This window comes from Microtus oregoni, unplaced genomic scaffold, assembly GCF_018167655.1.
Source record: "Microtus oregoni isolate MIOR12 unplaced genomic scaffold, Mior012 000004F_ref0000308, whole genome shotgun sequence".
In the NCBI taxonomy this organism is placed as follows: domain Eukaryota; kingdom Metazoa; phylum Chordata; class Mammalia; order Rodentia; family Cricetidae; genus Microtus; species Microtus oregoni.
The window spans coordinates 47,382,858-47,443,057 of record NW_024543063.1 but is presented as its reverse complement, the minus strand read 5'-3'; the positions used below and the strand labels follow the sequence as shown (position 1 = coordinate 47,443,057).

At 46.8% G+C, this 60,200-nt stretch overlaps 1 protein-coding gene and 1 pseudogene across 4 annotated transcripts; one reads left to right on the top strand and one right to left on the bottom strand.

Annotated features, from left to right (window-relative positions):
• The first annotated feature begins 199 nt into the window (after nucleotides 1-199).
• Nucleotides 200-817, top strand: LOC121446708 (annotated as a pseudogene).
• A 31,156-nt stretch (nucleotides 818-31,973) lies between these two features.
• On the bottom strand, nucleotides 31,974-41,827 carry Zfp90 (ZFP90 zinc finger protein). Of its 4 annotated transcripts, none has more exons than XM_041650328.1 (5): nucleotides 41,683-41,827; nucleotides 41,401-41,467; nucleotides 37,601-37,802; nucleotides 37,216-37,311; nucleotides 31,974-33,771 (listed from the first exon to the last, which is right to left on the bottom strand). In XM_041650328.1, the coding sequence occupies exons 2-5, from the start codon at nucleotides 41,431-41,433 to the stop codon at nucleotides 32,141-32,143; spliced, it is 1,962 nt and encodes a 653-aa protein (XP_041506262.1). In that variant the 5' UTR covers nucleotides 41,434-41,467; nucleotides 41,683-41,827; the 3' UTR covers nucleotides 31,974-32,140. The 4 variants fall into 4 exon arrangements, with proteins under 4 accessions (XP_041506262.1, XP_041506265.1, XP_041506263.1 ...); XM_041650331.1 differs by having other exon boundaries at nucleotides 37,601-37,727; XM_041650329.1 differs by having other exon boundaries at nucleotides 31,974-33,860; nucleotides 37,601-37,727; nucleotides 41,401-41,827.
• Nucleotides 41,828-60,200: the final 18,373 nt, after the last annotated feature.

Genomic DNA, 60,200 nt, shown 5'->3' with positions numbered 1-60,200 from the left:
CCTTTTCCTCAAAGAGGCATGTTTAACGGGTTTGCAGTCTCAGTATTTGGGAGGTTGAGGCAGGGAGGATTAGAAGTTCAAGGCCAGCCTCTGCTACACAGTGAGTTTGAGGCTAGTCAAGAACCAGAGAGAGAAAGGCAGAGCCAGTTTACAAGAATCGCAGTGGCAGTGGCGTTCGGAGTCCTACTAGAGCGCAATCATGCCTATTATGTCCTATAACTGAGGGGCTGTCATGGCCATGAAGAGAAAGAACTGTGTGGCCATCGCCGCTGACAGGCGTTTTGGGATCCAGGCCCAGATGGTGACCACAGACTTCCAGAAGATCTTTTCCATGGGTGACAGGCTCTACATAGGCTTGGCCGAGCTGGCCACTGATATCCAGACAGTTGCCTAGCGCCCCAAGTTCCGGCTGAACCTGTATGAGCTGAAGGAAGGTCGGCAGATCAAGCCCTATACCCTCATGAGCGTGGTGGCCAGCCTCTTGTATGAGAAACGGTTTGGTCCCTACTACACAGAGCCTGTCATTGCCGGGTTGGACCTGAAGACCTCTAAGCCCTTCACTTGCTCTCTAGACTTCATTGGCTGCCCCATGGTAACTGACGACTTTGTAGTCAGTGGTACCTGCTCCGAACAGATGTATGGGATGTGCGAGTCTCTCTGGGAGCCCAACACGGATCCAGAACACCTGTTTGAGACCATTTCCCAAGCCATGCTGAACACCGTGGACCGGGATGCTGTCTCGGGCATGGGCGTCATTGTCCACATCATTGAAAAGGACAAGATCACCACCAGGACACTGATGACCCGGATGGACTAACCCTGCGCTCTGGTCCTGGTTTCCTTTGTTATTTTTCTTTTTAATAAAATTTCTTTTCTTTCCAAAAAAAAAAAAACCAGAGAGAGTGCACAGACCATATTCTAAATTGTTGTGTGACTGTCTTAATCACTTGTACTGCTCACAAAACACACTGACAAGTGCCTTTGGGGAGAAAGGATTAGGTTGGTTTTTTTTTTTTTTTTGATTTTTGTTTTGTTTTGTTCTTGTTTTTTATTGTTGTTGTTGGCTAGCAGCTTGAAGACACAGTCCGTTTAGGCCTGGCAGGAAGGGGCCGAGGCAGCTGGTAACAGTGTGTCCACTCCCAGGACTCTAACCTTTGCCTCTTTCTTAGTCTAAGGTCTTCCTTTGCCCAGGGCATTCCCTCCCAAAGAAGGGGGTGGGTCCTCTGCCTAAAGGAACCTAATCTCAGTAGTCTCCCAGGTGTGCCCAGAGGCTGCCTTCCTTCTGGACTGTTAATCATCACATGCTCTTCCTGCTCCCTGAAAGTCCCTTTATTTCGTTTCATTTTTTAGAGGTAGGTCAGCTATAACTCACTTCAGTCAGGAAAAGCCTATATCCTCCTGCTTCTACCTCCCAAATGTTGGGGTTATATGTACCACCACTGTTCCCAGTTAAGAAACGTTTATGACACACTGTGGCTTACTTTTTTCAGGCTTATTTATTGATCAATTTATTTTTCTCTCACGTATTACATCCCAACTGCAGCTTCCCCTTACTCCACCTCCCCTCACTCCCAGACCGGCTCCTCCTCTGTTTTCCTTCATAAAAGAGCAGACTTCCCAGGTATGTCAACCAAACCCGGCACAGCAAGTTGCTATAAGACTAGCATATACCCTCATATCAAGGTTGGGTGAGGTAAACCTAGTAAGAGGAAAGGGTCCTAAGAACAGGCCAAAGGGTGAGAGACCCTCCTCACTTCCGCTGCTAGGAGTCCCACAAGAACACCACGCTACAAAGCTGTAACAAATAGGCTGAGTGCCTAGGTCAGTCCTATGCAGGCTCCATGGTTGCCACTTCAGTCTCTGTGAGCCCCTCTGGGCTCTGCTTCTTGTGGTGTTCGCAACCCCTCCGACTCCTACGATCCTTCCTCTTCCTCTGCAGGGTTCTCTGGCTCTACCAGGTTTTTGACTGTGGGTCTCTGCATCCGTCCCATCAGCTGCTGGCAGAAGCCTCCCTGGTGATGACTGGGCTAGGCTCTGGTCTACGAGTACAGCAGACTATCATTAGGGATCATTTCATTGACTTTTTTTTTTTTTTTTTTTTTTTGCCAGTTGTGTTTGATTCTATCTTAGTTCTCTGGGCTAGCCAGTTTCTGGTTCTTGGCCGTATAGGTAGTGTCAGGCATGGTCTCCCTCTCGTGTCATGGCCCTCAAGTTGGACCAGCCATTGTTGACCACTCCCACAAGTTCTGCACCACCATTATCCCAGCGTATCTTGCACGCAGGACAAATTTTAAGTCAAAGATTTTGTGACTGAGTTGATGTTCCAATCCCTCCACTGGAAGCCTTGCCTGGTTACAGAAGATGACTGGTTCAGGCTCCATAATCCTCGTTTTTGTTTTTGTTTTTTTTTTTTGGCAGGGTCTCTCTCTACATAACTAAACTCACTATGTAGACCAGGCTGTCCTGGAACTCCCAGAGATCCGCCTGCCTCTCCCTCCAGAGTCCTAGGATTAAGGGCGTGCGCCACCATGCCTGACTACAACTCACTTTTTCACCTACAATTATGTATTTTTGAACCTTTTCCGAGTGGACCCACATGACACTTGTGTGTGTGACCCGTGAAGAATAGAGTCCCCCATTACACTGAGGAACTCCATTTTACTGATGGTCACATCATGCCAACAGCTAAGAGCCTTTCTCTCTACCAGAGGCCAGCCTAGCTCATCTGAATATTAGCACCTTGGATTATTTTGGTGTTGTTTGTGGTGCTGGAGATTGGACCCAGGGCTTTGTTGATGGGTGCTCTACCTCTGAACTGCATCCCCCGCTGAGCTCTGAATTCTGCATGACCTGGGAGACCTTCCTTACATGTCTGGAGCCTTAGCGGCAAGGTCTGGGCCCCCTCAGCAGATGAACTTCCTTGCATGATGGTGAGTGTATTAGTTACTTTGTATCCCTTGGGACAAAACTCCTAACAACAGCAACTTGAGGAAGGGAGAGGTTACTTTGTCCCACAGCTGCAGGTACAGGCAGCAGGTCACACCATATGTTCAGTCAGGAAACAGGGATCTATGAATGCTCTGGCTTAGCTTCAGTTCTCCTTTACTATTAGTGGGGAATGAGAAAACTCAGTGTCTTAAACTGGCACGTTTCTTGTCAACATTCTGTGAACTGACAAGGATGTTCTTTCATTCACACCCGGCTTACTTAGTAGCTGTAGTGAGGTGGCTGAGGACGCTGAAGATCTGTTACAGCTCCCTTGCATCCGGTGACTTCCCTAGAAGGTCAGAGGCTTGCCCTCGGGCTGGGCTTCTTTGCAGAGCAGTGGGAATATTGCAAGAGAGTACATGAGCAGATGTCGTGAAGCCTGGGCTGACTCTCAGAACTAGACAGCTAGTCCGGCGGTGTTGGAGCATGCCGTTGTAATCCCAACACTTGGGAGGCAAAGGCAGGTGGATCTCTGTGAGTTCGAGGACAGCATAGTCTACAGAGTGAGTTTCAGGACAGCCAGGAGGGCTACACAGAGAAACCCTGTGTCGAGCCCCAACCCCTCCCGGCAAAAAGAAACAAACTAGACAGCTGCCCCGTCTGTGGAATCCCATTGGTTAAAGCGATCCACATGACCAGCTTAGATTTGAAAGTGGGAAAGATTTTTCACCTCAGGATGAGGTGGAGGGGTGGAAAGGCTTTGTGGCCATTTTTAATCGATTGAAGTGATATCTTCATCTAGATTCCTGGAAGACAGGAGGTATTTAGAGCTCTAAAATACACACAAAAAAGTAGAATTGCGGGAACTGTATTGTTTACATTCATGGATTGACTGTGATCGTGTGTGTGGTTATGCCAAGGCAAGCATATGGAGGTCTGAAGACAGACACCTTGTGAAGTTCTCTCCTTCCACCCTGTGGGTCCTGGGGATTGAATTTAGGGTGTCCTGGTTAGCTTTCGCCTTCAGCTTGACATAACCTAGAACTACCTGAGAAGGGATTCCCCAGGAATGACTATCCAGATCCTGGATAGGAGGGCCCAATCCACTGTGGGCAGCCCCATTCCCTGGGTAGGTGGTCTGGGGCTAAGCAGTGTCTGTCTGCAAGTGAGCAAACAGCATGCCTCCGTGGTTTCTGCTTTGGGTTCCTGCCCTGGCTTCCCCCAGCAATGGATTGTGACCTTTCACCTGAAATAAGCACTTTCCTCCTTCTCTAAGTTAGGTTTGGTCTGAGTGTTTAATCACAGCAACAGAATGAAGCTCAAACATCAGCCTTGTCTGTCTTTTTGAGCTGAGCCATCGCTGGCTCCGCCTTCTTCCTTCTTTTTCAGCTCCTGGGAACTGAAGCTTGAATCTCAGACTTGCTCGACAAGCACACTATCGTTGAGCTATACCCTCAACCTCAAGCCCAGTTTTTGCTGTTTGCTTTTAACTTTGTTCTGTTTTTGAGGCAAGATCTCACTGTTTATCCTGGTTTGGCCTCAAACTCATGGAGTTCTGCCTGATTCTACCTCTAAGGTGCTCAGGTTTCAGGTGGGCACCACCACAGAAAGTTCTATTTTGGTCAAGTCTTATTGATCTGTTTTCTTCTTTGGCTAGTCAAGCTCTCAGTGCCTCGTCTAAGAAACCTGCCAAATTCCAGGTCAGGAATTATCTCTGAATTGTAAGGTCTTACTGCTCACATTTTCATGTTTGGCCCACTTAGAATTCTTCCTTTTAAACTATGGTATGAGAATCTAGGGTTAGTATTTACATCCAGTTGTCTGGCAGCGTCCTTCCTTTCCCCGTTGGATGAACCGGCAGCCTTGTTCAGAATCACGCTGTTCCCACCTGGAAACAGTTCTCTTGTTTTTAGCATTAACTATGTTGCTTGAAAAGGCTTAAGGTACTTGTAATATCATATAATATAATATGTTATACTGGAGTATCTAATATACAAATGCAATTTTAAACAGCAGCAGCACTTTCCTTTTGATTTTGGCTCATTCATCTCTAACCATGAGTGGACACTGGGTTTTAGCATCCGTGGCTTTTCCCTTCATTCAGTGAGATAATCCCATTTCCCCCTGTAACCAGAGAGTGTGAAGTAATACATGAGCGGCTTTCCTGATGTCGAAACGCCGTTGAATTCCTGTGTAATCCAAATGTACTTTTTGTTTTAAACTGAGCTCCTTCCCTGGCTTCTGACGCAGCTCATGCCTTGAAGGAGCAATATCATTTCTTTTTTTTTTTTTTTTTTTTTTTTTGGTTTTTCGAGACAGGGTTTCTCTGTGGCTTTGGAGCCTGTCCTGGAACTATCTCTGTAGACCAGGCTGGTCTCGAACTCACAGGGATCCACCTGCCTCTGCCTCCCGAGTGCTGGGATTAAAGGCGTGCGCCACCATCGCCCGGCCGCAAAATCATTTCTTATCCTGGCTCCTTGTCAAAGCTCTGGTTTCGCTGGGCATAGAGCCACACACCTTTAATCCCAGCACTTGGGAGGCAGAGGCAGGTGGATCTCTGTAAATTCGAGGCCAGCCTGATCACATATATAGAATCACTTTTATCCATATGCGGACATATATAACACACACTTTTGTCCATATATAGAGAAATAGACAGTAAATATATAGTCACACTTTTATCATTTCATCGACTAATTCCTCCTCATATGGAAGAAGACGCTGCTCAGAGGCCTGTGTGTACTATCGTCGGTGACGCCAGCTGCCGTCCTGTGCACACATCTCCAGCGTTATGCTGTGTTCTGCAAACAGAAGTTCACTCGATCCACGCATCACTTTATGCAGTGAGTATTATCATCTATAATCTACACATTCTGAACTGAAGCACAGGGAGGCTAGCAGGCCAGTGGCCATGGCACAGAGCTGAATTCAAAGTCAGCCTTGGCCCCCACAGAGTCTGTGTTTACAGCCACTGCTTTTTATTCTTCGGGAACCTCGCTTTGCCTGCTCCAGCGTGTCATCTACAAAATGGACTGTGAACTCCCGTGACCAGCGCTGAGCACAGAGAGTACCGTGTGACCAGTGTGTGACTGCAAACTGCCAACTGTAATTGGCTGGAGTCATTTGTGGTTTGATTGGTCCCGGTGTCCGCCCTGACACACGCTCACGTGAGGCGTCTGCACTGGAGGCTCCCTCAGGGAAACTAGTGTGCGCTTTTTATTTTCAAGCTCTTCAGAAAAAAATATTAATAGCAGCTTTATTTAAAAGTTGGCCCATAGTTCTCCAATTTAAAAAGTATGTGGCTTTGTGTCTTTCATAGAGTCACAGACGTGTGCAGACATTACTACAGTCAATTTTAGAACACTTTCATTACCCCCTAAGGTATCCCATCTCCCAGCTTTAACCTCACCTCTTCCCAGGCTCCCTGGACAGCATCAACCACTTGTCTGTCTTCTATACCCATACAGATTGGCCCATTTCATCTATTGTAAAAATAGAATCATAAACTAATCTTTCTCTTATTTATTTATTTATTTAGGTTTTTCGAGACAGGGTTTCTCTGTAGCTTTGGAGCCTGTCCTGGAACTAGCTCTTGTAGACCAGGCTGGCCTGGAACTCACAAAGATCCGCCTGTCTCTGCCTCCCGAGTGCTGGGATTAAAGGCGTGCGCCAACACTGCCTGGCTTGTTTATTTTTTTGAGACAGGGTAGCAGAGAGAGGCCTGGAACTTACTAAGTGGAAGAGGATGACCTTGAACTCTGGATCCTCCTGCCTCCACCTCCCAAGTACAGGCATTATTCATAGCCATGCCCCCTCCCTCAGATCCTGGCTACCATCGTCTTCTGTGACTCTTTTTTCCCCCCGTGCTTTGAATTATGATTTTGTTTGATTGAGAGTCTCAAGAAATAGCCCAAACAGACCTCAAACTCAGCCTCCCGAGTACTGTGTGTACCACTGGGCCCAACTTGAACGATGTTTTGTGAATTCATCCATGATGTGCCATGTGTTCAGATTTCACGTCTTTTTCTGCCAGGTAGTGTGCCATTGTGTGGACATCCCCATTCAGTCTCTGTTCATCAGGTGATGGGCTTTGGGGTGATTCTTACATGTGGGCTCTCGTGTATAGCACAGCGATGAAAACATCACACGTTTTTGTGTAGACGTGTGATTTCCGGTCCCATGTTTTGCTTTCATACAATACATAAACATTATCCATTCTAACGCAGTCTTTGCCTGTGTCTGAGGTGAAGACATCTCTGGCCCTTGTAGCTAATCTCCGTGACTTCCAAGCCTTTACCGTTCCCGCTGCAGGGTCCCCTGCCTCCACAATGTCAACCCAGAGCAGTTGCTTAGCTCACAATACTAGAAGGGACCACCAGTCTCCTCCTTGGCACCCTTTCCTGATTTCTCTTTCACCTTTCATCCCAGTGCTGTAGGCTCTAACGGCAAAGCTTTTCCGGGATCTCCTGGCTCAAGCTTCTACCAGCTTTCCGTCCTTAGGGCAGTGGCCTCCTCCCCACTTCTGCCTCTGGCTCCAGTCCGTGCCCCCAGGCAGTCAGACCGTGCAGCTCCTGTGCCCCAAACTGTCCAGAGCCCTCACGCTAGCCATAAGGTCAGGTGAGCTCTTCCTGTCTCCCACCGTCTCATCTCCTATCTCCTGCTTTTGTTCCACTGGGCGCTGTGTCAGCGCTTCCCACAACATCAGGAATTTATAAATTAACACTAATTTCACACACTGTGTTTTGCCGGCTGTGATTTGTCTGGTCGTCCCAATTTCCCTTTCCAGCTGGCTGTTGGCAAACACAGGTTCTTTTATTCCACTCTTAATTACGAATATGAACTCTCAGCTCACCTATTACACAGCTCACAATAATTATATTCATATGTGTATATATGGAGGTTACGGGGTGGGGACAAAAGGGTTAAAAAGGCACAGCAGAATCCAAAGAGGCCTTGCTGGAGGCAGAGACAGAAGGCTGACAGAGATGTAAACAGTCTCTGGGGTAAGGGGGCTGTTTAGATAAAGAGCCAAGTAGGAGAGCTACTGAAGGAACTGCTGCGGGGCCAGGCCACAGGGTCACAGGTTTGAGCTGAGCTGAGCTCATCTACCCAAGTAAGGTGTGAGACCATGAGCAGTGTAGAGGTCAGATGGACAAATGTGTGCATGGACAGACTGCAAACTTTGTAGACTACACCAGCTGATAAAGACCAACTGAAGCCCTGGATTACTTGGGAAATGTCTGCCCGTCAGTCCCTTGATGCATATACCTGATGGTCAGATGCCAGGTCAGTGGCGGGCATCACTATCACAGTGTTACATGTCTTCCTCTTAGAGGGCCCAAGAGAGGGCATTGCACCCTTTCCTTGGTCTGTTGTGCTCCGTAAGTTCTTAGGCCTGGATTTCCTGATATAAATTTCATATATTCATGTCCTCAGGTGGTAATTAAAAATGACTTGTTTCATTTTATGTGTAAGGGTGTTGGCCTGCATGTGTGTATGCACACCATGGGCATGCCTGTTACCCTCAGACTCCAGAAGAGGGCACTGCAGTCAGAGACAGCTACTATGTGTATGCTCAGAACCGAACTCAGTTGAGACCAATAGCAAGTGTCAACCACTGAGCCAGCTCTGCAGCCCCTCATACAGTAAGCTTGTTGGGTGGCAGCTTTTTTACTTTTAGGAATAAGTTACGCAGCATCCTGTGCCTCGAGGATATGACTGACTGGCTGTGTTTACATGTTCAGCATGGTGTAGAGTCTGTCTATAGTTGCCTTTGTACTAACAATGAAATCAAATGCTGTTTGCAAAATGAAGTCACACAGCCTGAAAAGCCACTGTTGGACAAATGGCTTGCAAACCTGGCTTAGTCAGCTGCCCAAGCAAGGCCTTTGCCTATGTTGACACACTCCTGATGCCCTAGTGGAAAGTCGTGCCCGGTCACACACCATTCTCCCACACTTCCTGTTTCTTCTTTCACCTTGGCCCTTTCCGAGTAGTATATACTTTACCTTTTACGAGTTTGCTGTTCTCTCCTCCCCCATTCATGTCTGCCTTCCCCACATGCCAACACAGGAAGGGCATATAGATTTTTGACCCAGAACCTAGCATGGTGGAAGTAGCCCCTGGGTTCTTTCTATGGGTCCAAACTGGTATGCACATATTCCTTCACCTCTAGCTCCTGGTTTCATGAGACCAAACAACGTACGGTTCCGAGGGTCTCTGTGCCCACCGCGGCCAGTAGAGTGGCCATTTGCAGGAGGCAAAAAGGCAGTTCAGTCCAGCACAACTCAGTGTCCAATGCTGGCTCAGACTTCAGGAGTCCGACCCCAAGTGCTTTGTTTTAGGCATATTTAAGCACACCATATTTTGGCGAAAACTTTCAGGTGATAATTAACTCAATTCTGTGTTCACAATAAGGCCTATGACATGACTATATAAAAACTCTGTAAAACACACGCGGTATCTTCCATAAAGATGGGCTCTATAGATGGATGACTCACAATAGGGTCTACGGGAGGATTCGGTGTGGTCTTGGCCATACGGAAAGCTTAAAGGTCAACAGGTTACTCTCCACATCAGCTCTCAGCGTTCTGGGCAGTGAACAGGTTATGTGTCTCTTCCTTTGAAGGAACAGTGTGTATGTTTAACATTCTTGTTCCTCTAGGGCCCACCCGTGACCACAAGGACCTCCATGCTTCCCACAATATTCAGTTTTGAAAAGGCCGTCTTGGGCTGTGAAATGATTCAGCTGGTAAAGCTGCTGGCTGCCAGTCCCTTGAACTCACACGGTGGAAGGAAGGAACCAACTCCCTGGACGTTGCCCTCTGAGCCCCATATGCTCACTAAGGCACACGTACACAAATAAGCAAATATATAAAAACTTCATGTGCCTACATCAGCATTTATGTAGGACATGAAAAGAAATAACTAAAACCCACAAAAGCAAACAAAAAAACCCCGACAGTCAGATACGGTGTTGTCACCTGTAACCCCAGCACTTGGAAGGTGACAGAAACAAGATGAAGGAAGGGAGAGAAGCCAAAGATTACAGCCCCTAGGGAGAAGGTCAGCACCAAAAGGACTCTCACCTAGAGTGAGATGTGAGTTCCTGCAACTCTTTGCTTGTTAGCGGTTTGCGGAGGGACTTGTTTTTGTTTTTAGTTCCAGACAGCAAATGTTTTGCTGACATTTTATTTATAAAATGTCAAAATATACCAAAATTTGAAGGAATTCTGGAAAAAAACATATGTACATACACTAGCAGGGTCCTGGAACTCTTACTTATATTTATATTTGACTTTGACATGTATTTTCATCTGTCTATGCCTGTTAAGCTTTGAGGAGTGTTATTTTGTTTATTGTTTTTGAAACGGTCTTGACTTTAAGCTCAGACTGGCCTAGAACTCACTACATAGCCCAGGCTTGTCTCACATTCGTGATCTTCCTGCCTCAGCCTCCGGGAGCTGGGATTACAGATGTGCATCGTGTACCCCACATTTCCTGCGGTGTTTTGTTTTTAATTGATAAATTAGAAGACTATAGAAAGTTGCTGGAAAGATTTCAGTGAGTGAAGGAAGCTGATGATTCAGGAGAAGGAGTGGCCAGATGGGAAGCAAAAGCCAAACCGGTTGGGCTTTCTAAAGAGGGAGCTACAGGAATCGAGGTAGGGTTTAGGACAGGCTTGAGTAAGTAGGTGTACCTGGGTGTGGGACCTTCTGGAAGTTCTCTGATGAGGTCATCAACTGAGAGTGAGCACAGGGGAGGCTGGGCGTGCATTAGAAGAGGGAAGGGAAGTTGTGAAAGAACCTTCTAGGGGGCGGGAGAGCGAAAGGCCTGAAGAAAGAAGTGAGCTGACCCTGGGCATGCTGGGGAGTCCTTTCGGTGTCAGGTCTGTGAGTTTTCCTCAGCCCCTCAGCTGCACGCTTGTAGATGGAGCAGAAGGGCTGGGTTTGTGATGGGTTTATCTGTGTGAGCACAGTGAAGAGGAACATGTTAAACACAGCACAGGTCAGAGACTGAAGCCACACAGCTAAGGAAGTGAGTAAGAAAGCTCAGAAGACCCTGGAAAGGGGTCAGCTCGGGGGGTTGCCATCTCAAAGGAACCAAATAATTCCTGGGGTTGAAATACCGGAAGGGTGGACGGAGAGCTGCAGGGATTATCAAGCAAGATGCTGGGAGCTAGGACTGTGGCTTTCCAGTCATTGGAATGAGAGTTGGGGAAGCTGAGGTAAGGCAGAGGGTAAAATCACTGGGGAGTCCAGGGACCCAAGAGGGGTTTGTTTGTTTGTTTAGTTTTGATAAACACAGGCCTTGCTTATGAATGGTCTCTTATGATGACCCATGGCTGTGTACCCTGTCTTACAGGCCCTTAAACCATACATTTCTGTAAACAGAATACAGTTCCAGTGCTGCCCCTGGAGTTGTGTTGCCAACCCAAGAATTATGGGTAAATGCTGCTTACTACTTTCCTCTATGAATTCATCTATGAATTCTGTTTTTCTTATTTTTTGTCTTTCCTTTTTTTTTTCTAGACAGGGTTTCACTATGTAGCCCTGGCTGTCTAGGAATTCAATCTGTAGTCCAGGCTGGCTTCAAACTCAGAGATCCGCCTCCCTCTGCCTCTTAAGTGCTGTAATTAAAGGCGTGGGCCACCAATCACCTGGCTTCGTCATCTATGAATTCTTTTTTTTTTCTTTTTCTTTTAAGTCAGGGTTTCTCAGTAGCTGTGGAGCCAGTCCTAGAACTTGCTCTGTAGACCAGGCTGGCCTTGAACTCACAGAGATCCACCTGCCTCTGCCTCCTGAATACTGGGATTAAAAGCGTGCGCCACCACCGCCAGGCTCATCTATGTATTCTTAATGTCCCCTTTTCCACACACTGGCTTTTCTTCTCTTTTCATTAGTGAAACATTTAACTGGAAACATAGGTAAGATCTGGACATATAGTACCTCTGCTGTCATAGTTTCCAAACCTAGACTTCACCTATTATTGACTGCAGACCTGTTTTGGTCACCTCCCTCCAGGTAGAGATCTTCTGGTTAAGGAGGCAGAGCTCTCACTGCAGTGTGGCAGCCCATCCGCTCCAGAGCGCTGGGTACCAAATGTAATTAATTGCATTCCTAGGGCTTCCCCAATGACAGCTTGCATGAAGCTCTCGTTTGCCTCCTGCCAGCTGCAGGTTTAATTATGGAGCATGCTGAATAGAGGGATGAGGACACAGCGTGCCTGGTGAGCTGGGTGGCCATTCCTGTATGCTGCCCTTGCGTTCTTGTGGTTCTTAATGTCTTCTCGGGTGAATAATAACCTCCCGCTCACGCCAGGCCCTCTGGTCTTTGTTGTTCTATGAAGCCTGAGATCTCAAATTCAAGTCCAGGCCTTTTAAGCCTGTTCAATCAATCAGGCTGCACAGTCAGAGCCTCGGCAAGTATGAGCTGCTGAGGCAGAAAGACTTGAATATGCAGAGGAACACATCCCTTGCCAGGAGGTTAGATGGAGACTGTGTGTGTGTGTGTGTGTGTGTGTGTGTGTGTGTGTGTGTGTGTTTCTATACTGGATCTCATGTGATATGTTACAATCAAAATTCAGGGGCACAGTCTGGTAAAGAATACCTTTGATCTCAGAATTTGGGAGGCAAGGCAGATCAAGATTAGCTTGGTTTACATAGCAAGTTCCAGGGCAGCCAGGGCTGCATAGTCTTAAACAAAACAAAACAGAAACAACCCAAGAGCACTAAAAATATTGTATAAATTTGCCTTCAGGCAATATAATGTAAGGTGTATATGAAATAGATCACATTTGTGTTTGGACTTAAGTTCCATCCCCAAGATCCATCTCCATCATGTACCTCTAAATATTGTAGATTTGACCAAAAAAAAAAGTAATCAAAAGAAAATTAAAAAGTAGTTCTGGTCCAAGTATTTAGGATAAAGGATACACAGTAATACCTGCATCACAGAATGTGCACAGTGACTCCCTGAAGATGCTCAGTCACAATAAGCATTGAGTTGATATCATCGCTGTCATTGATGGTCTTGGAGTTAGGAACCAGAGCCAGGCTACAAGCTAGGCCAGTGCTCCACCAGCCCCCAATAGACATAAGGTAAACGGTATTTCTTCTCTATTGAGGTTTTCCCACCCACTTGCTCCAACCCTCTTCTAGAGAGAGCCCCATCATTAGGCATCACTGTGTAACTAACCACTCCCAGAACCTGGTGGCTTCAACAATTGCTAGAGTCTGTGAACCAGTCTGGCAGTTCTGTGGGTCTGAGCAGGCTCAGCTCATCTCCTGTGGGCTCACTCACCTGTCTAGCCACAGACAGCCCTCAGGTCTAGGATGGCCACTCTCATAGGTTTGGCAGTTGGTTAGCTGTCAGCTGAACAAGAACAAGGGAGTCACAATACTCCAGCAGTCCAGTCCGGGCTTGTTTTCATGGTGGTGTCCGTGACCAAAGAGACAGAAGAGAAGCCTGCCACATATCACTGCTGCCTCAATCTTTCTGCCAAAGTAAAGCCAGCCCAGAGTGAAGGACCGGAAAAAAGACTCCACCTTTCAGGTAGGAGGGGCCGCAAGGTCATTGTTATAAAGGGGTTATTATGAAGGGTGACAATAAAGGGATGGATTTTCATATCACATGACCAGAGGATGTACCTGGGTCTGGGGAGTTCACTGAGAGAGAAGGACGGTTTCAGCATTAGAGCCGATGGAATGACATTCAAAGCCCAGCTCCACCATCTAGTTTGAAGGGCTCACTAAGATCTAAAGCTTCAGTTTCCTCACCGACCAGGAATGGTCATGTTGTCCAGTATTCCCAGTACTTGGGAGGTAGAGGCAGGAGGATCAGGAGTTCAAGGTTGTTCTTGGGCAGTCACAAGGGCCCAGTGTAAGAAGCAGTGTGACTTTGCGATATTCTTTGGTTCTGGCTGCCAGGATACCTTTCCATTCAAGTTATAATGCTTACACCCAACAGGCAGTATGCAAAGGGAGCTGGGCACGTGCAGACTCACCTGGCGTCTGCACACCCAGGGAATGTTCAACACATAGAGATGCGAACAATTATGAATTTTAGGGCTTACTTTGGGCTCCTGCCTCTGCTTTCCAAGGTTGATAAAAAGAAGGAAATAGACCAGGTGGGAGCCGATTTCTATGGCAAACCTGAAATGGCAATTACCAAGCAAGAACTTAATTACAGATCTTTGGAGAAAAGGAGTGAGGAATGCCGGGGGAGGAAGAGAGGGAAGGCTAGAGAGAGGGGAAGATGGAGATGGAGGGAGGCCTAAGAGAAGAGCTGGACCACTGGAAAAGAGTCTCCTTCATCTTTTAAAATGCTAATAACATTTACTTGTGTGTGTGTGTGCATCTATAGTGTATGCACATATGTGTGTGTGCATCTGTGGTGTATGCACGTGTGACATGTGTGTGCATCTGTAGTGTATGCACATGTGTGTGTATTCTGTGATGTATATACATGTATGTGCATCTGTAGTGTATGCACATGTGTGTGTGCATCTGTGGTATATGTATGTATGTGTGTGCGTGCATTTGTAGTGTATGTCTGTGGTGTGCAGCTCTGGTGTATGCACATGTGTGTGTGAATCTGTGATGTGTGCACATGTGTGTGCATACGTGTGTATGTGCAGATGTGTTCAAGTTCATTCATGTGTATATGAAGAGGCCAGAGAATGATATTAGATGTTTTCCTTTATCAATCTCCACCTCATTTTTTTTTTAAGATTGGTTTATTTTTATTTTATTTGCCTGAGTGGTTTGCCTGCACATATGTATGTGTACCACCTGGGTGCAGTGCCAGAGGAGATCAGAAGAGGAATTAAGAACCAGAGTTAAGGACTGGAGAGATGGCTCAGTGGTTAAGAGCACTGACTGCTCTTCCAGGGGACCCGGGTTCAATTCCCAGCACCCACATGGCAGCTCACAACTGTCTAAAGATCCAGTTGCAGCGGATCTGACACCTTCACACCAATGCACATAAAATAAAGTTAAATAAACCATAAAAATATTTTTTTAAAAAAAGAAGCAGAGTTAAGGATGGCTGTGATTGTGGGTTCAGGGAACTAAACCCTTGAAGGAGCAGCCAGCCCCTCCAGCTTAATTTTTACAAACTAGTTCTCTCACTGTAACTGAAGCTGACTGATTCAGCTAGGATGGCTGGTCAGCCAATTCCTAGGTTCCCTGTGCCTCTGCAGCCCCAACATGGCTGCGACCCATGTAGCCATGCACAGCTTCCACAAAGTTCTGGGATACAAACTCACAACCTGTTGCTTGCATAACAAACACTCTTACCCATGAAACCATTTTGCTATCACACCCAAGGCTTATTTTACTTCATTTTATACTGTCTGCTTACAAAAGCATTCTGTTTATTTTATGGAATTTGATAATTTTTTGGTTTTGTTTGTTTATTTTTTCTGAGACAGAGTTTCTCCGTATTTCCCTGGCTGTCTTGGAACTCACTTTGTAGATCAGGTTGGCCTTGAACTCACAGAGATCTATCTCTATCTGCCTCTGCATCCTGAGTGCTGGGATTAAAGGCACGTGCCAATGCCATCTGGCAAATTTGATGTTTTTTTAAGACAAGGTCTCATGTAGCCCAGAATGGCCTCTAGAGCTGGCCTTGAACTCCTATCCTCCTGCCTCCACTTCCTGGGTGCTGAGATGAAAATCTTCTTTTATGGAGTTTGAAAAATCCAGAGTATTTTCCTTGAAATTTCATCGCCTTGACACGACCATGGCTGTGTTTGTGTGAGCCTTTGAGTGTGCCCACGTCACCCTTATGGGCTCTACAGTGCTTTCTCATGAAGGTGCCAGGGTAGGCCCTGCTGTTCTCACTGCACAGGTGGGGAGCGGAAATGGGCACAGAGAACACAAACAACTTGTTTGTGTGTGTAGTGGGATCTATTTGTATGTAATTCTAGCAGTTGAGAGTCTGAGGCAGGGGGATTTTGAGCTCCAGTCCAGCATGGGCTATTTATAACATTCTATGACAGCTTGGGTTACTAAATCCTGTCTCAAAGCAACAAGAGGACCAAGAAACAGGGTCTTGGGAGATGGCTCCATTGGTAACGTGCTTGCCCTACAAGGTTGAAGACCTGGGTTCAGATCCCTGGCGCTCATCAAAGGTCTGGGTATGGTGGTAAGTGGCTGCAATCCTAGCACCGAGTCCTGTCTGTAGGGAGAATAAAAATATCCCTGGAGCTCACTGGCGGTCTAATCTCGCTGAATTTATGAGCTCCAGATTCAGTGAGAGAACCTGTCCCAAAAAGGTGGAGCTAGATATGATGGCACATGCCTTTAATCCCAGCTCCCAGGAGGCAGAGGTTTTCAGAACCCAGGGAGTTCAGAGTTAACCTGGCCTATATAGCAAGTTCTAGGCCAGTCAGGCTACACCGTGAGAGTCTGTCTCAAATAAAAATAAACAAAAAGGTGACTATCCAACAAGAGGGATCCATCCAATGTCAACCTCTGGCCTCAGTATGCATACCCCCTGCCATGTGCCCACAGGTACGCATACAAAATGCACAAATTCCATTTAGGTTATGATGATTCAGAGGCTTTGCAGGATAACTCCTGGGTATAAATGACATTTGGTGTATTTATTTTTCCACATAGGTTGTATAACAATTTCACAGGTATATCAAGTTTTTAGATTTTTATACGTTTTATTTGGGCGCATACATATACCATGGTATGCATGTGAAGGTCATAGAACAACATGTGGGAATCAGTTCTCTCTATTCACACTGTGCTGTGACATCTGGGGATTGATCTCAGATCATCAAGCTTGATAGTAAACACCTTTACGTACTGAGCCATCTCTATGGCCCCTCCATGTAGACAGAGACTGAATATTGATTTCCGGGCCTCCCAGACCCAATAATCACACAGGAACTATATTAATTATAATACTGTTCCGCCAATAGCTTAGGCATATTCCTAGTTATCTCTTACATCTTAAATGAACCCATTCCTACATTTAAAGTAATTCAAAACTGAGTCTTCATTCCGATCTTTCCACTTAACTTCTCCCAAATCCTTGAGCAAAACAGGGACCACCAATCTCACTCATTCATCTGTTAGGAGAATACAGACGACATGGTGCCCGGGAAACCCCTGCAGAGGGCCCAGCATAGCCTAGTTTTCTATTTCTGTTATTAACATCATCAATCTTTACCCTGAATTAAACTAAAGGGAAATTATAAACTCCCAGGAGCTGTGTGTTATTACTGAGGCTAAGAGTTTGAGCTCTTAAATACAGGAATCTGTGGCAGCTCAATATGAAACCATAAACAACAAACAACGAAAGGGGTTTGAGGAAGGGCATTAAAAAGCTACAGGGCTCCAAGTTGGATCATCATTTTCTCAAAGTAGCCCGGCTACCAGTCTCACCTAAAGAGTGTTTAAAAATATAGATTCTGAAAAGCTGGTGTTCTTAGAAACAAAGACTATTCTCTGTACAGAGGAGCACATGGATAACCGTAAGTGGCTTGGCAGGGCGATTTCTGTTTGTAGAAAGGATGCGCCTCCATCCAAGGGTGCGAGTAAGCACTCTGGGGCAGGAAGCTCACCTGGCGTTTATTCTGAGTGCTGTGTGTGTGTGTGTGTGTGTGTGTGTGTGTGTGTGTGGTTTCCTCATTGGCTGGGGTCTGATCTCACAATCTTTCATGATTGGCTAGTTTTAAGGTCAGTGCAAAGGAAATGAAGGAAAAGGGAGGAGGGGCAGTTATTCTAGGCTATTAAGTTCGGAGGACTCAGGGCATCTTTTGTGTAAACAAAAGTATTACCAGGTGAGGGAGATTAAAATATCTGCATAAAAATTTTTAGGTCTGGAGATTAAAGTGAGGGAGATTTATGGACCAACCCATTACTTTTGATAGAAAAAAAAACAAAATAAAATTGGGTCAGTGATGGTGCATGCTTTTCATCCCAGCACTCAGAAGGCAGAGGCAGGCAGATCTCTGTGAGTTCAAGACCAGTCTGGTCTACAGCGTGAGTTCCAGGACAGCCAAGAGTATACAGAGAAACCCTGTCTTGTAAAACCAAACCAAACCAATCAAACAAACAAATAAAAACAAAAAAGCCAAAACCCCATCATCTCACTATCTGAAATGGGCCTTGGAATCTGTCTTGTTGTTTTTATGTATTTATTTTATGTGTATGAGTCTTTTGCCTGCAGGTATGTTTGGGCCCCATGTATGTGCCTGGAGTTAGGGATGGTTGTGAGCCACCGGTAGGTTCTGCATCCTGGGCAAATCAACAGTGCTCTTCCATCGCTCCAGCCCGTGACTTCATCTGAGTTATCCTAACAAGGCTGTCATACGCACAGGCTCTTGTGTGCAATTTATCATCCCTACTGGCTGCCAACCCAAGCGTGGAACTGCTGGGACATCTGATCTCTTGATGTTTGACCATTTGGGGAGCTGTTGAGCTGCCCCCCAAAGCTGCGGGGCCATTGGATGTCCCGGTTGGATGTCTGTGGATGAGGGTTCTTTTCAGAACAGTTTTGTAAACATAAACTTAACGACCATAATCCTCACAAGCCCAGAGGTGGACTCTTTGCTCGTTTTAGACAGGACAATGAAGGTAAAGAGGGGACATGGCTTCTCAGGGGACAGCAGCCAAAACAGCAGGTCTAGGGAGGCAATGGAGTAGCGGCAGGGAGAAGGAACCTGCTGGTCAAAGCTTTGCCATGAAGGTGGAAGCTTCTAGTTTTAGCAGCAGAGGCGTTACAGCCACTTCTGTTTTTCTTTACCATGGTGACAGCCAGAGCCAGTTCTTACTAATTGATGGTCATGTGTTCTGAGGAGCTGGAGTGAGCTGCAAACCTCAGCCATCAATTATTCAGGGTCAGGTCTCATCTGGAGGGGAGGAAGTAGCCTAGGAAGACAGAAGAGCTGAATCTCTCTCCTCGTCCTCCCCCAGCGTACACAAATCAGCCTGAGCCCAGTGCTCTTATCCAGAAGTAGAGCCAGAGCCAGACATGATCTTTCATTTCTTTTATTCTTTTTTCTTTTTTTTGGGTGGGGGGGATTTTCGAGACAGGGTTTCTCCGTAGCTTTTTGGTTTCTATCCTGGAACTAGCTCTTGTAGACCCGGCTGACCTCGAACTCACAGAGATCCACCTGCCTCTGCCTCCCGAGTGCTGGGGTTAAAGGCATGCACCACCACCGCCCGGCCTCTTTCATTTCTTTTTTAAGATTATGTTTGTTTGTTTGTTTGTTGAGACAGGGTCTCACTGTGTAGATCTGACTGGCCTGGATCTCGCTGTAGACACACCTAGCCTTGAACTCACAGAGATCCTCCTGCATCTGCCTCCAGAGTGTGGGAATTAAAGATGTGCAACACCATGCCTAGCTATTTATCTTTTCTTGGCTGTGTGTGTCTGTTTATATGTGGGGATACATGTGTACCGCTGTTTGTATATAGAGGACAACTTGTAGGGCTTGGCTCTCTCCTTCTACTGTGTGGGTCCCAGGGACAAAACTCAGGTCTCTAGCTTGGCATCAAATGTCTTTATGCTTTGAGCCATCTCACTGATCCAGGAATTCATTTCTTTATGTTATAGTAAGCATCTGTTGGGGAGAACTGGTGGCCTGGGTCCTGTTACCGTCCAACCTGGAAGCAGGACACAGCCAAGCTGCCTTCAGAGACTGACAAGAACGACTAGGAGGCGGGTGGGCTGCAGCTCAGTCGGTGAAGTGTGTGGTTAGCATGCAGAAGCTCTGGGTGTGAACCCCAGCGCTGCATCAACATGGCCTGGTGAACACATCTGCAGAGGCAATCAACAGCTGGAGGTCATCCCTGGACTACAGAATGAGTTTGAGGCCAGCCTAGGGCGCAAGCAGAAGAGTCAACAGCAACACCGACATGGTTTCTCAGGGGTTAACAAGCCTTTTTCTACAGAGGGAACATTTTTGACTCTGCAGGTCACTGGCCTCCATCTTACTAGTCAATGCCACCACTGCAATGCAGAAGCATCCACGTATAATAGCCAGACGAATAAAGGCAGCTCTGTGTACCCTGAATGGGAGCCCTGTGCCATTTTCGTGTGTCACAGTGTGTTATTATCCTTTTGATTATCTTTAATGGCAGAAACCATTTTCAGCTACTGGACTGTATTAAAAACAGGTGTTGCCTCAAAATGTTAGACATAATTACTATCTGACCTAGTGGCTCCACTCCCGAGTACATACCTGAAAGAAATGATATATGTCTACCTAGGTATTTCTGCATGATAGTGTATAGGAGCTCTATTTATGACAGCTAAAAAGGGGAAGACCTGTCCCCCCATTAAAAGGCTTGGGGGAACACTGTGGCTGAGAGTGATGGGGAGGAGCGCTGTCTCCTGCACATGGCTTGCCTTTGTGCTCCTAAATCACTGCAGCTATGGTTATGTGCACAAGATGAAGCCAACAAGGTCAGTACAATTAGGAAGCACTAATTGTACTCAGTGTATTCATATAAATATGGATATATCCACATATATATCCACATATCCACATATATGGATAAATAATATATAAATAATATATAAATAATATATACATATATCCATATATGTATATATCCACATATATGGATAAATAATATATAAATAATATATACATATATATCCATACACTGAGTAAAATGTATATGTGTGTATATATGTATATATATGGAGAGGACTTGAAGACAGGAGGAGGACATGTTAGGGGTGAGTATGATCAAGATATGTTATGTACATTTACAAAATTGTCCAAGTCTTAATACAAGGTACTTTTAAAAGTAGAAGGACAAAAATAGCATTAACTGGTATGTGCATAAATGTGGCATATTGAAACAATGGAATATTATTCTAATCTCAGAAGAAATGCATGTTTGTAAGTGCTGTAGAATGGATGAACCTTGAAAAAATTATACTGAGTGAAAAGGCCAAGGAACAGCCTGCTGTGTTCTATGCCCTGTGTGCTGTGCCCTGTGCCCTGTGCGCTGTGTGCTGTGCCCTGTGCGCCGTGTGCTGTGCTCTGTGCACTGTGTGCTGTGCCCTGTGCATTGTGTGCTGTGCCCTGTGAGTTGTGCCCTGTGCCCTGTGTACTGTGCCCTGTGCGCTGTGTGCTGTGCCCTGTGCGCTGTGCCCTGTGAGTTGTGCCCTGTGCCCTGTGTGCTGTGCCCTGTGCGCTGTGTGCTGTGCGCTGTGTGCTGTGCCCTGTGTGCTGTGTGCTGTGTGCTGTGCCCTGTGCGCTGTGTGCTGTGCGCTGTGTGCTGTGCCCTGTGCGCTGTGCCCTGTGAGTTGTGCCCTGTGCCCTGTGTGCTGTGCCCTGTGCGCTGTGTGCTGTGCGCTGTGTGCTGTGCCCTGTGTGCTGTGTGCTGTGCCCTGTGCGCTGTGTGCTGTGCGCTGTGTGCTGTGCCCTGTGCACTGTGTGCTGTGCCCTGTGTGCTGTGTGCTGTGTGCTGTGCGCTGTGTGCTGTGCCCTGTGTGCTGTGCCCTGTGAGTTGTGCCCTGTGTGCTGTGAGTTGTGCCCTGTGCCCTTTGTGCTGTGTGCTTTTACTTATTGAAAGGCCCAGAGTAAGAAAGTCTGCTGAGCTAGAAAGTGGATGAGCAGTTGCCGGGGCCGTGAGGATTGGGAAGCACAGCACCTCTTCTAGGGATGGTGAGAATGTTCTGGAGTTGCTCATGATGGAGTCACACAACTCTGTGAACATACCACAGTCTGTGAGGTGTGTGGGCTAGACAGATGAATTGGGAAGTATAAAAACAAAAACAAAAACACGTCAGGGTTTTGGTGAGACACCTTTAATCCCAGCACTCGGGAGGCAGAGACAGGCAGATCTCTGTGAGTTCCAGGGCAGCCTGCTCTACAGAGTGAGTTCCAGGAGAGCCAGGGCTGTGTAGAGAGACCCTGTCTGGGAAAAAAAAAACAAGAAAGAAAGACAAAACAGGAACAGCTGAGGATGGCAGCGTACATTTATAATCCCAGCTTCGGGAGAATGAGACAGGAGGATCATAAATTCAGAGTCAGCATGGAATGGAATAAGACCCCCCGCCTCTCTCTCTTTCTCACCTCTCTCTCTCTCTCTCTCTCTCTCTCTCCTCCCCTCTCTCCCTCTCTCTCTCTTTTTTCTCGTTCTCTCAAAGACACACACAAATAAAACAGAACAAAATAACAGAAGTTGTGCTGTAACTGGTGATCACTAGTTATCTGTGTGTCGTGTTGTTTGACCTTGCTCGTTTTAACACACACTCACATAGATGCACCCACACACACTGTGTGTGTGTGTGTGTGTACGTGCTTGCTCATTGGTCCACACATTCGGGGAGAGGCTGTGTATGCTTCAGTCTGAGTGTGGAGGTCAGAGGTCAGAACACTTACAGAGTGCTTCTCTCCTACCACGTGGGTCCTGGGGATCCATTAATACCCACGGTATTACATACTTTCCTGTTGCTATGATAAACTGACCACAGTCCACTTCTGGAAGAGTTCGTTTGGGCTTACAGTTCCAGAGGGAGAGTCCATAAGTGGTGGGAGCCATGACAGCAGTCATGATGGATCACGTCTTCAGCCACAAACACAAAGCAACCTGGAAGTGGCATCAGACTATGAACTCTCAAAGCCCTCCCTCACTGACATCCTTCCTACAGCAAGGTTCCACTTCCCAAAGGTTCCACAGCCTCCCCAATCAGTGCTAACCAGAGACCAAGTGCTCACACATGTGAGGCTTTAGAAAGCCTTTCTCATTCAAACCCCCACGCCTGCCGGGCCATCTAAGCAGCCCCGGGACCCTTGTTTGCACCTGCACAACGGCCTAACAGTGGCTGTGTCCATTTGTTTGTATGCACACCTAAGTGCAGCCATATGGAGGCCAGAGGTTGTTGTCAGGTGTCCTTAACAACTTTCCCCACTATTTTTTGAGACAGGGTCTCTTGTTGACCTGGAGCTCACCCGTTCAGCTAAACTGGCTGGTCAGCATGCCCTAAGAATCCTGTCCGGTCAGTGCTGGGATGGCAGGTGTGTAGCGCCATGCCTGGCTTTATGTGGGCACTGCAGGTGATACTCGGGTCCTCACACTCGCGAGCAAGCTCCTCACCTACCTCTTCTAAAGGTACAAACTCACAGCCAGGTGTAGTGGTACACACCTGCAATTCCAGCACCCTGGGGAGAGAGGAGAACCAGAAGTTCTAGGCCAGTCTGGATAACTGGGGCCTTATCAGAAATAAACACAAATACACAAATCCTATCATGTTCTGCTCTCATGACTGCATCTGAATCGATTTAATCCACCTCCCAAAGGCTTTGTTTCCAAAAAGTCATTGAATTTATTCCATCGATGTATACTTTTTGTAGGAATGCAAACATTTATTGAAGAAGGAACTCAAAGATGTGACTACCAGGAGACCTACTGGGGACATTTGCAAAATGGCTGTCACAGGGAGAAACTGGATTTGACCTGGTGATGGGACAGATGAGGGGACAGCCTCAATCTGGGCTGCTGGGTCGAGAGTTAAGCACTGCCCAGCGTTATTAAAGGCTACCAAATCGTATTAAAGGCTGTTAGAATTGTTCGAGCTGAGCTTTGCTGCATCTTCACTATAAACACGCTTTTAATGTTTCTGGAAATGGCTGGACAGTGGAGAGTTGGCAGTCTGACAGGTCCCTCCCTCGTGCCGTGCTCAGTGAACTGTTACCCGAGCAGCTCCTTGGCTGGCACCTGGCTGAACTGCCCACATGGCAGCCTGGTTGTTTTGGGGACTTTATTGTTACCCAGTGGCCAAGGTCCCTTTCCACCACAGCTGAACACGTGCTCCAGTTGTGACAACACCAGCTTAGAAAATAGCGCTGTATGCAATAGAGCAGCCCCCGGGAGTGCCAGGCATGGTTGTGCAATTCCAGGACCCAGGAGATGCACAGGAGGGTCACGAATTCAAGGTTAGCCTCTACTGTGATTTTTTTGAGGTCATCTTGGGCTGCATAAGCTCTATCTACAAAAAAAAAAAATCAATCAATCAATAATAAGATAAGTGTTGGTGAACTTGAAACTATGCTGGTTACTCTTCAACTGCCTCGTTCAGATCAGAGGGAAGATCTCCATCGCAACCCTCACCTCCATTCCCCATTCCTCCACCTTCACCCTGGCCCAGCAAAAAGACATGGATTGCTGGATTGTTGTAGGTGGTAATCCTTCGTTTGCATGAAGAGCTCCACCATGACTGGTACAGACATCCTAGACACACACATCACCTGGTTATGGAACCAGACTTTCCAGCTCACTGTTCAAGTCAGCTGGGAGTCACCCTTCTCTGCTGCTCCCTGGAGTTAGAAAAACATTAAGGCTCAATAAATGGAGTGTGGTGGTTTGAAAGAAAATTCCCTCCGCCCCCCCAGGGAATGACACTATTTGGAACTGTGGCCTTGTTGGAGAAAGTGTGTCACTGTGGGGGTGGGCATTGAGGGCTCCTGTGCTCAGTGTCACAGTTCCCTTCTTGTTGCCTGCAGATGTAGAACTCTCAGCTCCTCCAACACCATGTTTGCCTGCATGCCACTCAACATGACGATAATGGACTAATCTCTGAACTGTAAGCCAGCCCCAATTAAATGTTTTCCTCTATAAGAGTTGCTGTGGTCATGGTGTCTCTTCACAGCAATAGAAACCCTAAGACAAATAGTCTCTCCCAAATGACCTTTCCTCTATCTATCTATCTTGCATTTTAAATCATATTCTCACTATGTAGCCTGCCTAGCCTGGAAAATATATAGGCCCATCTGGTCTTGAACTGAAGACTGTGGGGACAAAGGCCTGTCAGAGATCACGCCTGTCAGTGCCCCCGGGTCCAGCCGGTTGGTAGGGAACCGAAACTCATTTCGTTAAAACTACACCCTAGGCCTCGACACCTTGTCATTTTCTTTATAAATCTCCTTTCGTCATCATCAACTCGGAGAAGTGAGCTGACCAGTCTGTGTGTCACTGTTAGACCTCTTTGTGAAGACATGAATGCATCTAGTAGATCCGTACTGAAAGCTTACTGTGTGTACTGGGAATACAACGTACAATGCTGAACACAGCACATGGCGCTACATCCTCACGAGGGATGGCCATGGTGGGAACGGACCTTAGGCAGGACTTAAATGGGGTGGACAGACAGGAAGTCACCGTGTTTGTGAGTGGCAATCAGGGAAGACCTGGCTTGCCTTACAGCAGGGACCTGAGGATGAGGTGGAGACAGTAAATGCAAAAGCCCTGGGGTGGAGCTGGCCTTGGGGGCTCTCGAAAATAATCCTCCTCCCCCCCTTTTTGAGACAGGGTTTCTCTACAGCTTTGGAGCCTGTCTTGGAACTCGGCACATGACTGCAGGCAAATTATTTACCCCCCCCCCCCCGTCTCAGTTTATCTACCTGCAAAGTGGGGTTCACGTTAATTTATTCATTGTGATAGGCAGCTTCTAAAATGATTCCTAATAATGGTGTGTGTTCACAACCCCTGTGAATGTGAACTGTATGGTGGTTCACTTCTAATTTATACAACCAAGGCTGGCTTGCTCATTTTCTACTGATACTGTAACAAACCGCCATAGATGTGATGGTTTAAAGTAATCCCGTTTCCTAATCCGCAGCTTTGGGTGGCACTCATTGGAGTGGGTCTTGCTGAGCTACAGTCACGGATCAACAGGGTCCTCCCTCCCCCCATGCCTGCCTTCCTTTTCTTTCCTTCCTTTTTCTTTCTCCCCCTTTCAACCGCAGGGCCTTGCACATTCTGGGCACACACCCTATCCACTGTTTCTCCAGCTGTGTGGCTTTGTTCCTTCTGGAAGCTCCAGGGAAGAATCTGTTTCCTTAGCTTGTCCATTCATTCAATCCAGAGACTGCTTGCATGGCTTAGCTCATGGTCTCTTCCTCTATCTTCCAAGTGCATCGCTCCAACTTCCTTCCCATCATCCCACCGTCACTCACTCTGACTCCCCTGGGCTTCCTCTTCCTGCTTAGAAAGATCCTCATGACAGACTGAGCTCACCTGTGCTGTCTAGAATGTTCTTCCCGTGTCCAACTGCTTCAAAAGCAAAACCCCTTGCCATGGAAGCCGCTTTACAAATTGTGGCAGGTGTTTTTTGTTTTTGTTGTTTTGAGTCAGGGACTATGTTTCCCTGACTGGCCTTGAACTCACAAACATTCACCTCTCTATGCCTTTTAAGTGTGCGGGATTAAAGGTGAACACCACCATGCTTGGTAACACAGTAGAGAATGGCTTTGCTGAAAAACTGGTGTTTGAACAGAGACTTGAAGATGATGGAGGAAACCATTCATTCGAGGGGGTGGGGGGGGGAGAGTATTCTAGGTATAGAGGGCATCAAGTGCTAAGGACCTGTGGAGTGGGCCTCGCTCTTTTTCTATCAGGGGCGAGGATTTGCATCACTTTTTCCTCTGGGTCTCGGTCATTTCCTCTCAGGCGAAGAGCGGTAGGATGGAAGCTGCAGAGGTTAGCTCATCTCATGAAAGTGGGGAAATTCAGGATCATTTGTAGTAGGGAAGGGATATAAGGGGGAAAAAATGAAATAAAATAAAAGCCCTTAGGATGCAGGACCAGCTATGTTCTTCCAGCTCCGCGCTTCCGGAGGACTGGAGCCCTCAGCAGTGCGCCAGCGCCCCCTGGTGGTCACCAGGAAGGCACATTTAGCGGCTGTCTGGCAGTGGGTGGACGGCTCCCAGCAAGTTCTCCTGCCCGCCTGGACCTCCAAAGCTGTGCCCTGTTCACTTGAAGTCTAAAAGCTTAATCACTCATTTATTTAGAGGTTTTTGTTTGTTTTGCATGAGCCACGCTGTCATGAAGCCCAGGCTGGTCTCAGCTCACTACATAGTAGGAGAATGACTAACCTACCTCAACCTGGGCAGCCCTGGAATTACAGGTGTGTCCCTCCATGCTTGTCCTAGCCCTGGGCACTTTAAAAAGTACTTTTATGTTTGAGGCCCAGTGCTAAGTACATTACAGGTACTCTCACTTAATCCTCTTGGTCAACCCTGTTAGGTGGGGCTGTGGCAGCTCCCATTTTAAAGGTGAGGATGGGAGGAGACAGCTAGCTAGTGTCCACTGATTCCAGGCCCTCCTCTTTCTGAAAGGACAAGATTATGGCAAGAAGCATCTGAAAGTGCTGGCCATAGCCAAATATCATGCAAGTGTTAGCCCCATGGGGGCTGTTAATATGCCCCTTTAACAGCAGGGGAAAATAATGTAGAGAACTTAGGTATTTGTCTCAGATCACACAGAGAGCGAAGAGGACCAAGCAAGAACTGGGAACATGGGGGCTAAGGAGACAACTCTGCAGTATTAGCTGCTCTTGCAGTGGACGGAGATCCCATTTCCAGCACCCACATGGCTCACAACTGTCTGTAGATCTGATGCCCTCTTCTAGCCTGTGTGTCTCCAGAGGCATGCATGGTGCACAGATGTATGCCCAGACCAAGCACCCAAACATAAAATAAAAAAATTAAAGATGATAAAAGAGAAATAGGAAAGCACTGAGCAGCCTTGGGCTTGTGCTTTTGTTCTGTTCATAACTGCTAAGTGTGCACCTAGGAGGTGCCCATCCCTGTGTGCAGCTCAGTGTGAGACATGCAGGAGGCGGGGGGGGGGAGGGAAAGAGAGAGATGGGGAGAGAGAGGGAGAGAGGGAAAGAGAGGGAGATAGAGGGAGAGAGATGGGGAGAAGGAGAGAGAGAGAAAAAGGGGGAGAGAGGGAGAGGGAGGGAGAGGGAGAGAGAAAAAAATAATGCTAGCAACATGCAAAAACACTTTGAGAGAACCTCATCCATCCACAAAATGAATTCCTGAAAACAAGAGCATGGAATGGTTCAAACCCAGTCCCAACCAGAAGTAAATGTGCACGGATGACCCTGCCAGGGAAAGAGACGCGACACCTTAAGTGAACACAGACATTTTGCAGGGAGACTCAGCAGTTGTAGCACACTGGTAAGTCCCAATTTAAGGCTTGGCTGGATAAGCCACTTTCAAGGAAAGCAAGGCTGCTGCCGTTCTCCTGAGACAGTTGGGAAGGAGTAATAGGGGGAAAGGTATTGAAATCCTGTGTGTGAAGAGGAGTCTGGCAACTCGGTATAATTTTGAGGGGATGCCCAGCAACAGGCATCTGCTACCAGCTCTTCTTGCTCCAAACCTCTGGCCTGGCTGTGCATCAGACTCCCAGGGGTGGCCGTGCAGGTTGATCGATCCCAGCCACTGCACTGGCTGGGCTGTCCCCTCCCTCTGACCCAGGGCTATAGGAAGTCCCAGGCTTGGGTCCTGCAGACCACTGTAAGAGACTCGCTCTGCCTGTATGTGGGAGAAGCGGCTACCCAGGAGGCCCTATGTGGTGGGGTCTTCAAGGATGACCCTGCTGTGCTGTGCCTGAGACTGTATTCAGCGATGGTGGAGATCCATCACATACTTCCTTTCCCAATATAGACTCTTTTTTCCCCCAGCAGAGAAGACTGGCAGTGAACAGCCTGATGGGAAGGAGGGAGGAGGAGCTGGGATTGGTACATAAAAAAATAAATAAAACAAAAATATAACACTGTTAGGTGATGGGGCTGGAGAGATGGCTCAGAGGTTAAGAGCATTGCCTGCTCTTCCAAAGGTCCTGAGTTCAATTCCCAGCAACCACATGGTGGCTCACAACCATCTGTAATGAGGTCTGGTGCCCTCTTCTGGCCAGCAGGTGTACACACAGACAGAATATTGTATACATAATAAATAAATATTTAAAAAAAAACACTGTTAGGTGATAATTTGGGAGGTGGTAAAGATGTCCTATGATTGTGATCTTGTACAGTTCTGTCAGTGTACTGAAAACCTTTAAATCATATACATTATACTTTATTATAAACTATGAAAATTATGCCTAAATAAAGATACCAATAAAGATATGTTCTCAAAATAAAGATATGTTCTCAAAATAAAGATATGTTCTCAAAATTTAAAAAAAGGTATCACCACAGGCATGATTGCTTTCTTTCATGATGCTGGTGACCTGAGGCTGCACGGGTCCCCTGGCGGGTGGGATGCAGACAGATATGCCATGCGGAGAGAGCTTGAGTATAGAGCTTACTTAGTGGGTATGGGGAATGGTATAAGAGTTCAGGGTTATGGAAGGGGGAAGAAGAGGAGATGGGCAGAGAAAGACAGGAAAGAGCAGAGAGAGAGGCAGAGACTGCCTCTTCAGGAGAAGGACAGGGAGACAAAGTAGAGGCAGGAGATCTGCTTGCCTGGCAGGAAGAGGGGGAGATTGTGAGTGGGAAGGGCTTGTCTCTTAAAGGGACAGGCCACCCAGGTGACAGGTCGGACCAGCAGATTACAGTGATGGCTGTAACCTAAGTAGTTATGTGGTGGAAGCAGGAGAATAAGTGGTTCAAGGCCATCCTAAACTAATGAGTTTGAGACTAGCCTGAGTTACACAAGACCCTGTTCCCAAAAAGGGCGGGTGGGTAGGGCAGGGAAGACTGATCAACTGGCAAAGTATTTTCCACGCAAGCATGAGGGCTGATATGAATGCTTAAAACAGCTAAGCACGGTGGCACACGCCTGTAATTCCAGTGCCAGGGAGGCCGACTCAGGAGGTGCCTGGGGCTAACTAAACTGGTCGAGCTGAATTAGTGAGCTCAGTGTTCATTGAGGGACCCTGTACTGGTTGGCTTTGTGTGTCAACTGGACACAAGCTAGAGCCATCAGAGAAAGAAGCCTCAGGTGAGGAAATGCCTTCTTGAGGTTCAGCTGTAAGGCATTGTCTCATTTAGTGATAAACTGGGAGGTGGGGCCCACTGTGGGGAGCACCATGCCTGGGCTATTGATCCTGGGCTCTGTAAGAAGGTGGGGTGAGCGAGTCATGGGAAGCAAAGCCAGTAAGCAGCTTCCCTCCATGGCCTCTACATCAGCTCCTGCTTTCAGGACCCTGCCCTGTTTGAGTTCCTGTCCTGACTTCCTTCACTAATGACCAGCAATGCTGAAGTGTGAGCCTAACAAACCCTTTCCTCCCCAGCTTGCTCTTTGGTCATGGTGTTTTTGTCACAGCACTAGAAACCCTAAGACAGACCCTGTCTTAAAAACAAAAACAAAAGCAAGGCAGAGTACCAGAGAGATGGCTCAGTGGGTAATAGCATCACTGCCGACCCTGAGAATCTAAAGTCAGCCCCTGGGACCCACATCGGGGTTAGTAGACAGCTGACTCCACAGTTGTCCTCTGACTTCAACACACGCCCTGTGGCGTGCGAGCACTCAACGCATCCACAGACCTTGCGCCACGCCCTAAAGATGGAGTTACATGCAGCTCCTCAAATACAGCATGGCTCTAGAGATGTCATTAAGACTGTACTTTTAGGCTGAATGGTGGTGGTGCACGCTTTTAATCCCAGCAATTGAGAGGCAGAGGCTGGAAGATCTCTGTGAGTCTGAGGACAGTCTGGCTTACAGAGCAAGTTCCAGGACAGCCAGGGCTACATGGAGAATCCCTGTTACAGAAAAAAAAAAATAATAACAACACTATACTTTTAGATGCTAAGAGCTATGCTTTTAGAACTAGGCAATTCCGGGGTTAAATGACAAACTTGTCATTGACAATATGATCAAAGGTATCGGCAGGTTATTGGCCTCTCCAACAAGGATAAAATACATAGAGGAGGCTTCTGTGGAATAATCCTTCTACATACTGTGTAATTTATGCTGTGATTGGTTTAATAAAGAAACTGACCGGCCAATAGTTGGACAGGATAAGGCTGAGCAGGAAAACCAGACTAAGGACCCTGGGAAGAAGGGCAGAGTCAGAGGAGATCCAGTCTCCAAGGTGGTCTGGTAAGTTATCAGGAGCTCCTCCTGGGTGACAAGTTCATCATCCAGATGGCATTAGGCCTTCAACCTTCTGCCCCTTTGTCCTTGTGGACTGGTGGCCAATGGACCTTGAGGAAAAAAAGGGACCCCAGAAATGTTCACTGTTATTCCAAATTCATCGGCACTGTTGTTAACTGAACCCAAAAAGGTTCTGGAAATTCCCTCAGGATAGTCAGTTTACAGGTACGAGGGAAGCTTATCTCATGTTTGCTAACAGAAAAGCAACAGAGCTGAAATAGTTTTTGAAATAGCAGTATATTTTCTTTTTCTTTCTTTCTTTTTTTTTTTTTTTTTTATTTATTTTCGAGACAGGGTTTCTCTGTGGCTTTTTGGTTTCTGTCCTGGAACTAGCTTTTCTAAGACCAGGCTGGCCTTGAACTCACAGAGATCCGCCTGGGATTAAAGGCGTGCGCCACCACCACCCGGCAGCAGTATATTTTCTTTGCATACAAAAAGAGCCAAAACATGTTGTTTCTGTAAATGGAGTCAAAGATAAAGTTTACGGCTGTAGGTAATTAGGTTTATAATTCTCTATAGTAAACTTGGCAAAAAGAGAAAAAAGGGAAAGACAGGCACAGGGACAGAGCCAGAGAGAGGGGTGGGGTGGGGAGGCAGTGGGGAGGAAGCTCAGAGTCAGACCTCCTCCTGAAATGGCATGGCAAGAGCAAGGAAAGGACACTACAGTTTACGGCTGTGAGTAATTAGCTCCTGGAATTCTTTCAGTGGTGACTTTCTGGACACAAACTGATTTCCATGGATTCAAGCTTTATGGAAGAGTTTTAGCCAAGCTAGGCGGTGGTGGCCACCTAGTACTCCTAGTACTCGGGAGGCAGAGGCAGAGGCAGAGGCAGAGGCAGGCAGGTCTCTGTGAGTTCAAGGCCAGGCTCCAAAGCTAAAAAGAAACCCTGTCTTGAAAAAGAAAAAAAGAAGGAGGAAGAGGAGAAAGAGGAAGAAGAACTTGTTTCAGCCAAGTGAAACTATAATGTTTAAAATGTTTTGGCCACACTATGAGTTTTCTTTCTTTTAAGCTTGTAAACAATAGGATTTATATACCAAGCTTCAAAACTTGGTGATTTCAGACATACATATTCAAAAGGTTTAGCAAGGTTGTATCATTTCTAAATGACTATATATAGTTTTTTTTTTTTTTTTTTTTTTTTTTTTTTACAAAAAGCCTGTAATCAAATAGAAAAGAGTGGCTTTTATTTAAAAAAAAAAAACAAACCTGTCTCTTGGCACAGTTTTTTCCATATGCAGGGTACAAAAACATAATTACATTTCCAAACTTTCAGAATCCTGATACTAGATTGGGACAGTACTTTAGACAAAGCTTCCTATCCGTTCCATAATTTTTGGTTTCCTACAGTTTATTTCGTGCATGAATTCTCTGGTGTTTAGTAAGAGCTGAGCTCCTACTGAAGTTTTTCCCACATTCCTTACAAGCATAAGGTTTTTCTCCAGTATGGATTCTCTGATGATCGTGCAGGTTGGTTTTCTTTCTAAAGGCACGCCCACATTCACTACATTCATAGGGTTTCTCCCCGGTGTGCGTTCTTTCATGCTGAATAAGGGATGAGCTCTGACTGAAGGCTTTGCCGCAGTCGATACATTCATAGGGTTTCTCTCCAGTGTGGGTTCTCTCATGCTGGGTCAGTGAGGAGCGCCGACTGAAGGCTTCTCCGCATTCGTTACATTCGTAGGGTTTCTCTCCAGTGTGAATTCTATGATGCTCTATGAAACTTGTGCTCCTTTTAAAAGCTTTTCCACATACATTACACTGGTAGGGCTTCTCTCCGGGCTGAGACGCAGACTGCTCAGCGTCATACGACGTCTCTCCAGCATGGACCCTCTGATGGTCCGTGAAGTCCGCGATGTGACTGAAGTCTTCCCCACAGCTATCACAATGGTGCAATTTCACCTCAGTAAGTGCACTTTCACCTTGAATAAGAGATGCATTGGGCTCGAAAGCCATGCTGAAGTCGCTGCTTTGGTAAGGCTTGCCTCTTTTGTGAATCCTCATATGCTTGTAGAGGGATGGGCTCTGCCCAAAAGCCCTCCCACATATGCTGCATTCAAAAGGCTTCTCTCCGGTGTGAGTCCTCTCGTGCTGGACAAGCGAAGAACATCTACTAAAGGCTTTCCCGCACTCCTTGCACTGGAAGGGTTTCTCTCCACTGTGTGTAACCTCGTGTTGAGTGAGGGAGGTACCATGCCTGAATGACCGCCCGCAGAGATTGCATCGGTAGGGTTTTTCTCCAGTGTGGATTCTCTGGTGTTGAACGAGGGAGGAACTGCGCTGGAAGGCTTTCCCACAGAGACTACATTGGTAGGGCTTCTCTCCTGTGTGTGCATTTTCATGCTGACCTAGGGATGAGCTGTGCCTGAAGGCCTTCCCACACACAGTACACTCGAAGGGCTTTTCCCCAGTGTGAATTCTCTGATGTTCAGTAAGCTGTGTTTTCCAGAGGAAGGTCTTCCCACAATCAGTACATTCATGATGTTTCCTTCCAGGATAGACGCCTTGGTCTGTACCATTGGGATAAGCATCATCTTTATGAATTTTCTCATGCTTATTAAGGGATGATCTGTGAATAAATGATTTTCGACATTTATCACATTTATAAGGCTTCTTTTTTGCAAGGACACTATTCCGAGTAACTAATTCTGAGTTATACTCTAAGTTATTTCCAAGTGTTTCACATCCACTGGGCCTTACACTTGAAGGCATGTCTAGTTGTGGTACCAAGTCTGTGCTCAATCTAGAGTCTTCGTCAAATTTATTTTGCTCAAGATTTGTCTCCAGAGTGGCTCTTTCTTTCTGGGACGATGCCTCTGGTCCCAGATGTCTCCCCCAACTCTCCTGGTGCCTCTGGATCCTGACATCCCAGGGATCTCCCTGTGTGGCACGTGATAGAACATCTGTACTGTGGGATTCTCCGGATGTGCCCTGCCGAAGACTTGATGGCTTGGTGTCAGGCCTGGTCTTCCAGTCTAAAAGAAATATAAAGTGCAAAAGTTCCCAAATTCCTTTCAGTGCAAACAGAAGGCTACAGGACAGATGAGACTGCGGAAGCCTTATGCTGCGGGAAAGAGAGTGGGGTGTCAGTGAGTATTACGAATCCAGAGTGTCTGTCACGTCCAGAGAACGAGGCAAGCCCTTGTGAGTGGGGTTAGTCTGACAGGAAACAAAAGAAGAAAGGAGCCGAAGTGTGTGAGGTGCAGATGCAAGCAAAATAGAGTCATATTCTATCCTGTAGGTTTCCATGTTTCCTGTTCATTTTAGGGGGCATAACAAAAAAGTCTACCTTTCTAATCCACCAATTTTATAGTTTCTTTAAAGTTGATTTCATAATTTCTCTATAAGATCTACTGTCAAGGATGTACTGAAAAGATTCTTTGACATACTTGGGGGGCCATACACTGTACTAAAAATGGAGCAAACTAAAGTTAATTTTGACCTTACATTTAGGAGTAGTTTCAATCTATCTGAGTTCTGATTCTATAGCAATCATCTTTCTTTTGTGTGTGTTTTTAATGTGTGTGATGTATGTATAACACTTATAGTAAAATAATATTTATTCTATGTAGGTGCTGGGAACTGAACCCGAGTCCTCTGCAAGAGCAAGTGCTCAAACCGCTGAGCCGTCTCCCCAGCTCCCCAATCCCTTCTCTTGACCGCGGATCTATTTCAATCAACAGATGTATTCCTAAGTCTGTTTTTACCACAGAATACTAATACTAGATAACACATTGATTTTTAGGTTCTAAGAATGGGAGCCTTTAGGGCTGGGGAGTCGGCTCAGTGTTGAAGAGCACTTGTTGCTCTTGCAGAATTCCAGGTTCGATTCCCAGCACCCACATGCAAACTCATATTCATCTGTAACTCCAGTCTCAGAGGACCCAATGCCCTCTTTTCTGAGCTCTACGGGCATCAGACATACACATGATGTATATACATACACGCAGGCAAAACACTCATATACATAAAACAATGAAATAAATAAATCTAAAAATGGTTATCTTTAAAACCTAAGGGAAGGGGCTGGAGAGATGGCTCAGTGGTTAAGAGCACTGATTGCTCTTCTGGAGGTCCTGAGTTCAATTCCCAGCAACCACGTGGTGGCTCACAACCACCTATAATAAGATCTGGTGCCCTCTTCTGTCCTACAAGGCAGGATACTGCACAAATAAATAAATAAAAAAGAGTCTCCTTTGCTAAAAAATAAATAAATAAATAAATAAATAAAACCTAAGGTAAATGCCAGGCATGGTCACTTATACCTAGAATTCCAAAACAAAACAAAACAAAAAAACCCAAACCCCCACCCAAAAAAACAACAACAAAAATACTAGGGAATATGGGTTGAAAGGGTGAACACACTTGTCAAAAGCAATAGGATTGTACATATAAGCATTTATTTAAAAAAAAACTGAGCTGGACGTGGTAGTACATACCTTTAACTCGGGGGAGGGGGCAGAGGTAAGCAGATCTCTGTGAGTTCAAGGCTAGCTTGATCTACAAGACAAGTTCCAGGACAGCTAGGACTTTTACACAGAAAACCCCTATTTTGAAAAACCAAAAGATGTCTCTTCTCTGTGGGCTGTACACACATGGTGCACAGACATACATACAAGCAAGACACACACACACACACACACACACACACACACATATATATATATATATATAAACAAGTGGACAGGGTTTGAGAGATGGCTCAGTATTTAAGAGCACATATGGTTTTTGCAGAGGACTCAAGTTCAGTTCCCAGCACCCACACAGCTAACAACTGACTGTACCTCCAACTCCAGAGGATCCAGTACCCTCCTCTGGCTTTGGTGGACACTCTACACGGGTACACATACTTCCTACTTTTGCATACATATAGAGAAAGTAATCTCTTTATTAAAAAAAAAAAGCCAGAATAAACATGCCCTGAGAGTCTTGTTTTCTTTTTCCAGACATGCCCTGAGATTTAAGAATAATTAATTAAAAACTTTGGCTCTGGACTCAGAAGTTCAGCAATACAGCACTTTTTAAAAAGAATTTGTGCAAAGTCCTGGATTTTATTCTCAATATTTCAAAAGGAAAAAGAAAGGAAACAACTCCAGTTACTGATGTGCATACTTATGTTTCCAACTTCCTTTAAAGTGCATTAGAAAGGTAATTCCTACATGAGTAGATGAGGAGATGCGTGATAAAGCAAATAGCACACTACAACAAATGTGATCATCTAGGCAGCTTTATGATAACTGCTGCACAGGGTTTTTTTAAATTTTTCCATATATTTGAAATTTTTATAATAAAATATTGGGAGAGGAAACACAGTTGAAAAAGCCCAATTCCCAAATATCTACACTTGCAACGAGAATTAATCCTAACCTCGTAAGGACAGTCACACACAATGGCACTTGTAACTTCAGCACCTGGGAGCTGCAGGGTGGCAAGTCTGAGGCCAGCCTGGACCACACAACAGGACACTGCTCACAAACAAAAACAAGAAACAAAACTCCTACAGGCAAGAAAGGCTTTGTATTATTAGAATTCTTTTCAGTGGGTCACTTAATAAAAGTTTAGTTTTTGTTGTTTTTTTTTTTCATTAGTAAAGACCTGGAACAGAATTTTTTCAAACAGTGTGCACTCGCTGAGTATCGATTTACTAAGGAGTGTACGGTTACAGAACACAATGTACTGAGGCTAGACAGAAGCTCCATCACAGGGTGAGCTCTCTCTCTGTGAGTTAAAAATGAACACAGATTCGCTGGCTTTTGAACACCTTACTTTTTCAAAAACTCTAACATGCTTCTTCTTCTTTCTTTGTTTTGTTTTGTTTTGTTGGTTTCTCAAGACAGGGTTTCTCTGTATAGCCCTGGCTGTCCTGGAACTCGCTCTGCAGACCAGGCTGGCCTTGGACTCAGACCGCCTGCCTCTGCCTCCCTACAGCTGGGCTTAAAGGCGTGACCACTACCCAACTAACATGCTTCCTTTTGAACAGTGAAGGCAGTGCTGAGTCCCATAGAATGTGCGCTTAGAACAGCACTGTGATGCTAGGACCAAGATTCACCTTACACTAACCTCTTTCTGTTTTATGGTTTTGCTTTGTTTAGAGACAGGACCTCACTAGAGCTCACAGAGATCTACTACCTACCTCTGCCTTCTGGATGCTGGCATTAAAGGGATATGGAGGGCTAACTTCTCACTTAAGAAGGTATAAAGCTGGGTGTGGTGGTACATGCCTATAATCCCAGCACTGGGGTATCTTTTCCCCGAAGACTTACTGTCAGTAGGAATGCCTGACTGGAAAAGAGAGACATGCAGATTGTCACCCAGAAACAGTTTCAGGTTCCTCTGCGTGTCGGACAGCTCCCAGGCCTCTCTGTGAGCTGTGCCTGCGTCTACACTGATCTCCAAGAGCAGAGTTCTTATTCGTTTACCTGGACAGAAAGGTCTCTGGATTTCTCTCTCTGATATCCACGGCTCTTCTCCTTGCTCCAATTTGAAGATCACCTCTGGCTTGGACACCTGATACCCTGCTCATGGGTAAACAGACAAGATTTGGGTGTTTGATCAAGAAGACAGAGAACCTTCCTAAAAGTCAGTACTAGTCCTAGATCCTCGGGACCTCTGGACAGAAGAAAAGGTTCAGCTTAAAAAGGAATGCTAGTGAAGTCCCCTCTTCTGGGTCTGTAAAACGACCTTTCAGGCTCACAACCGAGCCCCGGACTTCCTCTCAGTTACTATGCTGCATGCACCAAACCTCAGCAACGGAGGAAGGAAACCTCAGCGACGTGGGAGCCAGTGGGGAAGTAGCCTCCTTACCGAGAGAGACCAGGTGGCTGTAGTTCTCCAGCATCACGTCCCTGTATAAGCTCCTCTGGGCAGGGCCCACGTGGTGCCATTCTTCCCGGGTGAAGTCCACAGCCACATCTTTGAATGTCACGGACTCCTGTGGGATCACAGTCCTGCTCAGGTAGGGATCAACTCCACAAATGCTCCTCCCAAAGTCCGGGAACAGATCTTGCTGCTCAAAGGGAAATGTTTGTCTTGAGATGCTGATTTTAAAGCATGTAGCTTGTCTGACAGGAAAGTCAAAGGGGAAATAGATCCCACAACCCTGCATATGCTATTCTGTCTCTCCTTTCCTTTCCCACCTCTTTATCCTGATGCTTTTGCCTCTCCCGGGCCAGGTCTGCAGACCTACACGAACATGCCTAGCTTACAGCTCACACTTTCGTCCATCTATCTTGCTGTTTTCCTTTCAAACCAAACCTTTTATACAGTTGCTCACTCCTCACTGCTTTCTTTCCTTGCTCTGTTCCAGATTCAAACATGGGACTATAGCAACGAACGAAAAAGGATAAAAAATGACGGCCTTTCCCCTCCTAGTCCTCTTTATCTCCCCATGTGATCCTTCTCAACAGTTGGTGTGTATACTTGGAAGTCCTGTGTCCATGTTTTACCCACGTACTGCAGGCACACTTCATGAAACATCACACATATTGCTCTGCAAATTGCTTCTATGTATTTACTATTTTTTAAAAAAATATTTGGGGGCAATGGCTCAGTGGTTAAGGGCACTAACTGCTCTTCCAGAAGTCCTGAGTTCAATTCCCAGCACCCACATGGTGGCTTACAACCATCCATAATGAGATCTGGTGCCCTCTTGTGGCCTGCAGGCATACATGCAGGAGGCAGAACACTACACATAATAAATAAATAAATCTTTAAAAAATTGTTCTCTTATTTATATGTGTATATCTGAGGGTATGCATATGCACTATGTTCACGTAGGAGGCCCATGGTGGTCAGGAGAGGGCGTCAGAGCCCCCAGAAGTGTGTGGTAGGCAGCTGTGAGCAGCCTCGTGTGTTTTGGAAACTGAACCCACGCCTTCTGCAAGAGCAGTAAGTGCTCTTAACTGATGAACCATCCCTCCAGCCCCTACTCATTTACTAATTTTTGAGAGAGATTCTCATGTATCCCAGGCTGATCTCAAACTCGCTATGTAGCGGAGGCTGAACCCCCAATCTTCTGTTTCTGCTCCCCAAAAGTAGAAGATGCACCACTTCAACCACTTCATCTTCTTTCTGTGGTGCTGAAATGGAAGCCAGGGCTTGGTGCATGCTAGGGAAGCAATCCTACCAACTGAATGCATCTCCAGCTCTACAATTCGATTTTTACATTAGGCTTTTTTGGGGATCATCCCACATATATTGTACCTTATAGTGTCGAACTATTTTAGAACCCCCCCCCCCACAGCTGTATGTCAGGGTACCCACTGCTGGTTTCTGCTCCAGATGATATAAATTCAAGCACCCTCCCCCCAACACTACTCCTCAGGCCACAGCTACACCCAATCTTGCTGGCCCTTGAGGACATCAAGCTGTGTTAAGAACCATAAGATACATGATACATTTCAAAGCCTCAGTAGGATAACATGGTTGAATACCCCATTAATAATTTAAAGATACTGATTATAAATAGAAGTGATAATAAACCGAGTTAAATCATATGCATTACTAAAATCACATTTCATATTATTTTTGCATCATGGATAAATAACAATACTTTCTTTTGTCTGTTTTTGTTTTTTGTTTTTTGAGACAGGGTTTCTCTGTGTAGCTTTGGAGCCTGTCCTGGAACTCGCTTTATAGACCAGACTGGCCTCGAACTCACAGAGATCCGCCTGCCTCTGCCTCCTGAGTGCCTGGATTAAAGGCTGTGCCACCACCGCCTGGCAACAACACTTTTTTTCCTTTTTGGATGATTCTAAGAGACTTGTACATCCTTGTGTTCACAGATAAGCACTAGGGGAACCAGGAATGTTGAATGCACAAAGTTGTTGCCAGGCAGTGGTGGTGCATGCCTTGAATCCCAGCATTTGGGAAGCAGAGGCAGGCAGATCTATGATTTTGAAGCCAGCCTGGTCTGCTGAGCAAGTTCTAGAACAGCCAGAGCTGTTACACAGAGAAACACTATCTTGAAAAACCAAAAAAACCCCAAAACATAAAATCACATTAGTATTTTTATCTAGATTGAATGTAATTACATGATACATATAGCAACTACAATTTTTAGTTTATTGTTAATTTTAAAATTATTTCATTTGGCTGGGCGGTGCTGATGAACACTTTTAATACCAGTACTAGGGAGGCAGAGGCAGGTGGATCTCTGTGAGTTCAAGGTCAGTCTGGTCTACAGAGCTAGTTCTAGGACAACCAAAGCTACACAAAGAAACCCTGTCTTAAAAAACAAAAACAAAACAAAACAAATTATTCTATTATGTGTCTGTGCATGGGTATTTTGAAAAACTTTTTATTCCAACAAAGGTAGTTAATCCAATAAAGGCCTGCACTATATTCCCCTGAACCTTCCCCTTTGCAACAATTAGCCAGTCTCGTCAGACTACACAGTCAAGCTTCAGTTACTGTGATCAGTTTCAGTCAGCACCTACATGAGGGATAAGACAGAAGCCATCTTAGCAAACTGTGCTTGTTAGCTCATTTTGGGTTGGGTGCCCCAATTTTAGAAAACACATTGCCTTGCCAACTTCTTTCACTTTGTGTGGTCCTTTGTTCCTTGGTTCCTTGAGTTGAGATTTTTCTCTCTTCTGTTTCTAACAGTATGGTCACATCAGTGCGGGTGCTCAAGCAAGATGGAGGCCTTTCGCCCCCTAGGAACCAGATTATACAGCAGTTGTGAGCTGCCTGGCATGGGCGTTAGGGTCCAAACTGTTCTCTGCAACAGCAATGTGTGCTTTTACAGTATGTGCTCTAAAATGGTGAGCCATCTTTCCAGCCCATCCCTATTTTCCCAGAGGTGCTGGGAACTGAACCTAGGCCCTCACATACGCTAGGCAAGAGATCTACCATCAAGCTATATGCCTAGTCCTTACCCTTTATTCTAAAGAGAGTGTGGATTATGTTTTCCCTTAGAGACAGGGTTTCTCTGTGTAACAGCGCTGGCTGTCGTGGAACTCGCTCTGTAGATCAGGCTGGCCTCGAACTCACGGAGATCCACTTTTCTCTCTGCCTCCCAACTGCTGGGATTAAGGGCATATGCCTTCCTGCCGGCACAGATCAGCCTCTTATTAATTAACCCGAGGCTGAGACTACTGAGGGAGTGCACTATTATAGATCTGTTAAAGGAAAAAAAGAAAGACAAGCGCAAGGGGCAAGAGAAACTCGGAGCTAGTCGGTCCAGGTTTGGCTGGATGTTGGTCTTCGATTCAACATGGCCATCCTTCATCATCCTCTTCCTCTGACCATGGCTCATCTGCTCCCTGCTCATATGCCCCGTGGATGAGCCATAAAGCCTCACTTTTCTATCTTGTCATCCTACTCTCTCCATTCCTCACTGAAGAGTTCAAAGGACCCGCACAGTAATAAAGGTTCAGTGTCGAGGATCCCAATACATTCAGTTCTTCATAAAATCGCACTCCACCAAACTACTCCATCCTTTCAGGAATCTTGCTCCACCCAGGTCTGGGCACTTTAAGAGGGATTTTCGCTAGACTAGGAGACTCAAAGCCATCAAAACTCTAGAACAATAACTGTCCCGTACACGTCCCCGGGGTATCGCCGGGTGGGATGCTCTGGGCGGTGGGGAAGGCTCGGCTCACCTGGGGCGTGACCATCGGAGGCCTCGGGGCCATTCCTGCCTCAGTGTGTGCTGGCTACGATCCGGGGCTGAGGAGAGAGGACAGGATCCACTCATCCCGCTACCCCGCCGCCCCACCCCTGCAGCCCTCCAGCCACTTCAGCCCCAAGGGCCGGAGGAGACCGCCTCCGCCTGCATCTCCCCAAAGGCCAAATGAAAGGCCCGGCAGCCTCGGGATAGTCCCTCCGGCCACGCCCAGTCCGCCCGCAGGATGGTGGGCGAGGCCGGGAGTCCAGCCTCCTACCCACGGCACTGGGAATCACCGCCTCCGGGGCTTCGGGATCCGCGACCTCGGGACCGCCCCCCTAGCGCCCGCTGCAGTCTCTGTTCGCGGCGGTGCAGTCCTGCGTAAGGGCCAGCTTCGCAAACCTGCCTCCGCCACCACAGGGCCGGACAATGGCCTCAGCGGCGGGCACAGAACCGCAGTGCGCCTGCGCACACGGAGCCGGGCGCCCGCCCACCCGAGGCTCTGGAACTGCAATTCTTAGTTTATCCTTGTGTGCCCTGCCTGCGGACGTGCTCCGCTCCCTAGTGGGCGCTGTAGTAAGAGCCCAAGAAAGCGGGCAGTGTAGGTTCAAAGTTTTTGTTTTGGGAGATTGGTGGCTGTGTGTGTGTGTTTTGGGAGAATGGGGGCGGTGTGTGTGTGTGTGTGTGTGTGTGTGTGTGTGTGTGTGTTTTGTTTTGGGAGATTGGGGGCGGTGTGTGTGTGTGTATGTGTTTTGACTCCTTTCTTGAACTGCTAGAATTTTGCCTCATCCGTCTTTCTCCCAGACCATCCCACTTCTTTCATTCTTTCTTTTTTTTTTTTTAATTTTATTTGTTTTGTTTTGTTTTTGGAGACAGGGTTTCTCTGTATATATAGCCTTGGCTGTCCTGGAACTCACTCTGTAGACCAGGCTGGCCTCGAACTCACAGAGATTGCCCTGCTTCTGCCTCCGGAGTCCTGGGGTTAAAGGTATGTGCCACCACTCTTGGCCTCCACTTCTTTTTTCAAAGATCTTGGTTGAGATATAATTTACAGACCATAATACCATAAAGCTTAACTATTATCGTAAGGCACACATTATGGACCGGAGGATCAGATGTTCAAGGCATCCTCAACTGTGGTTCAAGGCCAGCCTGGGCTATAAAAGACCCAGTCCTACAAGGCCAAAATAAAGAAATAAATAATGCACGCATGAATGGATAAAGTGTACAATCCCACAGATTTTAGTACATGCAGAGAATCTGCACAACCATCAATCTAGTCTCCTCTTTGAACACTTTCTTCAGCCACAAAAGAAAAATGTGCACACTAATAGCCATTCCCTAGTCCTACCCCCACCACCTCTCAATGCTGGACAACCACTGACCTGTGTTGTCTCTGTAACAAATCTGCCTCCCCTGGATGTTTCATGTGAATGGGAACAGACAACATGGAGTCTTATGATTGATTTCTTTCACTTATCGTAGTGGTTTTGAGTTCATTCACATTGCAGAAAATTTCCATATTTCATTCTGATTTTATGCTAAATGGGAGATTTGAGCAGACCATATTCATTCATCAGTTGGTGGCATTTGAGTTGTTTACATTGTGGGATTTTATGTTTTAATCTTCAAAGCAACGCTCCTGGGGGTGTGTACATACTTTTATGGGGTGCTGTTTCCTTGTTCTTGGGTAGATACTGAGAAGTACAATTATGGATATTTGGTAGCACGATGGTTAACATTTCGAGAAGCTGAATTTATTTTCTAAAGCGGCTGTATCATTTTACACTTTTTTTGTTTTACTAACAGAACATAGATTCCAACATTCCTATCCACATCTGTTGCTATCGTCTTTTTTCTTATTACAGCATTATGTGGATTTTGCAGGTGTGTGGGGTTTGGAGAAAGTATAAACAACAACTAATGTGCAAATATTTTGCGCACTAAACGGTAGTAGCAGATCTATAATACAAAGCAGAAGTTCAACACATTCTGGACGATTCCTAAAATAGAACTTTCTGTAGGGTCAAACACAGGGTCAAGATGGCTCAGCTTGTCCCTGAGCACTGGCAGCAATGCAGCCACAGAGAAGGACACAACTAAGGGCCAGAGCACCCCCCTAGGGACCCTGACACAAGGGGAGGACTCAGAAGTGACATGGAGAGACCTAAGAGTGAAGACCTGGTCTCAAAACCAACCAAAACACTCACACACACACACACACACACAAAAAAAAAAAAGCAACCAAATCTTTACCAAGCTAGAGTTAAAACAATGTAAAAGTTTTATTTGGCCTATGGTGGCTCATGCCTTTTATTTCAGCAGTGAGAGGGTGTGTGTGTGTCCAGAGACAGGAGGATTGTGTGTGTGTGTGTGTGTGTGTGTGTGTGTGTGTGTATTGGAGAGCAGGAAGTTGGACAACTCCAGGGAGTTGGTTGTCTCTTCACTTTCTGGATTCAGGTCTTCAGACTTTCAATTCAAATGTTTTTACCCATCCTCTGTGAAGCAATTTCTACTCACTGTTTACAAGATTGGAAACAGGGGGGGCTGGAGAGATGGCTCAGAGGTTAAGAGCATTGCCTGCTCTTCCAAAGGTCCTGAGTTCAATTCCCAGCAACCACATGGTGGCTCACAACCATCTGTAATGGGGTCTTGTGCCCTCTTCTGGCCTTCGAGCATACACACAGACAGAATATTGTATACATAATAAATAAATATTAAAAAAAAAAGAAAAAGCCTTTAAAAAAAAAAGATTGGAAACAGGCTTCTGCTTGTCCATTTTAAAGACTATTGTTGACCAGGTGTAGTAATGAGCACCTTTAATCCTAGCACTTGGGAGGCAGAGGCAGGCGGGTCTCTGTGAGTTCAAAGTCAGCCTGGTCTACAGAGCTAGTTCCAGGACAGGCAGGGCTACAAAAAGAGGCCCTGTCTCAAAAACGAACAAAACAAAGATCTACCTGAAGTGCTAGGATTAAAGGCATGTGCCATCACTGCCCGACTTGGAACCACATACTCAGAGGAATTTATTGGCTCTCCCTCCGAGTTACCTCAGCAAGGACTGGGGCATGGTGTCGAGATGTAATTCATCTCAGTATGCGGCTGGCTGATCCAGTGAAGGTCCCACGCAGGTTCTGCAACCTAGGGTAAGCTTGAGAGCAGGATCTACAGAGCCGGGACCCTAGGATGCTCCTAGCCGCAGTCTCCTCCAAGCGCAAATGTGGTTCCTCCTTGGCCCCTGGAGATGGGAGTCAAGTCAGCGATTATTGTCTGGTCGTAAACTCAGGATTTAAGGAGCCCACCGAGGAGAGCGTGTGGCCCCAGCAAGTTCAGAACTGGACATTCATAGCACTAACAAACTGCTAACCAATCAAAACCTCTCAGGGCAGTCTCTTTGGCCTCAGTATCTGCTTCTGATTTCTGAGTTTTGAGGTAGGAAAGACACAACGTGCTAGGGACACGGAGGTAGGGCCCTAGGTATCCGAATAGTGCTCCCCTTCACCCTCAACCGGTGCCATGGTGGGCAAGAGGCCTCTCCTTTCCGTTTGAGAGGAGGATGCTGGACTCAGTGTGACCTTGTCGCAGCTAGCGGGAGCCAAAGAACCCGGCTAATAATGCTAGAAAATTTCCTCTGCCCCAGCTGGAAGATAACGCCGAGGACTGAAAGGTCCTCAGTTGCACACTGGGTGAGCAGTGGGTTCAGCCTTCTGGCTGAGATCCCCGGTTTTGCACAAGAGCATCCAAGAAAACTAGTGAAAGGCAATGGGACCCAGTGAATGCACCTCGGCCTTGTTATGAAAACCTGCGAAGAGGGAATCCCAGTCCCCGCCTGTTTTTCTGCACACAGCAAGACACCAGACACCGAGTTCTGCTAACACCGCTGTGGCGCTGCTTGGGTTCTGTATAACTTCAGTTTTCCTCGTCTAAGGCCTAAATGAGGAGTTATTGAGAGTCCACTCTGGGTTGCCTCCAGGGAAGCAAGTTCCCCACTCCGTCACCCTCTCCCGCGTAGTTCAAACTAGCTTGAACTCATTGAACTAGCTGTCCTCAAACTCTCTTCAGCCTTGAGAGCGATAGGGTTACAGGAGAGAGCCATCACACCTGACTCCACTAAAACCAAACCCTTGTTGTAAGGATCCTAAGGGTTTAGCGTTGTTCAGACTGCTGGCTTCGATCGCCATCTGCTGGTCACTATGATACACATTACTGTTCCAAAGTTTATTGTAATTATACTTTTGACAAGTTTGTTCCTCCCAGGAACTAGGCCTGGTGGTTTACAGAATTATCTTAATCTGAAGTTAAAAACCTACGAAAACAGATTGGAATTGTAACTCAGTGGTAGAGCTCTTGTCTCAAGTGCCTTCTGCCCCAGGTTCAATCCCTGGTCTGGGGTAAGGTTAAGGTCGTCTGTCAGCATTATATGTGTAAAAAATAGCTTCAGAGACTATAAGCAGAATATTAGAAACTTACCAAACTACCAAATGCCACATCTGGAAACCCAGTGACCTATCTCCCAGAGCTGTATCCTCTCCCACGGGACAAGTGAGTCGCTGGCCTGCCTACCTGCCTAGGCTTAGCACATTTTCCCTAGGGAAGACCCTCATGTCCCTCTGCACCGAGAGGAGCTGGGCTGGTGCTGACTTCAGTCTGGCTCCTGGCACAATGCAGGGCACCACGATGATGCTAAGCTGTCAGCACATCCTTATTCCCAGTGTAGTCAAGGATCAAGTTTTTATTAATCAACATGTTTTTGAGACTCAGGCTCTGGGGGGGAAAGGGAGGAGAGAGAACGAACAGGCCTGTAATTCAATAGTTGAATGTTTGCCCGCTGAACACCACAAAGAAAAAAAAAAGATTCATAAAGAACACTTTATTAAGCTGGGTGGTGGTGGCGCACGCCTTTAATCCCAGCAGTCGGGAGGCAGAGGCAGGCGGATCTCTGTGAGTTCGAGGCCAGCCTGGTCTAGAAGAGCTAGTTCCAGGACAGGAACCAAAAAGCTATGGAGAAACCCTGTCTCGAAAATCCAAAAAATACCAAAAACAAACAAACAAACAAACAAAAAAAACCACATTTTAAACGAGACTTTGTCCTTCGTGTTTTTGTTTGTTTGTTTTTAGTCAGAGTTTTCTCTACATAGCCTGGCTGTCCTGGATCTAAGTAGGCCAGGCTTGCCTTGAACACACAGAGATCTACCAGCCTCTGCTTCTGCTGGGACTAGAGGTGCGCACCACCACTGCCTGGCTCTTTGTTTTTGAGGTAGTATCCTGTGGCCCAGGCTGGCCTCCAACTGTCCATATATGTAGCAGCGAATCACTCTGAGCTCTGAGTGCTTCTGCCTCCACCTTCTGAGCCCCGGGGTGACAGGCATGGGCCACTATACTGGCTTGATTTCCTTCCTTTCTCTTCAGCTCTATTCCCAGTCCTGGTGCTGTGTGGTCGTCACCAAGGGATTCTCTCTGGGTTTCTGTCTCATCTGTATAATGAAGGAGTTGGTCTGACTGATGGAAAACCCCCTTTTATTTTCCTCTCATACCTGCCATGAAGATGTGGCAGGCTATGAGGTCATGGAGGGAAGTCAGCTGGTGCCTTTGTTCTTGCCTGATTTTTGGCCTGGACTCACAGGTTGCCTGGGAGTGAAATGTCCCAGCTGCCTGCCATGCCTCTGGCATTCTTCTGGGCCAATGTCTTGGGGGAAAAGGCAGCATTACCGTGGTAACCCAGGGGCTGGTGTAAGCTCTTATGCCCCCTGGTGGACATCTGAGGGCTTCGCAGGATGGGTTGTTCTCATTTCTCTGTTCAAAGAGGTGGCTCTGGTAACTAGGTCCTCCTGTCACTCACTGCCTTGAGCAATGGCTCCAGGCTCCTCCTATTCCAACCTTCCAGCTGTTTGGTTTCTCCATCTGGGGTCAGGTTTCTTGCTTTGTTAAGAAAGCAAAGACTCTAGGCATCTTCCTCTTCCATTCTGGGATATTTTTTTGAAGATTTATTTATTATGTATACAGTGTCCTGCTTGCATGTATACCTGCAGGTCAGAAGAGGGCACCAGAGTTCATTACATATGGTTATGAGTCACCATGTAGTTGCTGAGAATGGAACTCAAAACCTTTGAGCCATCTTTCCAGCCCCCAGAGTATGGCAATTTAGGAAGGATGTAAGTATCACTGAAGACACAGAGTCTCTCTGGAAACCACCCTTCCTTCTGCTAGATGCCTCTAGGAAACCTAAATTCAGGTCTTAGACTCCAAAAAGTACTTTTCCAGAATACCTTATTCATCTTTGGGAGAAGATCCCATAGGAGTGGATCCAGGAAACCATATGGAGGGCATCTGTCAAACTTGAGAATCAAGGGGAGAAAAAAAACAAATCCATGACTGTTCAATTAAAACAAGCTGTATTTGGGGGTAGACCCAGGACTGGTCAGCCGGTCATCTCGCTCTAAGTTGGGATTTGAGAGAGCAGCCTTGTCCGCTGTGGCCTCCTGAGGTCCTTTTTATAGATGAGATAAGAGGTTCACAGTGGGAGAGAGTTGATCGTTATACTTTGTTAGAAAGATACAACGAAAGGGAAGGAACAGGATAGGGCTATGCATGGGGTCACAAGTTTAGTGCAGGTTTCTAAGAAACAGGAACTTATTCTTTTTTTAAAAATGATTTATTTATTTATTGGTATTTTGCCGGCATGCATGCCTGTGTGACAGTGTCAGATCCCCTGGACTTGAGTTAGACAGTTGTGAACTGCTATGTATGTGAGTGCTGGCAATTGAACCCAGGGTCTCTGGAAGAGCAGCCAGTGCTCTTTCCCACTGAGCCATCTCTCCAGCCCCCAGGAACTTATTCTTGATTACAAATAGAAACCTTAGCTTGTGAGGAGTTAACACAGGACAAACAGGAACTCATTTTTAACTGCAAACGGAACCCTTAACCTGCAAGGCCCATCGTTCCTGTTTTGGTCTCACAGTATGGTTAGAGCTGGGTGTTGCGGGCTTGATTAGGAGGTAGGCAGGCATACTGCTAAGTCAGCTTAGTATGGGACTGGGATGGGGGTGACAAGGCTGGCGATGGAGCAGGTGGGGACACTGATGGGAGGCGGGTAATCCGCTTGAGCCGGGCAGAAAGACTTTTTGAGGGAAGTGATTATCTGAATTACGTCTTCAATGGTGAGTCTCAAGTTGGGCACTGGGTGGATTGCAGGAGGTCTTGTCTTTAGCCTCTTCCTTCCTGAAAATTCTGTCCCTCATTAGTGGTCACTGGTTCTGAATTTCCTCCCCGGCCTTACCCTCATCTCATCCTATCTCCTTTTCCTGGCCACTCTCTCCCAGCCCTATGATTGTAGCAGGCAACCCAATATTGCAGATGGTACTCCCCCTCCTCGTCACATGTTGTCCCTTCTATGTGAACTGTTCCTGGCTTACTTGCCTATCTGGTGAACTTATTCATCCTTTAAGGTCCAGCTTGATGTTCAAGCCTTTCTGGTACCATCCCACGACCCTCCCTTCAATCACATGTCAGTGCCGTGAACCAACACGTTAGGTCTGGATATAGTTCTACATTGCCACTTCCTATTCAGGTATCTCTGTCTTTTCAGCTGTTTAGGATCTCTTGTAGACGGTGAGAGGATGGGCTGGCTTTTCTCAATCAAATCAATGGTCTGTTGGATGGATGGATGGATGGATGGATGGATGAAGCACAACTTTAAAAAAACGAACAAGAGGGGCTGGAGAGATGGCTCAGTGGTTAAGAGCATTTCCTGCTCTTCCAAAGGTCCTGAGGTCAATTCCCAGAACCACATGGTGGCTCACGACCATCTAAAAATGAGATCTGATGCCCTCTTCTGGCCTGAAGGCATACATACAGAATATTGTATATATAATAAATAAATAAAATATTTTTTAAAAAAACGAACAAGAAACACCCTTGCTCACAATGATGCCTCTCCCTGACTCCCGGTTCTGTTCCAGGACATGGCCCTGCAGGGATTTAGCCATATGTTACTAAAGTGAATTAAGATTTACTTGAAATAACCACAGACTCCCCCGCTCCCCTGAGCTTGCAATGACCAGATTACATCTCCTCCAGGCACAGAAGTTTGATATTTTGTTGCAAAGTCATTTTCTTCTCATTTCCTTATGTTGCTAAAATATTCGATTTCTCTTCACTTCCCCTCTGTGTCCCCATTACTCACGTTTAGTTAAATTTATCCACTGCCATTTAATCATCTGAGAGAGGTTTGCTGGTGTGGATATTTCCCTTGGCATTGCTTTCTCTCCTAAGGCCGTCTGTTTTCCCCTGGGCCACACTGAGAACAGAACCCAGACCCCTCCCCTTTGGGGACAGAGAGTCTAGTATACATTTGAGCCCCGAGTTTCTTCCAAAGCTGACTTTGACTTCAGGGTCCTCCTCTCTCCACCACACCCATTGCCCTTCCCTTTCTCCAGACTCCTCTTCTGCTTCCTGGAACATGGTTGTTTACTTTTTAATTTTATTACACTTATTTCGTTAGTTTGTGGGTGGGTGAGGCCACACACATGCCACAGAGGTCAGAAGATAACTTGTGGGGATGCCTCTCTCCTTTTGTGGATCCTGGGGATTGAATGAGCTCGTCAGCCTCGGCAGCAAGAACCTTTACCCACTGAGCCATCTGGCCTGCCTAGAACATTGCTTTTATTTTGGCTCCAGATCAAGCAGTTCTGGGATCCTTTAGTCACCCAGACAAAAGGACACCAAAATCATTCTCTGAATAGGTTTAATCAACCTTTAAAGGGACAAAACAGCCAGTAGGGCAGCAGAAGGGGGCGTTGTCGGGCGCCTGCTTGAGCTACTGCCACACCAGCCGCATTCCTTAGCGGGCTGGACACCTTCTTCCTTCTCATTCTCCTCACGTTAGGACACAGATCTTTATTCTCCCAGAGACCTTTGGGAAAGACCAGAAATTGATGGCGTAGGGAGAGCGGACTCCTCGTTTGACCTCTCATTGTGTCTCTTGGGGGAGGCTCAGGAGCAGCATCGATCCCACCTGGGCCCCAGGAGATCAGGTCAGCCCTGGGTGCTGCATCTTCAGAGTGCCGGGCTCTGAGTGTATCTGGAAAGTGGGTGCTGTGAATCCCAACCTTGGCAAAGCATATGCCGTTCCCTCAAACTCAGGGAAAGGGACGATGTGGATCGATGGGTAGGGTCCATCCATGTTTCCGGGAACGTTAAGGATGTAGTGGAGCTGGGACAGTTCATACCAGAGAATCTCAACATCAGAAGACAGTAAATCTCCATGGTCCAGCAAGGAAGATAGCCACACTGGGATGTGACTGTGTGCCAAGATCAAAAGTGGCCACTGGCATGAGGGAACCAACATGAAGTCAAGTTAGAATCGAGCAAAAATCTTGCTGGCCTGCTATGGTGACTTATACCTGTAAGCCCAACACTTGGGAGCTGGACGTCGGAAGGGAGCAAGTTTGAGAGCTGTATGAGCTACAAGACTTTGACTTAGCAAACAAATAAGCATAGCAAATACAACACACACACACACACACACACACAGCAAAAGCTCTGGCAGGAGAAAAAGACAGCAGCAGAAAGAAACCGAGGGCATTGCCGTGGGGCAAAGAGTCATAACAGAGCTTGCCCTACATAGACTCAAGGCACAGGGAAGGAAGTGGGGACGCTTTGTTATTTTGCTGATTGTGTCTTATGTAGCCCAGGCTGGTTTCACACTCGCTGCATAACTGAAATGGCTTTGAACTTCTAATCTTCCCATTTCTACCTCCTGAGTGCCGGGAACAGGCATTCACTTCGACTTCCAGCGCCTGTGGTGCTGGGAATAGAACCCAGGACTCTGCATGCTGGGCAAGCACTCCGTGAGGAACATCTCTAGCAACCATGGAGCGGATTTCTAGGACAAAGACGGTGGCTGGAAAGTCAGTTCCGTGGTTAAGTGCACTGGCTGTTTTTACAGAAGGCCCAGGTTTAATTCTCATCATCCACATGGAGGTTCACAACCATCTATCTGTCTCCCCAGCCCCAGTGATTCTGTGGGATCTGAAGCCCCTCTGATGGCCTTAAAGTACGAGGGACATACCTAGTATATAGACATATATGCTGGCAAAACAAATAAACAAATAAAAATTTACAAAATGACAAAGGGGACACAGATAAAGTACTTTGTAGTCATGTTTTATGAGTCATACTTTTGTTTTTTGAGACAGGATTTCTCTGTGTATCCCTGGTTGTCTGGAACTCGTTCTACAGACCAGGCTGGCCTCAAACTCAGAGAGATCTGCCAGCCTCTGCCTACCGAGTGCTGGGATTAAAGGTGTGGGCCACCACAATCTGGCTATGAGTCATATTTAGAGACTTTCACATATATGATCATATTTAAAATTTTGTCTTTTTTTTCTCTTTCTCTTTCTATGTAGCATTGGCTGACTTGGAATTCTCTGTGTAGCCCAGGCTGGTCTTGAACTCACAGAGACCCGCCTGCCTCTGCCTCCTGAGTGCTGGGACTAAAGGCGTGTATCCCTACACCCTCTTTAATTTTCTATTTAACAAAATATACTTTATTCTTGTGTCCATTTCAAGGATATTTATTAATTTATTTATTTTTAGAACAAAATTGATGCTCCAGCCTGCATTTGCCTGTGCTTTCTTTGATCTCTGGTTGCATTGTGGTTGGAGGAGATACTGCTGCCCAAGTAGTTTGTAAGATGCATGTATTAGCTCACTTACATCTTATGAGTGTTCCATGTCTGACGCTCAGACATGGAGGAGGGGGTTCAAGGGCACATAAAGATACAAGGCATAACCAAGGTTCACTGGGAAAGTTAGGCCTGGCCTAGGCTGAGGGTTCAGGTAGCCAGAAGGGTGGCTAGTGAGGTGGGGGTGCAATCAGCCACCTTCCCTTGAGTCCCCATCACCACTTCCAATTTTACAATTTTCATTTCTTACTTATTTGCTGTGTTGTGGTACATGGCCCTCTATAATGCTATGTGAGTTTTTCTCTCTGCCATGGAGACACATCCCCATTAAACATAGCTCCACCCCAATTACCACCACCACCACCACCATCATCATCACCCTGTGGCAGCTTTTATTTTATTTTATTGAGAGAGCATCTCACCATGTAAGCCTTGAGCTTACGGAATAACCCTAGTTGGCTTAAGATCTTCCTCCCTCAGCCTTGTAAGTGCTAGGATGGCAGGACAGAAATACCCTGCCTGGCTCTACTGCCCCCTCCCCTGTAACTCTGACCAAGCATAGGACGAGATGCAGTTTAAGGGGAAAAACGGTTCATTTTGTTTTGCAGATTGAAGGCTCCACGGTGCAAAGTTGAAGAATTGAATTTGCTGAGGTCTCTCTTGCTTTGCTGGTGGGGACTGTCTCTAGAGTTCTGGAGGGTATCCCACCGCAAGAGGGATGCACAGAAGGTTCAAAAACAAACTTCCCTAGCAGGTGAAGTCTCACAATCATTTATTAACTATGAATCCGTGAATGGGTTAATGTAAAGATGAGGGCAGAGCCCTCATGACCTGATTGTCTCTTAAGAGCCCCTCTTGTTCCCATCTCTTTTTTTCTGGGGAGTCCCACTTTTTTAATAGCAATGTGAATTAAATTGAACAAAATGAGGGGGAGGCATGGCAGCAGACAGCCCCATGGTGGCAGCAGTGTGCAGCTGGCGCTCTTCACACCCTCCAGTCTTGGTGGGAGCAAAGTGTAGGCAGGATCCCAGCACCCAGGAGGCAGGGGTAGACGGACCTCAGTGAGTTCCAAGCCAGTCAGGGGTATATAGTGAGACCCTGTCTCATTACCAAAATGTAATGAGAGAGAGAGAGAGAGAGAGAGAGAGAGAGAGAGAGAGAGAGAGAGACAGAGAGACAGATGGTCATATCTCCCAGGAAATAAAACCTTGAGGACTGTCCCCAGCAACCCACTTCCTCCACAGAGTATCCACCGCCTGGCTCCGCAGGTAGAGACTTCCTTCTTGTTCCCCTCTGGAAATGGCGCTCCTGCCAAGAGGTTCTGGTGCACTGAGTCTGCTCACAAGGCTTAACCCAACCAAGAGCCACCACCAAAGAGACAACCTTCTAAAAGGTGCCACGAGCTGGGGAACAAGGGTCCAAATGTCCCCCGGAGGGGACACTTCACATTCAGCACGCAGCACTGCCAAGGTGGTTCTGGGTGGAGCCTCCCGCCACGTGTCTGTAATGCCTGACCAGACTTTGACTAGGCTGTACGGATTCGCTCTGTCTCCCCAGTCACTCATGCTGGAGCCAAGAGTAGGGGGTCTCCTTCGTTGGTGGAGGCTCTTGAACTGACTGGGTTAAGCATCACAAGCAGATACTGATGACCCAGAGCCTCTTGGCAGGAACTCCGTCTCTAGAGCGGAAAAAGAAGCAAGCCTCCATCTGCAGAGCCCGAGACAAGTGAACGGCGCCAGGTCCAGTGTTGGGGAGACACTGCCTGTGGCTGGACAGTTCCCAGGAGATGGACAGGGATTTCACAGCTGGTTTTCTCCTGGAGATTCCCTGGTATGCTTGTGTGACATCCTGCCCTCGGTAAACTCCACCGTTGAGAGCTCTGTTTGTGCAGTAACACATCCCTCACCAAGACTAAAACAATGGATGTCATGTTTATAGCTTCCTAGATGTACCAGATTCCTCTTTAAAAAGATAAGTTTTATTTATAAATAGTAAAGATTATTATTATATTTTATTTAAAAAATATAACGTCTGTGTGTTTCTCTCGCTCTCTGTGTATGTTATAAGTCATGGTGTGTGTGTTTGTGTGTGTATGTGTCTCTGTGTTACAAGCCATAGTGTGTGTGTTTGTGTGTATGTGTCTCTGTGTGTTACAAACTGTGGTAAATGTGTCTGTGTGTGCCTGTATGTGTGTATGCATTATAAGCTTTGGTGCGTGGGGGTATATGTATGTTACAAGCCATGGTATGTGGGGGGGTTATGTGTGTGTTATAAGCCATGGGTGTGTGTCTGTATGTTAGTGTGTGTTTATGTGTTACAGTTACAAGTCATAGTGTGCGTCTGTGCATGTGTTACAAACCATGGTGGGGGTGGGGGTGTGCATGTGTTTGTGTGCGCGTGTGTGTCTGTGTGTAATTATGTCTCTGTGTGTTACAAATCATGGTGTGTGTGCGTATGATGTGTGTTACAAGCCAGGGTGTGTGTTCAGAGGAACTCTCGAGAGTTAGTTCTCCCATCCTGTCATGTGAGTTCCGGAGATCAAACTTGGGTCATGTCATGAGGGATTGCGCTAATGGGTAATAGGTTATTCTGAGAGGCAGCTGCTAAATAAATTTGGCTTTGACCCCTGTTGCATCGTTTTGCTATGTAATACCATGTACCACTTTGGAGATCTGCAAATAGTCTCCACCAGTAAGGGAAACCTTGAGAGGCAGCCCTTCCACGTCAAGAAGTACCTTCAAGCCCCAGAAGCTCATCACAGAACCTTTATGTTGTATAAGCTACTCACTCTCAGCTAATCTGTTACGGCAGCAGAAAACAGACCCAAGGATCTAAATACTTTGCACTGATAGAGAAAAATGGGCGAGCCAGTTTTAAAGAAGGTCTCTGGTACAGACTGTCATTTACAGTGAGGGGAGAATAAGACCCTGTGGGTTCTTCCTCGTTCACCCATCTCTGCCCGGTAGTTAGGGGAGGTATCTTCTGGGGCCTCATGTTGTATGTTGAACTGATTTTGAAGGTGAGATTTTGCCTTTTGCCTCTTACTGGCATTGTGGTAGCAGCCATCTTTGGGGTCCAGGGGACCGTGTTCTGACTCAGAAACCTCTCTCTCTCTCTCTCTCTCTCTCTCTCTCTCTCTCTCTGTTTCCAGAAGGTTCTGAAAAGACTGTGGCATGCCAGAGGCCATGCCCGTCTGCATCTAATTTGATGTGACTTGTTTTCCTGGCCACAAGAACTCAGGGCCAGGAATAAAAAGCACCAGGGGCAGAGGCTGTAGCTCACTATGCTGCCCGAGCGCTGGTTCTCAATACCCTCAGGGCTCATGCTCAGCCACAGGGAGCCCGGAAGGGAGCCTATCCAAGAACTCATGGTGGGTCTGCATACGGTGGGAGTTCAGCTTTGTTTATCCTCAAAAAAGCCCCAGCAAAATCTTCCCCTGAAACTGCCACCATTAGGTATTTATTAAACTTGAGTTGACTGGGGCCAGTTCTCCTGGTTGACTAAAATTGGCCTGAAAAATAGAATAATTTGTGGTTGTCAGACCCTAAATTAAATGATTCGAATGCTACCGCGGCTGATTAAAGGGCTTTATTCAATTTCCTCTTGACCACATGGTCTTCGGTGAGGGCAGGAGAGACACTGTTTCTGGAAGAAATACAGTATTCAGAGAGTGCTTATCTGATCTATGGATGGCATTTATTAAATACACCTCTCCCCTTGGTTTCTCAATGAAAGATGAGACTAAAGAGGGAGAAGGAAGTGATTATTGTTTGTTTAACTGTGTATAACTCTTCCATCAAGCTTGCCTCCTCAGGGCACCAGGCTGGGTCTCTAAGAGAAACTCAAGAACCCAAAAAGGTATCTAGGCAACGGTAACAAAGGTCAGCAAATAAAATGCAAAAATGAGTCAATGAGGGGGGAAATAATCCGGGGCTGTGTCGGATGCTCTGAGAGAGAGGCTCGCATCACCCACAGATTGCTGAGGGATTGTGCCAGCCGTGTTAGTGCTCTTCCTTCTTGGGGACCAGGGCCCCAGAGACAGAGGATATGTTCTGGCTTAGAACAAGATGACCTCCTGAGACCAGGTGGCTGAGCATGAACTGCAGCGAGGACAGAGCCACAAGATGTGCAGACTGCAATGTGCTGAGTGGCAAGAAACAGAAACTTCAGGACATGAAAAAGATCCTTCGAGCAGAGGGGCCAAATGGTTGTAGGCTGGAGAGAATAAACACACACAAACGCACACACACACACACACACACACACAGTGAGAGAAAGAGAGAGACCTTGGGGCCCTCACCCTCGCCCGGTTCCTGTTCCAGGCTCTCTCTAGCTTAGGTTCATTCAGCAAACAAGCACACTCCTGAGTAAGAAGGCCTAAACAGGAAATGGAGGAACCCAGCAGAAGACAGAATCAACAGACAGTCAGCACTAAACACAGGAGAGTCCTGAGACCAGCTGGCTGTTTTCAGAGGGTGACTTATCTAGTCTCAAAGGAGCCTGGTAAGACCAAACTAGTGGGGGAAGGGAATGGCCTCTGGAAGGTGGCCCATAATGGGGAAGAACCAGGCTCACCTTCTTGCAGAGTCACCTTCCCGCGGAGTCCCCTTCCCGTGGAGTTACATTCCCATGACCCTTCTCTCACCTTGCTTTTGTCCCTGGAGTAAACGAAAGACACACAGACCTTAGATCAGCGGTTCTCAACCTGTGAGTAGTGTCCCTTCTGGGGGGTCGAATGACTCTTCCACAGAAGTCACCTAAGACCATTGGAAAATGCAGATATTTACATTACGATTCATAACAGTAGCAAAATTACAGTTATCAATTAGCAACAAAAATAATCTTATAGTTGGGGGTCACCACATCACAAGGAACTGTGTTCAAGGGCTGTGGCATTAGGAAGGTTGAGAACCACCGCCTTAGACTGAGGCCAGGCTGTCTTACTCAGAGCCAACACACTGGGAGCTCTCTTCAAATTCCAGGCTCCATCAAGAGCTATCAAGCTAGCAAGGACCCAAGAAAGGAATAAGTATGAGGCCATGCAGAATCTTGCTTGGCCCAAGGCTATGGGAAGGATGAATTCACATTACTCTCTCAAATAAGGCTATAGAGTCTAGTTCTCAGGGCTGGATCACATTCTGGTTCTGATGCTTAGTGTGTGGTCACGGACAGGACAGGTCGTTTTGCCTGCGGGCGTTTCCCTTTATTATCTGTAGGCTCAGAAGGACCGCCCCCTCCCTACTAGTGTTAAGAGATTTAAAGAGTTGATGCTTGTGAGGGATTGTGACAGATCCTGCTTGTGAAAACGTCTGCTTGAAGTTTCATTGGGCATTTGTTTTCATGCCAAACGTTTCTTCTCTGTCCTTGCCCATTTTTATGGCGGTCATCATCCTAGATGCCCTGCAGGAGTTAACGCCAGGGCCCTCCCAGGTCAAGGCTGCTCTTCTGCTGTGCTCCTCACAGCCTCCAGGGGGAGCGCAGGGCCGGAGCTGTCTTCGTCGTGACAGCCAGTGGGCGCTGGGCAGAGAATTCTGGATCCACCTGGTTCACCTGGACTGCCTGGATCCTATATCCTATTTCTGCACCTTTACCTGCCTAAGCATGATGGGCGAAAAAGGAACCAGGCAGGGCGGTTGGACGCTCGTATGAAAAGCACAACCTTCTAGATGGAGCCCTGTTTTGTCCCATCTTTGAGACTTTGGGCTTTCAAAACAGTGCTGGTTCGTTGTCAGGGTAAGCTTATATGCCTTATATACGACAGGCCTTAACAGCTGGAAGCAAGATTGCATCCCAAGAGAAACCTCTTTCTTGCTGTCCTCTGTGGGGACACTGGGATTGATGCAGTAAATAAGTCCTGACTTTTTTTTGTGTTAACCAATGTCCCTGTATCTCACTGCAGCCCTAGGAACCGGGGTCTGATGTTTGGATATAGAGGAAGCTGGTGCCAGGATTCCAACTGAGCCAGCTAGTTGGGGGGCAGTAGGCAAGAGGCCTTAGATGGTGATGCCGTGAGGAATGGAAGTGGGGATGCAGATGCTGAGAGGGAGGCCTATGGGTGGCCCTAGAGTCCCAGATAAAAATGAGAGAGCCACAAAATGCTGAGCTGTAGACGTGATAGAGAATGAAGCAGACAGAAGGTGCTTTGGTGGGGTAAGGATGTCACTCTAGTGGCCATGACTATGCCAGGTCAAGTCTGGATGTGGGCGGGAACAGAGAGGATTGTGACCTGTGTGACTGACTCACAGCAACAATTACTCAAGATGAAGGCAGACCTTTGATGGGAGAGGAGACAAGCAAAGGCCCAGAATTAAGGGCTCCCAAGGGAGAACAGTATGAAGAACCCCGAAAGCTGTTTTCACAATCCTCTAAAGCACAGAACAGCGGCCTGCAGAGACAGTGCAGGAGGAGGGTGGAGAATGAGGAGTCACCCTCACGAAACTGTGGAAGCTGTGGCCAAGCCGCTTCAGAGTAGATGGCAGGAGCTGACACACTGAGACTGTGTCTACGATAGAAGTCCTCTGATTCCCAGGACTGGAGGGAGTGTGGACAGTATGAGATGCCAGTTAGTATGAGGACAGTTTGAGATGACGAGAGCCGGAGTCCGGACAGTCTCTCCGAGTACCACGTGGACCACCAGGCAGAGGTAGAGCAGCCTGGCTCTCCATGGTACCCTAGTTACCAGCCTCTGTTTGGAAGGACCCATTTCCTGTTAGGAATCCCCTGCTCCATGACAGGTGCTTAGAGTTAGTCACAGCTCTGACTGCGTGCCAAGGCGCCCCCATGTGAGAACACTTCCGGAAGCACTGAGTGCTGGCTGCAAGGACCCACTGTTTGGCGTGTGGATCCCATTAGAGGGAACATTTTATCACGATGGAGGCACAAGTAGGTAGTTTGGTAATTGCTTTCCTAACCCTCAAAGAAAAATGCATTGCAACCCTACCACAATTAACTAAAGTGGTCACATTCCTTTTCGTATTTAAAGCTATTTAGAAATACTAGCAACTGACTTAGTTTCCAGGTTGTTGTGGTGTGGGTTTTTTCCTTTCTTTTGAATCCCATAAAGTATTGTAAGTGCACCAGGGGGAGGAATGGAAAGTTGTTTGCATTTTTGCATTTTCTGCTCAGCAGCCAACCGTTGCTCAAATAATAGCCTCAGTGCGTAACCTGGGAGCTTAATATCCTCAAATATTTATAACTATGCGGAAATAGTTCTAACAATGGTTCAGATTGCTCACAGCTGGATAATAACCTGGGTCCAGTGTTCACAACCTCAAAACTGATCTTCAGAGTTCGAGTGCCGCCTGTCACTTAGGGCATAGGTACGTGGAATCGGCAGGCAGATCCTTAAGGGGGGAAAAAAGAGAGTGTGGAAAGCTCTCTCTAGCATATTATAGTTCCTTCCCCCGCTGAGTGTAAGTTCTCTTCTGTTTTCCCAGGGTGTAAAAAGTCCTGGCATGGAATACCAGTAGCGACCTGCCCCACTGGCTGTGGGGCAGGAAGAGTCAGCATGGGTTATAAACATACATGGGGAGCATTCAGATTTTTTTGTTTTGTTTTTCAAGCCGGGGTTTCACTGTGGGGACAGTTCTGGCACTCACTCTGTAGACCAGGCTGGCCTGGAACTCACAGAGATCTGCCTGCCTCTGCCTCCCAAGTGCTGGGATTAAAAGTGTGCGCCACCACCGCCCGGCACACATATGGGGAGCATTCAGACATTCTTAACAAACCCTTTAGTTAGCCCATGGATGAAGTCTAAGGCTCAGGAGTCTCTCCATGGCTGGGAGGTGGCTCCATTAATATAGTGCCTTCTGTGTAAGTCCTCAGACCTGCATAAAAACCCTGCCCTCACTGTAGGCGTGGAGACAAGAGGACTCCTGGGGCCTGCTGGTCAGCTCGTCTAGCTGAATGGACAAGCTCCGGATTAAGTGAGAGACCTGTCTCAAAAAATAAGGTAGAGGAGTGTGGTGTTGGCGCATGCCTTTAGTCCCAGCACTCAAGACGCAGAGGCAGGTGGATCTCTCTGAGTTTGCTACTAACCTGGTCTACAAAGTTACACAACAGCCAGGGCGGTTACACAGAGAAATCCTGTCCCCAAAAGCCTCCCCCAGCAAAG

Excerpts from the sequence above, each read along its gene's own strand:
- Zfp90 (XM_041650328.1), bottom strand. The coding sequence starts at position 41,433 with ATGGCCCCGAGGCCTCCGATGGTCACGCCCCAG. Across the intron at positions 37,803-41,400 it reads CTCCGATGGTCACGCCCCAG|CAAGATCTGTTCCCGGACTT; the intron begins GTGAGCCGAGCC and ends CCCTTTGAGCAG. Across the intron at positions 33,772-37,215 it reads CCAGAGACCTTTCTGTCCAG|ACTGGAAGACCAGGCCTGAC; the intron begins GTAAACGAATAA and ends TATTTCTTTTAG.